Source organism: Phaethon aethereus, assembly GCF_964289735.1.
Source record: "Phaethon aethereus genome assembly, chromosome: 28".
NCBI classification, from domain to species: Eukaryota; Metazoa; Chordata; class Aves; order Phaethontiformes; family Phaethontidae; genus Phaethon; species Phaethon aethereus.
Window position 1 is genome coordinate 2,965,414 of NC_138604.1, and position 71,097 is coordinate 3,036,510.

General features: G+C 48.3%; 2 protein-coding genes across 2 annotated transcripts in view; one reads left to right on the top strand and one right to left on the bottom strand.

Annotated features, from left to right (window-relative positions):
- Positions 1-3,025: 3,025 nt before the first annotated feature.
- VPS45 (vacuolar protein sorting 45 homolog) lies at positions 3,026-31,638 on the bottom strand (the record flags this gene model as incomplete). The annotated part of the gene is made up of 15 exons (XM_082011447.1): positions 3,026-3,113; positions 12,206-12,337; positions 20,252-20,373; positions 20,687-20,794; positions 21,573-21,731; positions 25,310-25,477; positions 26,181-26,294; positions 26,664-26,798; positions 28,168-28,278; positions 28,696-28,833; positions 29,140-29,208; positions 29,738-29,817; positions 31,013-31,073; positions 31,288-31,422; positions 31,546-31,638. 15 exons carry the CDS (start codon positions 31,636-31,638, stop codon positions 3,026-3,028), a joined length of 1,713 nt encoding a protein of 570 aa, XP_081867573.1.
- A 32,008-nt stretch (positions 31,639-63,646) lies between these two features.
- The window catches only part of OTUD7B (OTU deubiquitinase 7B), a gene marked incomplete at both ends in the record, with an annotated part of 18,334 nt that continues 10,883 nt past the window's right edge, over positions 63,647-71,097 (top strand). The window contains 3 exons of the mRNA XM_082011688.1: positions 63,647-63,719; positions 67,873-68,043; positions 68,235-68,450. Coding sequence (XP_081867814.1) covers positions 63,647-63,719; positions 67,873-68,043; positions 68,235-68,450 — 460 coding nt within the window. The remainder of the gene's footprint in view (positions 63,720-67,872; positions 68,044-68,234; positions 68,451-71,097) is intronic.

A 71,097-nucleotide genomic window follows, 5' to 3' on the forward strand; every position in this document is an offset into this window, starting at 1 on the left:
AAAACACCTTCCCCCCACCCCTCCCTTCTTCCCAGGCTCAACTTCACTCCTGATTTCTCTCCCTCCTCCCCCTGAGCGGCACAGGGGCATGGGGAACGGGTGTTGTGGTCAGTTCATCACACGTTGTCTCTGCCGCTCCTTCCTCCTCAGGGGAGGACTCCTCACACTCTTCCCCTGCTCCAGCATGGGGTCCCTCCCACGGGAGACAGTCCTCTACGGACTTCTCCAGCATGAGTCCTTCCCACGGGCTGCAGTTCTTCACGAACTGCTCCAGCCCGGGTCCCCCATGGGTGCCGTCCTTCAGGAACAGGCTGCTCCAGCCCGGGTCCCCCATGGGTGCCGTCCTTCAGGAACAGGCTGCTCCAGCCTGGGCCCCCACAGGGTCCCAGGTCCTGCCAGCAAACCTGCTCCAGCCTGGGCTCCTCTCCCTACAGGGCCACAGGCCCTGCCAGGAGCCGGCTCCAGCGCGGGCTGCCCAGGGGGTCACGGCCTCCTTCGGGCATCCCCCTGCTCCAGCGTGGAGCTCCATGGGCTGCAGGGGGACAGCCAGCCTCACCATGGTCCTCCCCATGGGCTGCCGGGGAATCTCTGCTCTGGGGTCTGGAGCACCTCCTCCCCCTCCTTCTGCACTGACTGCTCTTTGGTGCAATTGCTGTGCTGCTTTTTTTTTCCCCCTTTCTTAATTATGTTCTCCCAGAGGCTCTACCACCATCGCAGATGGGCTTGGCCTTGGCCAGTGGCGGGTCCATCTTGGAGCCGGCTGGCACTGGCTCTGTTGGACACAGGGGAAGCTTCTAGCAGCTTCTCACAGAAGCCACCCCTGCATCCCCTCCCACTACCAAAACCTTGCCACGCAAACCCAATACATCCTCCAAGCCTTCATGATATGAAGCAAGTGAAGTGCAAGGGAAATAACGACTATGCAGGGGGCAGGGATGGGTCCCAAGGGCGTCGTGTCAGGCTTGGTCCAAGCCTTCAGTGCTCGCATTTGTAGTAAGCAAAAATGTGTACCAAGGAGCCTGCAAAAGGCAGTCCGCAGGAGACAGGATTCACTTGGGAAAGGCTGATACAACATCACATTTTAGGAGTCTTTTAATCCACCACTTAGTCCAGTACCAGGAGCATGACCTTTTACAATACAGTGTTAGGAAACGGAGCTGCCTGGTAAGGTTAGAGTCCGTTGGCTAAATGAACGAAATACTTGTTTCGTGAGGTACCTCTGCCTCCTGCCTCCAGCAACAGCAACAACCCCACCTCGGAACTCCGCTGCCTGACAAGGACTGCAGCATTGCAGGGCGTTAATCCTGCAGGGAGGAGAGGAGCAAAATAGCTTCCTAGAGGTGAGGATGACGGTGGTGGACTGGAAACCATGCCAGTCCCCATCCCTTCCAAAATAATGCCTGATGCTCCCAAGTCAGAGGGAAACGCTCCCCAGTGATGTGGCGTGGGAACTCTGCCCCACGGCCTGACCCCATTGTTTTCACGTGAGAGCCCTGGAGCAGCTCCACAGCGCATGTACCATCAGTCCTTCAGCACCGCGGGGAGATTCTGGGATGGACAGGCGCCCAGGCTCGGAGTGACCTTGCCTCAGGGAATTAAACCAGAGAAATGAGTGTGAATTCAAGTACTTTCCATCCACAGCAGCCCTGCAGAGCTCTCAGGGAGTGAGAGGTTCAGTCTTATTTAATTACGGGAAAGCAAGAGATAAGAGAAAGACTCGCTCATTGGTAGCAGACACTCACAGACTCCAGACATCCAGCCTGCTGATGTCTGTTTTGACTCTTAACCTGTGCTGCTTTTCACAGTTCCTGTACCTAAAATAAAAGGAAACTCAGAAAAAAGTCATTCCTCTTGAAGGGGCGGGGAGGCTGCGCTTCTCCCCTGGATGCCTGCACCTCGCAGGAGGCAGGGGCTGGAGTTACAGCTCTCGCCCTTCTTGTCTCCACCTTCCCCCATGGGTCACTTCAGAGGAGTTTGGCCCAGGTGCCCAGAGGGAAGGAGCTGGCAATGGAGATGAAGATTCCTCTTCAGAGCCAAGCTGGGGGATGTGACACTGGGGAGAAACGAACAGGAGCTTTATTGCCTCTGCCACAGGGGTCAGGATGGGGTATCAGGGCAGCAGCAGTGCCTCCCTCTCCAGCACCGCTGCCAGAGGTCTGTCCCCAGGGTACGGGAAGCAGAGTGAGCGCTTTCCGATCCAGCTCACATGCCTAGGAGGATGCCAACCACCCTCCTCTGCTCCCAGGTCTGCTCCACAATTACAATTCTCTTGTTTCTTTTCGAAACCAACATGTTTTATTACTGCTAGAATTATTTTTATTGTTAAAAAGAAATCACCACACTTTTCCAGTTCACAACATGAGAGCAAAATCAGGGGCATGGAGTTGTGTTTTTTTCTTAAGGTAAACAGAGGTTTCTTAATAAAGAAGATTAAGAATGTGATTATACCTCAGTGGTATTACAAAGGAGATATTAGGAATCATTTAATAGACAAGAGGTTCAGTCAAAATGGGTCATTTAATAGGACTCAAAATATACAGACAACTGAGCAGAGCAAAGGGCTTCTAGTGCCCATCAGCTTCACCTTCCAGAGAGGCACACAAAAGTCTGGGCCAGGATCATTGGATGTTCATTAGGGGACTCATTCAGTGTGTTTTGACAAATGAACTAAGAGCACAGTTTTCCGACAGGCCAGCAGAGCTGCAGCGACTCAGTGCTTCGGGAGTGACATTTTTCCCAGGCTCTCCTGCAGGTTAAAATTCCAATTACGCAGCCATGTCCCGTTCAGAGCTGTGTTTGTGAGAAGATGCTGAGGGTGCTGCAGTCTGGGGCACGTCCTGGTTCGTCAGGGCAGTTGCCAGCTCCAGCATTCATTGCCCAGATGCTTCTCATGCCCATTAAGGTTCCTGGCATGGATGGGGGAAGCTAAGGCAGCAGCGCAGTGTGGGAACGTCCAGTTCTGCTCCAAAGCCGTACAGTCAGTTCATGGAAGCTCCGGATGGGCGAGACAGGGTTTCTCCAAGATTCACCGTCTGCTGCTTGACCTTGGCATAACTTGAGAGCTCTCGGTACTTCGGCCGCGGAACCCTGAAGCTGTAACTTCCTCGAGGAAGCTGCCAAGCAAAGTTAAGGTTAGCAGAGACAAGGGCCAACTTTTCACTCATGCGGATAGAAAGTAACCATATGGCCTGGCCTTAAGCCTTTGAACAGAACCAACAAGTGCTCTACAACCTTGAAGCTATGAAAACATGTTTTCTGCTCTGGTGTAGCCAGGATGGGGGACAGAGTTGCTCCTTCATATGTGGTGATGGTGGCAAAGAGAAGACCTGCCCACAACAACATATGATCCAACAAAAAAACCCACCTGCAAGAGGGATCCCGGTCCCAGTGATAATGTTCCTTCCCCTCATTAGGCTAATGTCAAACACAGAAGCTCCCTCCCCAAGGAAGCAGCAGTGAGAAAGTGTCAGGGACTGAAGGAGCACACAACGAAGAGACACTCATCTCCTCCAATGTAAAAGCAGCATCCCGAGAGCTGGCATTGGGGCTAACCGTTTCCCTCTGCAGTCAAGCGACAGCAGCGGAGTGGATGGATCACACTCTGACTGAGCTACTCCTCCAGCTGCTTGCAAGGGAAAATGGGGGGCACTACCTCAGACTGGGATCGCTACAGTTAGGAAACAGTAGGAAACAAGAGGAAAAAAGTGACTGGCAGCCTTGGAGAATGCTCCCATTTTCCAGTGACAGATCCTCCCACCAGCCAGGATGAATTCAGTGAGGGAGAACAAAGTGCAAAGCTATGGGACTGCACTGACCTGCCCCGGCCACCAAAATCTGGAGCACCAAAATCTGGAGCTCCCAGCATGGCTCACCAGGTCAACATCTTCACTGAACATGGCCATTCATCCTTAAGTGTTCCACCCCGTCCAGGAGGGGTCTTGTCTCTCCCCATGCTGTGAACGGTAAAGCTTCCAAAACAAGAGCAGCAGCTCCTCGTGGGCTCAGCTCAGCATCTGGACTGCGCTGGCAGCCCCACTCGCCTTCCTGTAACAAAGCCAGGAAGGCCAGCGTCCAGGCTTGTTTTTCTGCTCGCTCTCAGTCTTCCTGTGTGGATGATAAGGCAGGAAGAGGCAGGGTGGAAACCTCCTGCTGTGAGGCATCCTTGACACTTCACAGCCAGGGCTTTCTGGAAAGCAGCCCCTTGAGCAGCCTGGGTCACTGCTTGTGCCTCACTCCCCAGCACCTCAGCCTCGGCACATCCACAGCAAGACCCTCCCTCCAATTTCCAGACTCTTTAGACCACACTCAAATCTAAATAATGAGCCACATGGAAACCTCTGGGCATTAAGCATTCGTTCGGATGCATCTCACGAAAGTTTTAACTCAGTAAAATGCTTATGTACACACTCAGCTTCATCTCAGTCTCTCCTCTGTATGATTTTCCAAGGCAACTTGGGGGAGTTGGGAGGCTAGACCCCAAGGAACTTGTCAATTTGAGACTTATGTACAAGTTTGCCCTATAAAGTCAAGTGAATGGCTCAACTGCATGCCAGAGCAATGGTTCCACACAAGAACCAAAGGAAGACACATCCAGAGACACACTGGAATAGGTGAACTGCTTTCTCAAGGGAAAAATCATCAGGGGGAGATCAGCTGCCGGGGACTGGGGTTGGCCAGCTGCAGAGGGAAAAAAGGTCGAAGCAGGCAGCGAGCAGGCAGCAGTTAACAAATATGTCTGGGAGTCGGGAGGGCTGGGCTCCGTGTCTTGCTCTGTTTCAGATCCTGAGATCCTGAAATCTCAATCTGCAAGACTGTTCAGTCCTAGCCCAAATCTGTTTCCACTTAAGCCCCGTTATGTCTTTAGGAGCAGAGTTAGGTTAAGCATTTGATAGTTTGGAAAGTCCCATTCTGGAATGCTTGCGGTGCGTCTTAAAAGCCTTGTATGGACATGGCTGAAGTCACGATCACTGTGGAGGCAACTCTGTCAGCAAAGAATTTCTGCGGCATGCAGGACTGGGGTTGCATGGTGCTGGGTTAGGTGGCAAGAGAGTTTGTTACCTTGATGAGTCTGCAAAATGAATTTCACCCATTCTGTCACCAGGCAGCCTTCAAAGGCCAATTTTATCCCTGAAACATGCCACAGCGTTTCAGTTTGCAGGCTTCCACCTGTCACGAGCACAGATTCAGTTCTTATCTGGGTGGATGGGTATGCGCAGCAAGCTGAGAAGTAGGTATACGTACAGAGTGGTATTTGCTGGAGCTGCACCAAGGTCAGCTGCGTCATGCCTGCGCTCCGGCAGCCTCAGCCCTGTTTCACAAAGCACAGCACAGCTTAATCCAGCAAAGCACGCCAGAGCAAGGAAGGCTAAACCTTGGAAACACAGTTGTTTAAATAGGTCTAAAAGCGGGTTAAGGTTTGAAACTAATTCAATCCTTTCAAGAGGAAAAAGAAAAACCTCTAAAAGAATAATGCTTTAAAGCTCCTTGCATTGTTTTTGTTGATTATATATGCTTTTGTACAGCACTCCTGCCTGCCAAACGGGAGCACAACCTACAGAGGTGAGCGCTAGACTGGGACCGAAGCTTGGAGCCAGTCCCAGTTTCACCAGCAAGTGCCCGCTCACTCCTGGCCTTCGCTGCTGCTCCCCACCTCTGTCTTTTGTGTGGCTGGCCTCGTCTGGAGCACGCACCGTCCAGGCCGCCTGCTCCTGGCTGCCGATACAGCTCCTGAGCCGCTGCTGTAATACAGCACCTGCGAGGGAGCCTTCACGCGACATCCCTGTACATCTGTACGAGAAGTCTCTCGAGCCAAAGGAGCTGTAACGATTGCCCACAAAATGAAGCGCTGGCCCGCTGGCATTACTTCATCGCAGTGACTGACTTACACCCGCCGGTCTGTGCAGTTTGGGAGGCAGCTGAATACTTTGCAAAACCACAGCAACGCTCCCACATAAGATCTAATGAGGAGATGTTACCAGGAAGATGGTTACTCTGGCAATGTGATACAGCACTACCAGTTTCTAGGTTGACTCATTCCTTCAATATGCTGTTCAAGTTATCTGAACATTAATGCTTCAAAAAAAAAAAAAGATAAAGAAATAAAAATCAGGATATACCATGAATCCTACAAAAATGTGATTCCCCTAAAAGAGGTCTAAAATAGGTCTACCTGCGCAGGTTGTGAATCATGAGGGTTTAAAAAAAAAACAATTAAAAAATAAAATCTCATGCAAATGCCTGCACCAATTTCCAGATGTCAACACCGCACTATTTAGAACGATGTGTTCTGGGAGGGCAGCAGCCAGATTTATAAGAGGTGTACAGGAACACTGCTTGTGCTGTGGTCATTCAGCTCTGTGATTACAGCTAGAGAGCTGTCCCTCCTCCAGTTTTATTTTTAGGCATTAGTGTCAGGCAGACTGAGTTCTTAACAGAGAATGACTTGCTTTTCTTTTTAAAGGGGACTCCTGTTTACTTGCTACCTGGAGAGAAAGTTTGTGTGTGGAGAGGGAGATGCAGTGAGACACTGTCACTTTACACTTCAGCACAACCACCTCGCCTGCACAGGTCGTCTCCCCATCCGGTGTGCAGCTGATGTAAGAGCCAAACTCCCACCTGCAGCGGAGGGGCGAGCTCGAGCACAGTAAAAACGCACCGTGCTGCGGCCGTTGTTATTTCCCAGGACCCTGAGGATCCTGTGAGAAACAGAGCAAGCATCTAGTGCAGTGGTCTGGCTGGGAAAGCCTCCGAGTGTGAATATCAAACCACAAGGAGAATTTGAACTGATCTCTACTCTAAACCTTCCCTCCCTCTGTAGCAAGCAGGAATGGCAGCTCATCCAAACACTCCTCCTGTGGGCACAGGTAGCTGGTGACCAGGCTCCACTGGCTAAGCACACCGCAGCCGCGCCTGGCTCAACCAGGCTGTTACTGTAACTGGGTAAGTGGGTCAGGCTAGATATCCCCTTGGATTAGTCACAGCAGGTTTGTGCTTTAACCTGTGCTCCGGATGAGCCAGCCCCACGCGCCAGATGTTCCTCCTGGTCTTGGTCTTTCATTTGTAGCTGATTATTGATAATTTTTTAAGCCTTCCTCCTCCAAACCCCACAGAATTTTCTTTAGATCGATTTGCCTGTGCAGGAAAAGAAGGGAGCTGGTTGCCCGTGGGACTGGTGGTAAAACTGTTTGCCAACAGCAAGGAATCAGCTCCCTCATGCTGAATTTTCTTTAGGAAGCAGGGGAAGGCAGAGACACTTCTTTGCAGCTTTCAGCCCAGAGAAGGGGAGCAGTTAGGAGGCACTGCCAGGCACATTAGCCTCTCTGACTTCTTCAGTTCAAAGTCCAGTAATTATGTTCTTGGCTTTTCTCTCCCTGCCCTAAGGCCACAGCAAACCCACTGACTTTAAGAGCTCTTTGCGTTCTGCATTTTGCTGTGAGCCGGTGACCCTCCACGAACGTTAACTTAAAGAGTGGAGAGCAATTGAAAACCCCCCGATTTAACTCTAGCACAGTTTTGCCCAAATTTATCTGGTTCCTGCAGGTAATTACAGAGGTTGCTATAGGAATGGCACCAAGTCAAGAAAGACCTCTCACTTTCACCATAAATATAATTTAAATACATATTCTATATGTGTTTTTTTAAGGGACCTATGATTAATAATCCCCAGCCTTTCAGCCCTTCTGTTACAGCTCATTATATTGCAGGGAAAAAACCAGACAGGAGCTCGACACCCCGGTCTTCATTTATCAAGTGGTTCGACCCGTGGCCAGGTGCGACGGCGTAGCTGCAGACTGAGTCCCCAGCATGAGCCTGCTGTAGAAGAGCTGCATTAAGTGGGCAGATGTGGCATTTCAGTTCTCATACGCCGGGCACAGCTCTGCAGTCAGCTGCTGCCTAGGCTCGTCATGCAGGAAAACACATCCAGGAAGGCTTTTTTACCTTTTTGACAATCAAGTCATACTAGAAGTATTTTTAGTAGGGCTGACAAAATTTCGAAAGTAACAGAGGCAGCCGATCTGGTTTGATTAGAAAAACACTGAAAATTCCTTGACAACTGATTCTTTTCCACCCTGCTGGCGTTTCTCAAAGGATCTCAAAGCCTTACCAAATGCCTATCTGTATGCCCTCCTAGACTTAACGGCGCGAGGGTCGCCTGCTAACGGGCATGGAGCAAAAAAAGAATTAAGTAAACTGAGATGGGAGAGATTTAATGCCTCATCTGCAGCAAAAGTGAGCGTGCGCAAAGAGATTTTCTGATCTTTGGATTTCTGCATTTCTCTGGCTTTCGTCACTTGCCTTTTCAGCACCCCTGGCTGCTTTAATGCATTTTTTTCTCACAACTTTTAGTTGCAGCCAGGAACAGAAGACACAAGCCACATTCCCGACCCTATCGCTGTCTGACCTCCGCACGGGTAATGTCAGGAAGGAGGCCAAGGAATAGGTGCACCGCATGGATTTATTTGTCAGAGGTGGAGGAGAGAAGACAAACAAAATTTCTCTCATACCTTGTAAAACCAGTGGGATTTTTTCAAACAGGGGAATAAAGTCTGACAGTAGAGCCTCTTAGCTTCTGTAGCCTGATTTACCTAAGGAATCCCTTAGCCTACATGTCTTATTTCAGAATATGAGCATTGTTACTAGCTGCCTGCCCCCATTTTCCAACTATGTGGATATAAATCCATAAAGATGAACAGGGACAGATCCACCTTGACATGACTGCCTAGCATAAGGAAACTTTAAGCAGGTACCTACCATGCCCGCTTTGAGACCCTCTTTGCAAACACAGGATGTTATATTTTTCATCCCTAGCCAAATATTTTTCACCCCCACACTTTAAGGCATCTACTTAGAGAATATTCACTAGACAATGCAGATGGTCTCTTAAACAGATAAGCTTCCCGCAAATATACAGTTCTAACAACATAACCAGCTCCAAAGGCTTGTTTTTCTCCTGCTTTGTAAAAAAGCAGAATGGATATCCCTTAAGCCATCCCCCACCCTATAAACACAGATGTTGACCACAATTTTAAGTTGGACTGGTAAGAACAATGAAAGCACAGGATTAGTGTGCTTACATGGGCCGCTCAGCGCATTAATATAAAAATCTCCTTGTTTATTGTGACATATCAGCACTAATCCAGCAGAAATAAGTAACGGTTCATTAAAGGAAGGCCAGTGGATTACGGAGGAGTTAGGACACAATAAAACCTAGGTTTTGTCACATTAGACACCTCAGCGTATTTGCGGAAATATCCGTGATCCTCATGCACTTTGCTAGAATTGCAATTAACATGTGGTGGATGGGAAACTTCTTCATTTCTCAATTATTTACTGACTCAAAAGTTCCAATTTCTTATTGTTATTAATGTGTCCTCTCACCATTAAGGAACTCTTATTCAAGCCACTAGGGAAAAGCAAATTATTTGGGGTAGGGCTATTTTTAGAATGGGACCCTTGGCAGTCCTCATCCCAAAGTTCCCAGACAGGACCTTGTAGCAGTCAGCCCTTAAAAAGCAATGGCCTTTTTTTTCCTCTTTTTTTTTTTTTTTTAAACTTCATTCTTTGAAATGCAAATTTTGATACAGTATCTTAGTTCTTCTGTAAATAATTCAGAGACTGCACCAAAATGTAGTCGCGGTAGCAGCCCTAACTAGCTAATGTTACTCATTACAGCACAAATCTAAGCGGAGCCCAATGATGTAGCTGCAAATCTTGAACTTCAGAAAGCAGGAGTGAGAGACAGTCCTCGCTCAGAGACCTTCTGGTGCATTTAGACAAAGGAGAAAGTTGTCCAACGTCACCCAACAGGTCAACAGCAGAGCTGGGATGGCAACCTAAAGCTCAAACCATCATCTCACACCCATCCTGATTGCCACACTACTGCTTTCCTTCGCTTCAAAACGCTGCTGGTGAGTTTTCTCTGTTCCCCCCACCAAGTGACAGTTTTTGCTGAATCTGCTACACCGATACACTTTTGGGGCAGGTCTCAACCTCCAATATGGTGTGAAAAACGACACCATCCCAGAGATCTCCATATCGCTTACTCTGTTTTTTGTGTTTAGTGCGGTGCGATGACGGTACCATCCAGGTTCGCAGCACAGATGCTGGTAAAAGTTTGATGCGGGCGTGTTGGTAGATGTCAAAATCTGCCTCAGATTGCACTGGTAGACTTAAGAGGTTACAGTTCATGCCAGGCTGAATATCAACCAGGGTTTTTTGTGTCCTCGCAAGGTGACAATTTACTTACCTTCTTTCTTTTTATCAAAGGGCAACTACTGTGCCCGCTGATCTCTTCTTCTTACTGTTTCTAGGCTTGGCTAGAAGAGGATTTAGTTCAAAGGCTACTTTGTAAAGCAGAAGGTTGAGGAAGCTGGGTAATTTGGGCAGGAATTGGTCTATACGTGGGCTAGTACAGACTTGCCTTTGTAACCCAGTTCATAAAAGCAATTCACTTCTGGGCTAGCATCGTTTCAGGAGTTTTCCTGAGCATTAAGCTAAAGTAAGGGCCAAATTTCAGAGCGGGCACTGTGAATTTGGGGGGGTTGGGGCATTTTTTCTCAACTTTGTGAGAGTTGTTACCGCTTCTGTGCAGGCAGCTTTGGAGCCTGAAGATCCCTTATAGGCATGAAAAGGAAGGGCAATAGTGCAAGGATTTTATAAATATCACACTGGACTCTGATGCAGCAGCAGTGCATGTATATGGCCTGAAAACCAAGCCATTTTTTAGCCTGCTTGCCACGCTTGAGTCCACCTGTCAGTAACTGAGATCAGTGAAGTGCTTGACAGCTGTATTTCTGACATACGACGCCTGTGGTGTCAGTAGCATGTGTTTCCTGAACTCTGGGAGCCTGCTGAGGTGCCCAAAGCTGTTTGTCAGCTCTGAAAATTTCATCTCAAATGTTGAGAAGCATAACTTTCCCCTCCTGTTGCAGGACTGCATTTTGTTTGTGTTTCTACATGGTATGTTGAAGCTCTCCTTCCACCCCAGCTCAGAGCAGGGTGCTCCCTTTAAGCTCAGAGCAGCTGCTAGACAACGCCAGGGACTCTCCCAGGACTTAAGATTTCACCATGCTTCCTGCTGCAACACATGGGAGAGATGTGGGTCACCTGTCACATTCCTGCCGTTACCCTCCTTCCTTCTGATAACCGATTGGCTCCCAGCCATGGCAGCGTCATTACGAACGAGGACAGAACGGCGTGGCGGAAAGGAGCAAGGCACTTACTGAGAGAATTCATGCTCCTCTGCTTGGCTAGCAACAAGTCCTGCTGATAGGAAGCAATCCCCAATATGGTCTAAATTTTCACCTGTGCTCAAATACTCAGATGAATAATTTGGATTCAGGAAACATTATTTGTATTTATAAACCAGATATTTCATAGGAAATAAACCAGCCATTCCATACTGACAGGAATTTTTGGCCACCTACAGCAGAGCAGTTGCACGTTTCTGTACAAGCCGTCTGACTCTAAATCCCGACTGAGACCCTTGGGAATGGCTCAGTCAGCTCAGCGCAGGGGACGTAAAATACCATCAGCACTGCCCGACATGAGCCCTTCCAGCTCCGACGGTCAGCTGCTGGAACACCCCGGAGACGGTGACCTAGGAAATCAATGAAGCTCAGTGTGGTCAGTGCTCTCCAGCACTGCTCAGTTCCTGGAGGGATTAAGCCCTTCCAAATGTCTGGCTTCCCAGGAAAGGCAACTCGGAACGTACAGCAAACCAATACGAAAAGCTCCATTCTCCAGGGAGAAATGCAACAGACACGGCCAATACTCTGCAGGCTCGTGGGCGGCAGAGAGCCTGCTAGCAATGTAATCACAGAACTCGGTTCTAATCATAGGTACATTAGCTTCACTGCTAGCAAACGCAGTTGCTCCAGATTTCAACAGGAGCAATGAGACCACAGTCAGTTTTGAACTCCTGTGTGCTGCGCTGGCTTCTCATTCATATTAGAGTGCGTGGTGAATTATAAGCAGGAAGAACGATACACATCTACTTCCCTGCCCTTGAATTCAGTAAAATGCACATTAAACCTTCAGCTTGGTAATGTGTCCCTCAGCCACAATGAGCAGAGCTGGGCTCGGACCATTTACACACATTTCAGTATTTTACTGCGCAATGAAGATCCCTCAGGCGTCGCAAATTCACGCTCACATCAGCAGTTTTAGATACACAGAATCCACAGTAAAAAAATACGGTTATTACCTTTTTGTGTTGTGGATTGTGGTCCCACCTAGGACAATCCTGACCCCCGGGTTGGTGCGGTTAAGGTTATAGACAGTCAGTGCCTCTTCATAAGTTGCCCCTCCAATGATGAACACAATAATATCTTGGGGCCTGCAATAAAGACGCAAACACTGAGACAGGATCAGACAAAACGCAAGGATAAATCCTGTAGCACTCACGGGCGCTGAGGCAATGATCCCGATGATTCCTCTCCCCAGACCATGTCTCATTTCTGTGATGCGCTGGGCTCAAGACCGACAACAATGTGTAGCCCATTAAATCACTTTTAAAACAATGTCTCTCCTAAACATTTACACAACGTGCTAACGGTCCTTAAAAGCCTCCTCAGCAACACCCACACGCTGCATCCCTGTGGAGCTCCACCATGACACATACGCCAATGTTTAATGCATGATCGAGACACTGCTGCGGCTGTTAAATTAAGATCAATTCAGGAGTCAAACGAGGACAACAGTGGTGCTTCAGACCTCTCGGGCTTGGTTTGAAGGGCACGGATCAGCTGCAGTTCTGCTGGCTGATTACAGAACTACTGGGATTTGTGCCGAAGTATACCTCTGAGGTTACGTTCCCTAGGCAGCCTAGAAATACAGGATTTTACAGAGAACTAGAGTGAGAGGAAAGGTGGGGGGAAGGAGGGAAGTGCCTTCAAAATACAAAACCAGCCATATGCCCTGCACATTCTGCTTTCAAAGGAAGACTGCGCCTTCCTTGCACCACCCTCCCCAATCACTTAAGTCTTCCACTCTCACGGATAGCAGAATGTGCTTGCAACCCATAAATCAGCTCTGCTACCATCTACAAGCTGAGCGAACAATTTCTGCAGAATCTACAGCAAAAAGGTGTGGATCACATCCTGTCAGTCATCCGCTTGAGTCAGAGCAGTCAAGTCTCGACACCATTAACTTTCTGTTGCAGTCTCAAAAGTCATCTCCGCTTTCCAAGCAGGTAATTCTGCTAGAATACAGCTGCTTGCTGCAGCGGCGGAAGCAGCAGGCATTCATCTGCTCTGCCTGTGCAAGCTCCGGCTCAGTGACAAAGCAAATGGAGCATGAGACAGGGAAGACCCCAGAATGTACCTAGACTCTGTGTCTCTGGTTACTCCCTGCTGAGAAGCCAACCTGCAAAGCCCTCGGCACCTGCTGCTGTCCAGAGGAGCAACGCATGCATCAGAAGGATGAACGTCAAGGACTGCTTTCTTGGCAGTACTACCGAGAGCAAAATGGCTCAGAATGGGACACTGTCTCGGAACAAGCGTGTTAGCTGTCAGACCCACACAACTGCCTCCCTGCCCCTGGACAGGATGCAGAAAAGTATGAAAAATGAACGGTAAACAGCAGCGCACAGCCCGTCCCACAGTGGTCTTTGTTACCAGTAACCTTCCAAATCTAAGTCTTTTCAGAAAGTTTGGGTTTGGTCTGCATAAGATGATTTGGACAGACGAAAGGAGATTTCAGAGATGCTGTAGAAGGTGCTGGTAGTCTCCCTTTGCAGGGTGGAGAGGGAAAACGGCAGCCTTGATGCCCGGAACGTGGGAACCCCATCATGTCAGGCACACCCCCTGGTGACACACAGCATTGCTAATTCAACGACAAAAAAGTTGTTGCATTCAGTACAGTTCTTCTGCAGGTACTATACCATCTGTTATCCTCCGGGACTACCATAATTCTAATAACAGCCTAGACTTCCAGCTGTAGTTTACTGCAAGGCTTAAAGTCGAATCCTTTGTAGAGAAGTCTGCAGTAGTGGAACATGCTGCATTAGATGCTTTAGGCCCGTGCTCTTTGGACAGAGCGACAAGTTTTACCCTGCACGTGAGGTACCCCTCCCAGCCAGGAGCCGTGGCGTAGGCAGTGCTGCCCTGGGGATTTCAGCGACGCAGTCTGCGCTGTCTTCACTTCCCTCCCAGAGCCCCAGGATTCGGTGTGCTCATCCCTCCCTGCAGAGCTATGCTGTGTCCCCGGCACGGCAACAGCCAGTGAAATCTTCTGCGCTGCAGCCTTAAGATAAGCAGGTTATATATAGCAACCGCACATTTGGGCTGTGCGGGTTCAAACATCTCACTGAGGCAGACGGAGGTTTTTGCACTCTGGTGACAACAGAAGTCGCTGAGCCAGCCCCAGAGGACAGAAGAGTGCTGTACCTTGTCTTTTACTCATACGGCTTTGGAAACGAGGTGCAAACGTGCCCGAGTCTTCAGGGAGTGGAAATCAAAGGAAAGGGACAGCACAGCAATGAAATAATCTGATAAACCACTGTCAGTTGTCAGAAAAAGTATATCTATAAAATCTCTACAAGCCCACTTTTATTGTGATGCCTGTAAAAAGATGTGTCAAGTAGGCCAAGCCACACTTGGCTTCTTAGGGAGAATGCCTTTTAGGTTGAGAAAGCTGCACATCCCCAAAGTCCCTTAAGTCAGTTAGAACTTTGAGGGTTAAGGTACCGTTACTAACTGGATCACTGGAGCAGCAAAGAAACAAACCAGGCAATTTCTTACCAAGCAGCCTTATGCAGACTGAAATCCACAGGATCGGTCTCCCGGTACCATCATTTATGGATTTTGGGTTGGAACTATCAAAGACCTAAGGAATTTAGATGCCAGAGTCATGTGGCTAGCTCTCATATGCTCCTCTGGAATATCGTAACATGTACCAGCCTTTAAATTTACCATCACCTTTCACTGTCACCATGACACCAGCCCTGCAAATTCACATCACTGATGCACGCAACAGTCCCTGCAGTCAGGCCTCTGCAATGCTTGGTCACAGCTTTCTCCTAAGCGTGAGTTAAAGTTAGATGAGTGAGTCTAACAAGATGCTGGATCCCCACAAAACGAGGGTGAGACTGTGCACTGTCAGCCTGGTCACTTCATCAAGTCAAGGCGTGACTGAAGATTACATCCACCAGGAGGATGGGTGCTTCTTGCTTGTGCAAAGCCCAGATGCAGAGGAGAGGAGATTCGCTAGCTTCTCAACCCTAGGCTCAAGTACAGAAAATACCTTATGAAGGTAATTTACAGCTGTCTTAAAATAGGTTTGGAAAAGATAAAAGTGCATTTTGAATCACATCAGGTTAAGGAGGAACTAAGTACACACAGGAGAAGTTAGCAGCAAGTCATGAAACCCTTCCTGCCACTACTCTTCCCTCCCGCTCCTCCACGAGGTATGGCCACGTTGTACGAACACTGATAAGGATTACATATACGATCAAATTGGTATGGCAAATGGCTCTGAGCTGAGAAAGGATACAAACCCTGTGAATGGAAGCTTAGCATTTTTTACTATATTGTGTTTTCCTTGCTGCTGTGTTTCGAAGACCCTCTCACAGCACAGAACTCCCCTGTGCTAGGTGCTGTACAAAACAATAATAAGAAAATGACGCCTTTGCCCTCTAAGTCGTTTCTGTACTTTTAACAAAGCAGCTGGCACTGTCCAACTCGGGAGACTAAACAGCCCAGCGATCCCATCGCAGGCCGCAATAAAATTTCTTTGCTATCCTAAATCACTAAGTCTGGGTTACATCTTGTGCGCGGCTTTTTGACCACATATGAACAGTTTTTGTTGTGGTGGAGAATCTTTGTACAAAGAGAAGAATAGGTTGACTGATATGCAGAAAAACTTATCGACTAAAAAGATGTCAAACAGATAGAGAAAGCCGGAAATGATAATCCAAACAGACCCAGCATGGGAGAGCCGATATCTACGCTGGGCTGCAAACTAAACTGGTAATGCCTCTGAGATGCTGGGTCGCAGGTAAGAAAACTTCCTGCTTGGACATTCTATCCTGGTCTGCCTCTATTTCCCATGCAGTTGTGATTGCTAGTTATCGGGAGTACGGCACAGAATACGCTTATTTTTGGTTTTGTATCGCTGCTGCCTTTCTTACAGGATTAAGGCTGGTGTGGGGCAGAACTCTAGCCTCTCTCCCACTTCAGGTGCCTTGCTCAAAGCATCCGGCATTTACCCTGCAGATCTCTCACAGACCAGAAGCAAGCTAAGTCACGCAGAGGCAGACTGCCACAGAAAGAACAAAGGGATCTTGGTGTTCTCATGAAGTGCCCAAGGAATTACTGCTTCTATCAAGGGCAAATAATAAGCAGTTTCGGAACAGGAAGAAACCCCAAGACTGTTACAGGATTAGTGGGAAAGCAATCTACAGCAACGCTCGCTCCAGCTGCTGCGCTCCTCAGACCCAATTTGTGGATGTGGCACTCTATCTCCTCAGGTTAACTACCAATTTAACAGCTAAATGCTCAAACACTTCACACAGGAGGAAAAAGCAACTTCCTTGAACAAACAAGGACACAGAGTTTTGCCTTGAAAAAAATCCACAAAACACAAAACATACTAAACACAAGATAATATATATGATTTAGCAATAACGCTGCTTTCCCTATCTTTAGGGCAGTATGTGCGAGCTCAGATGAAAAAGCATACAGCCAAATGGTTCCGCATCACATGCTGCAAGCTGATGCTTCCAAAAATGGAGATTTTATATTCTCTGCCTAAGGAGATACCTCACCCATCCCTTTAGATGTGTGTCAGCTACAGACAATTCTAAAGGGTTTCAGATTCTTCCTCTCCTCTAGCAGTCAACGGGAACCTTCCCTTCAACAAAATCTGTGGGACAAAGATCACGTCCAGTCACAGAATACTCTAAACTAGATGGTATCGGTGAGTTCTTACATTCCACGTTTAAGTCTGAACTTTGATGGGCTTTCAGACAAGGTTAACTTTCCACGATTTTTGAATAAGCAGTTTAAGTAATTGAGGTAATTTGAGAGAGACGGAATGAGCCGAGTCCCAGCTGGACCCCAGGGAACAGCACGCCTGTTCCTACGGCTATTTCATAGGCTGCTGCCTGGTTCCTGCAAAACGTCGAGGACCCATGTTTGGTTTTAAGAAGTGTAGCTGTGACAGAGCTGTCTTGTGGTCTGATTACAAACTTGATCGTGTAAGAATCTAGCCATCTTAGGCAAGCAGCGTCAGGCCCGGTCGGGACAAATGCCCTATTAGAGAAAATCCCAGGTCAAAGCATGAATGAAGCAAAAGCTGCACCCGAAGGGGAGGTTTTGGCAGAGCCCGGCGAGCAGAGCACACCGATGGGGTCACCAGCCTTAGGAGGCATTTCGTACACACAGCAGGGGCTTCTGCAGGCTGCTGCGACGGAGAGAGGCTTTAGGAACTCTTCTAGCTAGTACTTTCCAGCAGCAAGGTGGAAGGGACTGCAGGCTTATGGCATGCGAGAAAAGGATGATATTTAACACAGCAGGAAAGAACAGAGAAGCAAAAGAAAGCTGAATTGCTTATTGCTCCCTCCTAGGAACCCTGCTCAGTGCGTTGCAAATATTCCCCTTCCTTCACTGCTGCCCATTTCCACAGCTGAATCTGAACCAGGAGCTTTTACTCCCTTGCAACAGTGTAAAGTTTAATACAGAAAGAAATAGTTAAAAAGAAAAAGAATCCTTTTAAATTCTTTGCTGTTCAAGCAACTGCGTCCCTTTGATCAAAAAATACAAAGCCTTTCGTCCTGACCCTCTGCTGAACTCCTGCCAATCACTGTAACACCATCCTCTGAAAGCAGAGCGCAAGAAGACAGTGTAGCCCAGTTTGCCTTGGGCTGTGATTTTTTATACTAAGTTTTGTGAAATTATTAAATTTAAATTCCTCGCTCAATTGGTTTGGCACTAAGGTAAAACCATCAAGTGGGCCTTTTTCTTCCAAACCTGACAACTAAAACCTGTTTTTAGATGAGGCCCATTTTAATGATACTGAATATTCATACTTTAGAGATAGCACAGGGCTGTGGCCCCCATTTTATGCAGCAAGTAAAGACCAGACACAAAAGTATTCAGGTGTCTATTTTCTGTCAATTACAAACCCTCATTCCTACAGCTCCTATGTCTTAAACCCAACAAAATCTACCATTCCCATCAGGAAACAACCCTAATAACCATGTGCCCTTATGCGTTTGATCGTTTTCCAGATGTCTGACCCAGCAGCAGCGCTGTTGGACCCAGCCACCATCCTAAGGACAATCCCAGACCAAAGGAAGACAGTGAGAAATTTAAAGGAACAAGCAGTTTGGAAGCTCTGCCTTTGTATTTTGAGATTTACTTCAATAAAACTACAGGATTCACATTTTTTAGCTAAGGGACAAGGCTGTAGCCACTGCGGAGAAGGGAGGGAAGTGCGAACTCCATCCAACTTCTGTTTTCCTTCAGCTCGAGGTAGGAATTAAACCCTTCTCATGCTCCCCCAAATAAATTATTTGCATGTTCTTTGTAGCAGGATTCTCAGGGGCAGGTTCCTGTACCCCTTTCTGGAAACATTTAAAGAGGCATCTAAGTGAAACACAGCTCAGGAAAATATAAGTGGAAACTGAAAAAGAGAAGATAAAGGTCAGAAGACCATTTGTTTCTAGTTAGTTCAGAACAAACCCAGGTCAGGGATGCCTGGATGCAGTTACTGCTGTTGTGCAGGTCTCCTTTCAGATCTACCACAAACCGCATCCGTCAACCTCTTTTTGTTGGGCTGAAATCCATCTCAGTCGAGAGCTGGTCTCAAGGACACAGAGGATAGCCCTTCTGTTGCTAGAGGCCTCGATATTTCACACCTATTAAAAACACCCATCCACCCTATCCAAAATCCACCATTTTATTTTAAAGGGAAAATTAGGAGCAAAACATTTTTTTTTGGTCTACCAGGGACATACCCAAACAAACTGTTTCTTGTATGACTATAATTCTTTCTTATTCGTAAATAAAATCATTAATGTCCCCTGCTGTCAGCCTGGCATGGAATTTGGATGCCTCCCTGCTACAAAATACATTTTTGCTTTCATCAGATGATCGAAATGCCCCAAGGCAGGGCTAAGGAGGAAAAGCAGCGTGCGTGTGCATCTCACAGAGAGCCAGACATGAATGCTCGCTCTTTGATGGGCTTCTGCCCCTCCCAGCCACTTGACACTGCTGAACCCTGGTCCCCAAGTCTACTCCTCTCCTGCTTCAAATGAGTCTGTGGTTTTCATTTAACCCAAACTGCCCTGCAACAGCCACCTCGTTTGTTGAGAATTGCTACCTTGAATTTGTTTTCGGCTTCACTGAAAATGTGGCAGTTGCTGATAAAAAGCCAGTAACAGGCAGCGTGTGAAGGGAACGACGACTGGTCTAACGCTGCAAGGAAAACATCTTCCACAGAAGGCCAGGGCATTTAACAGACACTGGAGAAGATTCAGAGAATCGCTGCGATGACCTCATCACGGATCACCCAGAGGAAGCAAAGCAACAGCAGGCTCTTCTCCTCAAAGGAGACTGCCACTAGAAGGAATCAGAAATACCCACCCAGCATGCTGCAGAAGCTTAACTTAAATTTACGGAAAGGAAACTGCGGTACCAAAGAAAGGAGTGATCAGTACAGAATGCCGGCAGAGGAGGCCTTGTCGTCTTCTCTCTAATGATCCAGTGCCCTCACTCTGAGGCCCAAATTTACCTTTAATGACTTCATTGACAACAGATTAGCTTAGCTCCAGCAAAGTCAGCTAGAACCAGACACCCAGAGTTCTTTTCAATTACAGTCATTAGCCATATCCAGCAAGATCCCATTCTCATCAGGAATAGTAACTGGCTCAGAAGGGAGAGCTTGCAGTTGGACTATTTTCGGTACTCTACAAATAAACACCAGATGGCATGGAGTGAAGTTAGGGGGCATGTTGAAATTCATCATGTGAACATCCTGGCAGCTTGGTGCAGTGGCTTCATCTTTTACCTAAGCCCTTACAAAAGGAATGTCACATCTTGGCCAGCAAGAAGAGACAACCGTATTTCAGTCTTAATAGCCCTCTCCAGGGTACCTACTTGAGAATACAAGAAAGACCAACACAGTCAAGCCATTTCTCTGCCAAGCCTAAGTTTTGTTCATCTACAGGCAAACAACAAAGCAAGTGGCAGCTCTGGGAGGAGCAGATATATTTTCAGTTCCAAGTTCTGCCCTAAAAGGCCCCACATACCTGTCCCGGAGAGTGTTGGGACCCAGGTAGGGGTAATGGCTGTCCTTGAGTTTTCCCTTGATGAGCTGATCGAGTGTTTCTTGAAGGAGAGGCTGGTGTTGCGTATACACATTCTCAACACCCTAGTGTGCAAGAGAAGCTCTCGTTATGAACTAATACAGCAAGGCAGCAAGCTAAGAGAGAAGATCAGCAAAGGCACATAAAAGGAGCATCATCATCTGATACCTGATGATGATATAACACATAATCATCATCAAGTGTTAACCACTGAGGTCCAGATTTAGAGAGGCTTTTCAGCAACTAACTCCCATTGTCTTCACTGAGAATGATGCCCTAAAAGCCCAAGACACATGGCATTGCACTGCATGCGAGTCCTGCTCCGTGACTGTAATTTTGACTAAAACTGTCATTATTTCATCTGTGGCAGATCCATACCTTCAGTCCTTTGAGGAACTGTTTGGTGATGGCTACAGCGTCCTTGGGACTGAAGAGGTCACTGCCCCGCACCCGTTTCCCTCCATACTCCACAACAGCAGACACTAGCTGTACAGAGACAGAGGCAAAACCAGAATCTTATTAACCTGGGAAACCAGCTTCCAGGCAGTTTTTGTCTAGTTAGGCTCAATGGAGGTACTGGAATAATGGCCAAGGAGGCAGGGAGATGCATCCCAAGCACATAATGCAACGCCGAGAGAGGCAAGGGGCAAGAGAAGTATTACCCATATCCACCAAGCAAGCCGGTCTGCCGTGACGCTGCCTACACAAGGAGAGAAGCTTTCATTTCCATAGTCTGCTGCAGCGATAGCAGATCTTCCATGTGACATCATCCTGCTTCTCCACCTCCTCTCCAGCTGCTCACTACATTTGTCAAGCACTGCCACCCTCTCCCTCCCAGCCAAGCGCCTTTTACAGGCTCCAGAAGTCTTTTGCTGCAACTATTGCCTATTCAGCAGGAGCTGGGGGAAAAGGGGTGGGGAGGAAGAGGAGAAGGAGAAAGGAAGCATGTTCCAGGCTCCGTTTACACACCACACACCCGTCCTAGCAGACTCCTGGCATGCCTGCCAACTCTGCTTTATTCAATCCTTCATAATATCACTGATTTTGGAAACGGAAATTCAGTCATTAGTTATGCCTTTTAAAGTAACACCTGCAGGCCCCAGCCAAGCTCGGGATTCTTTTCGCGAGGTGCGGCGCAATTCAACAAAAAAAATTGTGCTAAACTGAAGCAGGCAAGCTTTACACCAGTTAACGATGATTTTTCCACCTCTGTGCACTCCCGTCCCACTCGTTCATCCAGCTGAAGGAGAAATGCTGCAATTACCTTTCGGTATTTCTCTGACACACCCCTGTTCTTGAGATCTGTCATCAGCCCCGGCAGGCTATTGCTGCTGTGCCGCTCGTAGTGCAGGGCATAAAGCATCACCAGCCGGGCAGCGTCAAACTCTGTCACCTTGGGGTTCTGCAAGAGGCGCCGCACGTTCTGCGGCAAGACAGAGAGCAGTATTAGTGGAGAGGCCTTCAAAGGACATTAAATCAGACTAATAGCAAGTCCACTGCCTAGCAACAAAATTGCATGCAGGAGGAATGCAGGAGAATTAAATTGTGCCATAAGCAACAGAGCGCAGCTTCTTATGTGCTCTGCGGTTAGGTTTATTAGAGTACAATGGAGTGCGAGTTGCTCTTGGGTCTGTTCATGAAGCTGGGAATTCATAACCCAATTCTGCTGTCCCTTCTTAACTCTCCGTAACGTGCTGTGGGTTGAGGTCAGGTTACCGTACGCCTCCCCTGAAGGGGGGTGTCACCAGGCACCTGCAGAAACCTTTAACCTCTGCCCTTCCCTTTCCAACTTGAGTAGAACCAAAACTGGCCCACAGGTTCCGTCGTAATATTGACTGTCAAGAAACAAGAGCTAGGACAATTTCACAAATTCTCTTTTCTTTTGGAAGGTGCGGGGCAGAAGCATCCAAGTCTCAGATAACCTTTGGATGTGAGAAGTAGAGGAGCAAGTATCAAGCATTTAGAGGCAAAGGAGAAAAGGAAAAGGAAAAGGAAAAGGGAGATTTCAGCACTGGAGGTAAATACAGAAATCTGCAGTTACTACTTCTAATATGCAGATCATTACTTTCTCTGCCGAAGAGAACATGATACCGTTGTACATACAAAGGGTGCACGCCCCGAAGAGGCTGCCTGTTAAAGTACAGACCTTTTCCAGGAAAGTTTCAGAAGCCTCGGTGCATGCCATTTACCCTCCAGGGACTGCAAGCAGGATCTAATTGCTTGTGTTAACAGTTGGCCATATAAGTGCTACTCCTTCTCATTACAACAAAAAGCACTTATTTCCTCTCTGCAACCTCTCAGTCGTCGTGTCGAGTCGCAGAGCTGAGATAATGGAGTTAACAGAACAAACACCAGAGCAGGGCTGGTAGCTTAGGTGAGCAGTGGGAGCAATAAGCTTCTTAACTCCGAGCTTTGAGACGGATATCAAAGAATAGACATCAACTACCAGATGTGTTTGCAGACATCTGGTTAGGGCTGGACAGATGTTTTAGGACACAGCAAAGTCTGAAATTCTCCCTGTGCTGAACATTAAAGCAAAACAATCAGCCTGTACTAGCTCAAATGCACGGGAGCAGAGGAGCTGCCAGTTTTACAGTCGCAGAAATGGCAGTACCAAGGGACGGAGAGAACCAGTTAGGATTTTTCCACTCCGTAAGCATACACGACCTTCAAACATTCCAAAACCCCCAGCATATCTTTGCAAGATTCTCCCACCCTCCCAATACAGGTAGGCAACACGGAAACATTCAGTGAGCAGCTGTGAAACAATGCTGTGAAACTGTTGTTGTTTACCATGCTGATTCAGCTACATTTGCTGTAATGTCTTTGACGGATGCTGACTCATTACAAAAATACAGAATAAAATCCTGGCTTTGAGGAGGATCAACAGGAGTTTTACCACTAACCTTGGAAAGGTCAGGAATTCACCTGTGAGGGTAGGGACAGAGTCCCACGGAGATGTTTGCTCACAAGATTTTTCATCCTGTGCTGGCAGCGCAGTGGCAATGCCGGTATGAGCGGGCAGCATGTAAAACAGAAAAGCTATTGTCCATCTAAGGAGATGGGATTCAAAACCTCCCATTCATCTCTCAAGGCTCATGTACTATGTCGGGATTAATAAGAGACCAGGGGAAGAATAACCAATATGTACTGTACTCAGGGGCCTTAGGCCACTGAGAAATTAACAATTGCTGAAGTTACATCAGTGGGAGAACAATTCTGCCTTTATTTCGTGCACTGGCTTATTCTTCATTGTTTCTGTGGCCTTGCCCCTTCACTGCCATTAGGAGACTGCAACAGGGAACGGCCTGGGGCAGCGCAGCTAAAGAGATACTGATCTCTCGTGTAGAAAGATACCAGTTCCCTAGTTTTGCATTTATTTCCTAGCTGCTACATGTTTTCCAGTCAGTCTCAGTTGTTAGAAATACAATAGAGCTCTTTAGGCATGTGGCTGTAAGCGAACTGCAGGCAGCTTTTCCACTTTAAAAACTGCAGAAATACCTAGTTAGTGCAGACTAAGACCTGAACTAGCACCAAGGTGAACTCCGGTACCCACCCTGCCATGACAGTATGGCACACGGTGGGGGCTGCCCTGCCTGCGTCTCTGTCCACTTTCCAGCACTGCCACATACTCTCTTAACCACAGAACTGGTAATGCAACTGCATCATCACCAGAAGTTCACGTCACCCCTTTCTTCAACGAATCTGAGACAACTTAATAAAAGACAGAAAAGTAGACCAACGTTTTCCGAAACGGTCTCCAATGCCAAGCACTCAAGTTTGTACACTAACATTTTGTGCTCTGTTAACATCAGAAATAACAGATCACAGACATCGATGGGCCAACGGATTAGAACTCAAATATTTGACTTTTAAACAGCAAAAGCTTGATCTAGAAACAATGACATAGCAAGAGAGCCTCAGAGAGAGCCTGTTTTCAGCAAATGCATTTTACGGCTACATGCCCACTTCAGTACTTAGTCATCTAAATTCTACCAAATATAAGCTATGAATCGCATCTATATGCTCACCAATCTATATAGCTGCGATGATTTCAACGGCCTATACTGATTCACATCAGCTCAGGATCTGGTAATAGAGTACAGTACTTGAAGAGCCTAATATTATCCCCTAGCCGCCCACTTGGAGCACAGAATAACAGAGGCAAAGGTGACATGTATTTCAGATCTGTTGAAGATGCTTATCTTTATTTTCTAGTCAAACTGCTGGTGTAAAGGAGTCCATTATATGGTGTAACGCCTACCTTAGCTATAAAAAAATTAAGGAATCCTTTTTTAATACTGAGTTGCTGGTTGAACTCTGCTATAATACAGTCACACCCAACAATACTGCTATTTTCTCCGAATAGTCAGCAGCCACAATTCATCACTATTGACATACTGTCACATACTGGGTCAGGTCATGGAATCCAACAAGCCAGCACAGGGTCAAAACTTCAGTCTATACTCAGCTATAACAGAAGTCTCTGTTAGGCTTTTTCAGTCCTCTCTACCAAAGAAATCTTTTATTTAAGAGGCTTTCCGCTGTTTTTTATTAAAAAAAAAAAAAAAAGGTAAAAGCCAGCACCTCAATGAATAGTCTGGTTTCGAGAATTTCGTGGATTCCATTTCTTCTCCTCCCCAACAAATACAACAAGCTTCTGCACAGGGGTCCAAGTGGTTTTTTTACTGGTGCCTGCACAGGCAGCCTGCCAGAAGCCAACTGACTGCATATAATGAAGGAATGTTGTATTGTGAAATGTGAAGGCAGGATTTGCAAAGATGCTTCTCAAGCCAGTTATTAACTATGATTCATCCCCATCTGAACTGAACGGGGAGGAGAAGAGTAATTCTAACATCTAATGTCCCAACCCTGCAGGATATCTGCAACGCAGAACTCCCACGGACTTTCAGTATCAAACTTCCATCAAAAGGGGAGTTACAGGATCAAACCATCTAGATTCAGACAAAGGATCAAGGCTGGGTTTTAAGCCCAAGGTACCTGGAGAGCACTGGAATGGTCATTCTGGCAGGCCAGTTCCTGCTCCACTTCAGACACCTCCAGCAGGTTCCGCTCACCAACCAGCCGAGAGAGCTCTCCCACTACTGTCACATGCTTCGATACCGTGCCCGACATCTTCTTGAACTGCGGGTAATTCTCCACAAATGCCTGCAATGGGGAAACCAAAGCAACCGGTTCTTCGAAATAAAAGCCAAAGACAACAAGAGACAGTGAATGTGTGCAACTCAGCAATAAACTGTAAAAACTAATTTGCAAGACCAGTGTGGGTGTATGGATGATCTGGCACCTCAATCCCAGGAGCCCACAGGATTTCTCCAATTACAAGGAGATTTTTGGAAGGGATGCACTTTTTATTTACTCTTAAAATAAAAAGATAAAGAAAGTATCTCCAAAGACATCGCCCGGATTCTTTAAATCTTGAGCAGTGACTGAATTAATAGCCTGTGCTCTGAGCTGTTGCCAACTGACCCAGCTCAGATATAAAGTCCACACAGCCATATTGAAGTAAGCTAAGTACTTAAACCAGAGCTTACCGATTCAGTTGTAGGGCTTCGGGACTCCAGCAAGCTCTAAGCAGCAGCTCAGGGAGCAATCGGAACAAGCACGCTTGCAGACCACACTGCAGTGGTGCAGAATGGCCTATCGGAGCGTCTAGCCTTCAGTGAAGAACCACTGTCATGAACACAGCGCAAAAAGGAGGTTCCCGCTCCACAAAGCGAGCACGCCACAGGGATCTCAACTGCTGGCACTGGTAGTGTGGACTGTCAGTGTGCAGCCAGCAGTGATCTGCGCTACCCTGCTATGGATGGGGTTGAAAAAGTCCAGTCAGGTACGCGTAGATCGTCTGTACCTTCATATCTGCTATGGATTCCAGTTTCTGCTGCTCCTTAGGTTTCCTCCTCTGGAAATCCTCCATAAGATTCTTGATGTTACTGCCAATCTCTGCAAAGTTCAGGTACATGTTCTGCACAGAACAAGACAGGGACCTGAGAGAAAGCCGTTCTAACACGAGTCTTGATGCAACTGGAAGAAGGTGGCACCCTGTGCCCAAAACACTGAAGTGCCATTGCACATCGTCTCCCTGAGACCCAAGCTTGAGCGAGCAGCTCTGCAATTGGTCCAGGTTTTATTTAAAGCTCTAAAATGGACATGTTATTTCATGTCAGATGCTATTTGCACCACGCATTGATTTTCACCACTTGCATAAGCTATACAGTACATCACCACCCCGCTGCTCAAAGTCATTGGAAAGTTCCTTTCACATGGCAAAACAAGGAATGGAACCTGATCCCCAAATTCAGCTACTCATGAAGATCCCCACTGAGATACCTACATTGGCGTAGAACTCGTCGTTCTCGGCAGACAGGACCACCTCTCGGAGATCCTTGCTTATCCCCGGTACGCGCGAGAGGTCGATGCGGTTGTTGTTAATCCCCAGCAATTCGTGAACCATAGCCTGGTACGTCCACTAACAAGGACAGTGAAAGAGAAAGGCAAAGGATGATGACCATAGTAAGGTAACAAACAGCACTGAAACAATGGATTTCAGGCTGAACTCAAAGCAAGCCAGCTTATATTCCTCCGGTAACACAGAGCGGATCTAAAGCGTGCATCCCTCAACCTTTTGCCAGGATGTTACAATAAGAAATAAATATTCCTTCTGTTATAATCAGGCAGGCATCCCGTGGTGAGAGGCGCTGCTGCAAACACAAAGGAAAAGCACCCCATTCCAGGGTGCTTACTGTAGGTGTGTTCAAAAGACACGACTCTCTACAAGAGCAACGGGGATTAATATTCCTGTTCAAACAGTTCTGTTTGCCACCGTTATCTCCCTCTCCTCTGCCTGTGAAGGGACATGTATTTTTGGCTGCAGAGGTTCCACAGTTACAAACTGTACAATTTCCTATATACTCCTTTGCTTCTTACGCAGCGGTAGGAGGGTGTGTTTCTGCACATCAGTGAGTTACTATATTTATCCTGGGAGGACTAATACTAATCTAGAGGGAAAACTGAAAGCTGATCAGAGCACCGGCGTGCCCGACGCTCCATTTACATTCATTTGAATCTCTCTTCTGGATAGAAAATCTCCGCCTAGCAGATAATGCTTTTGGTGCCCTGTGCCGAGTGCAGTCCTTAACAAAACCATGTGTGAGCTGGATTTCTGACTGTCAGATCACTCCAGTAACACAATTACCACCACTAGCCCCTACACCACTAGCGTTACAGAAGCGCTGGCTGCTGTTGAGGTAGCCCGGCTGCAGGTCCAGCCGTCGCCTGATCACCAGACTGACCTGCGTCTAAGCGTACCCCACAGAAATGAAAGGAGACAAATGGACCGCTTGATGTCAGAATCTGCAGCACAGCAGAGAAAAAGAAAATCACAATAGCTACGTAGTAAATACTACCACCCATCAATAACACAGAGGGAGAAACACACCAGTGCGAGGTCACTCAATAACTGTGCTCGTCTGCTGCCAAACAGCCTATACAAATGAACCCTTGGAAGGGACACTGCCAAGACACGAGGACTCCAAATGTGAAGTCTGTCTCACAGAAGTGCAAGTGGCCTGGTTTTCCAGGGTGCTGGCTACATCTGCCACTGAAGGTACAGTGCCAGGACACACAATCCGCGCTCAACAGTCTGAAAAATCAGGCCACAAGAAAAAAGTGGGATTTCAAAAAGAATGGGGGCAGGAGGCAATACTTTTTACCTTTCAGATAGAAACCATGCCCTGCCAGGGTGTGAATTCTGACTCGCTGCTACCGCCACAGCGCTCTGTGCACTTCCAGAACTTGCCTTCCTATCTCAGCCCTCGCACAACTGCGAGACGATTCACCTGGTTCAGAAGCGGGGTGATGGCATCGTCAGACCGGTCCAGAATAAGAAGTAAAGGAGGAACCTCAGTGCGCCGAAAGTCAAACAGCTCATACTCTTTAGTGATTACTTGCTGTCAAGAAAAGATTAAAAAAAAGCCACTTGATCTTATGTACACCCAGAAAATGTTTCCTCTTAGTTTGGATACAGGTGAATAAAAAGTGAAGAGCTGGTGAAAAACTAGTTGTGCTGCGATCTTAGCCTACACTGCTAATGAAGAAATAATAGCTGCTCTCAAAAGGCACCGGGTAGCCTACTGCAATTTATGACACTGGCAGCAAATAGGGGTTTTCACCTGCCCTTTGGTTGGATGCAGGCAGAGACGAGGGATGGGACCTGCCCAAAGCCGTGCAGCAAAGTAATGACACAGTTTACAAGAATCAACTGGAAAAGGGTATTTCTCTCAAATGCATGAATATGTAAAAAAAATCAAACAAAATTTAAGTACGTTGCCAAACTTATTTCACATCGCTGCAAGTTCTCACCGTACCTTCACACATTCAGCAAGCCTCTTTGCTGACTCAGAGGAGAGCTGGTACCGAATCATGGGGCATTTCTTCAGAGACAAAAGCAGAGCAGTCAGCCCTTGAGTTGTCCTGGACAGCTGAGCCGGATCCCAATTGCGACCCTAGAAGGAAAAACTGCATCTAGTATGGATGCACCACCCCCAAATTCCTTCTCACATAAAGTCTTATTTCTAAGTCTTAAAGTCTATAGTTTGACTGAAGGAGCAGGTACACCAAGAGGCCACAATCCGGATTCCCCAGTGTTCCTCTCCTTGCCAATTCCTCGCAAGGACCAGTTGCCCGCTTACGGACCCTCAACAACAGTCTGCCTGCTGGGCAGCCCACCACTGCAGCCAGCTTGTTGTGGCTACTGGTCTCTCTATTAACCATAAAACAAGACCCTGGAGGAGCATTAGCTTTTTTCATACCTGGCAGCAGCCCAAGAGGTTGAGAGAAAAAACGTGTGGATTCACTGCAATGTAATCGCCATAGAACTCCTGCCAACAAGCAAAAGCAAATAGTTACGTGTCCTGTCAACCCTTATCCAGCCTACAAGAGTACGTGTTCCAGCATCAGCCACCTGAACACTAAAATCCTAAGCAATGCACAGACTCACTGACTATGATCGTTTCTCCTTCCTCCATGCCTAACCTCTCAAATCCCTACACCTGTGCTGACAACTCCACTGCCAATTTGTCGTGTGTGTTTTTCGAGTACGTAGCTCTTTGTCAACACCACAAACATGTGGCAGCTTTGTGAAACACAGATGACAGCAGAACCAGCAGCAGCTCTGACAACAGGAGGGCAGGCAGAAACAGGGGACACAGGATTTTTTTCTTTCTTTTACTTTTTAATCCCATGTGTACCTTCATCTTTTCTTCCATCCTAGACTGCTGCACAGTGATGCTGCATACTGTTCAAGAACTAGAGAGTCCTCCTGTTGCCACACCTGAGTTTGTTAGCTTGTACGTTCATTTTGCAGGTGCTTTTGGATTAGGAGACCTATTTAAAATATTCAAAATTCACCTGAACTTCAGCCACAACTTCCTGTTCATCAGCCTCAGCCAGTGACTTGACATCACTCTTACTGATCACGTTACTGAAATCTGGAAAAAACCAACAGCGAAAGAACAGTCAGGCTCTGCGAGTGACAGTACCACACAGAACAGTATGACCAGATTTTCCCCTGGAGCAGGAACAGATTACAACAGAGATCCCATGACCTTGCGCCTGCAATTATTATGCAGACATTATAATCCAGAAGTTACCTCACAAGGTTACCCTGAGATAATTCCCTGTCCAACTTTCTGCCTCTGGTGCCAACATCCAGTACATGACCGCAGCACTGGATCAGCACCTAATGGTCAATGATTGATTAAACGCCCCGTGGGACACAGCAGTGCTGGAAAGGCATTCATCCTCTCCCTGGCCTAACATCTGCCCAGATAAGCAACACCATGTACAGCCTGCTTGTAGTCAGTAGATTTATACGTGTAAAAGACAATATTAAATGGCTGAACACAGCAACACCCACATCTCCGCCGGGGCTTCTCAGCACTGCTGCTTGCGGGTCACCGCCACCCTTTCCAAAGCGGAGTCCCCTCTCGCAGCCCGCAGCCTGGCTCCGCGGTGCTGCATTCCTGCAGAGCTGCAATGACATCTAGAGGCCGTTGCAGCTCACTTTCCAGAATCTCACCTGCGCTGGAGGACTAGACTTCAACACAAACCCAGCTGTAGTCCTTCTGCTTCATTTCCAAAACTACAGAATACTCTGTGGCATGAGCAGGACACGTGAGAAACACCTGCCTGACGCGCCGGGCACTAGAAGATGCAGTGCAGCAGGTTTAGTCCAAGGCTGGGATGTGAAGTCTGGCCTAACCCCGTCTCTGAACTGTTTAGCTGTAAGATTTGGGCCAGTCTCTTGTCCTGTGCATCTCCGTTTTCCTTACAACAAAGGCACTTTAATCCCAGCATTAGCCATCTTTCATGTGTATGAAGCAAGAGGAAGCTTTAAAATCCCAGAAACTTTCAGGCATAAGCCGCATCGGCGGAGTGCAGATTTATGGTGTTGCTTTGGAACGACCTCTTACAAGTTGCTTCGGTTTAACTATTTTATCTTTTATGTATGTACCCTTTGCTGAAAGGATTTGGTGACCTAAATAGCATAAAAACGAGAATTCACACATTCTCAGCATTTTAGTAAAGGTCTGTCAGTGGGAGCACTCGCAGCGTCTCAATCTGTATCTTCTGAACGTCAGGACTGACAAGTCTGCCTTACTGCACAGAACGGGACCTACTTACAAATGAAGTAGATGCTGTACTTTGGCCTCCGCAGCTCCTGAATGAGGAACTCCACGTTCTCCTGGATAAAAACAGCACCAGGGAGAAGACATTTAAAAAATGTCCTGTAAGAAAGGGCTGGAGTGACCCCGTGCCCCCTCGCCATGCCCATCGCCATCCCTCGTCCTGACCCATAGCATGCACGAGCGTCCCACCGACGGCGGGTGTGAAGGCAGGGCAGGGCGGTGCCCCTGCGGCCGCGGCTCTGAGGGGCAGCGCCGGCGGGGTGCTCGTACCTTGGTGGGCCGCAGGAAGCAGATGGCCTTCAGGTGCTTCATCGCCTCCCTGTTGGCGGAGTCGAGGCGCTCGAAGAGGTACACCTCCTTCTGCAGGATCTCGGACTGAGTGTACACCATGCTCACGATACCGGTCTGCGGGCGGGAGGCGGCAGCGCCCATCACCCCGGGCCTCAGGCCGCGGCCCCGCCGCTCCCGACCCCGCCGGGCCTCCCGGCCCTGCAGCGGCCTCCATCCCGACCCGGCCCCGCCGCTCACCGTCTCCCGGTCCATGAGGAGCACCTTCATGCCCGGTCCGCTGTCCTCGATCATCTTGGACACGTACTGCTTGACGGCCAGCACCGCGTTCATCTCGGCTCGCCTCGGCTCGGCTCGGCTCGGCTCGGCTCCGCTCCTCCGCCGCCGCCGCCTCCCTGGGAATTGTAGTCCGCCAGCAGCAGGGCCGGCGGGGCGGGGCGCGGCGCCGGACTACAACTCCCAATCTGCCCCGCGGCGCGGCGCGGTCGAGGAGTCCGTCCCCTGCGGCCCGCAGGCCGTGGGGAGGGGGCGGGCGCCGTCCTCTCAGCCGGGCCCGGGTTTCATCCCTTCGCCCTTCCCGCGCCCCGCCACCCCTCCCCGGGGGCGACCCCAGCCGAGGAAGGGGGGTGGAAACGTCCTGGGAGGGGGAAAGCAGTTTGAGACTAAACCCACCTCCCCTTTCCCCCCAGCAGGCACCAGACCCACCGCTCTCCCCACTCCCAGGGCACCTTCCCGCAAGGTCACTGCCTGAAGAAGAAGATGGGTCCCTCCCTTCAGCACTCTTGCTGTCAGTCTTGTTTTCCAGCAGACGGAAGGTAAAAAAGATGCATTAAAAAATCATTTCAATGTTGTGCATAATAAAGTACTCAGGGCAATTCTTTCTGACCAGTAATTTATCACTGATAGACCCACCAAGCGAGCTGGGACCCAGTTCTGGGAAGGTCTAGGCCTAGGCGAGGTGAAGCTGGGGACGGTGCCTGGCGTGCCGAGGTGCGGGCATGTCCTGTGGACAAACCCCAGCCGCTTAACCTGGCCGCGGCACCCCTGCCTAACCGTGTTTTTATTTATTCACCTCGGCAGGTTTTGAAGTCCGTGCCCTGTGCCAGCCAGCTGGCTTGGCTTCCAGGAGCAAATAAAATTTGTAATAATTTATGTCTTAAAAAGAACCGCAGCAGTACCAGGGTTTCGGGGGGCAGACAGCTCCCGTGTCACTGGTCCCCACCTCTGCATCTCTCATCTTCGGGATGGGGAGCGCAGCGGTTGACCTTCATGGGATAAGTCGCGTGACTGCAGCCGATGCTATTTTGTTAACCTTTAAAAGAGCTGGTCTCTCTGCTATTTATTCTGCTACTATTATTATTCCTGAGTGTGACAATTTTGGAAAAGGGCTATTACATTCATAAAAATGTAATCATCTAACGTGGATGTTTTATACAGAAAATGGTGAGCAGATGTTGATGAAAAATGAAAGCTATTTGCAAATTGTGTAAGTACCTTTTCATAAAAGCTGACACAAAGGAACTCTTCCATGCTTATAGTTCATCTTTTGTTCTGCTTGATTGACATTTAATATACATCAAAATACATTACAGAAATAGGGATATAGCTTAATTTTTTTTTATTTTATAGGAAAAATAAAGATCACAGAAGGAGGCTTGCCCATGAAATCTCTTCCTTTTTAGACAGCAGCCAATCTGTAAGCAATATTTATGAAAGCGTTCTTGGAGACATTCACCGTACATTAGCGATACGCAGACTATTGAAAGTTTGTGTCTAAAGATGAGACGTGAAGTTTATTCATACCGTGTATGAATGTGTAACGGAGTTGTTCAGAAGTGTCATACTTTCCCTGGCTACATTAAGCTAAATATAACCAATATTTTCTCTCCTTACAAGCTGCAGCCTTTTACCTTTATAGCGAGTAAATGGGATGAGATTTAGAAATCCCAGTTACTGTACGCAAAAAGCTATTGCAGGCACGTGCTGAGAAATATCCCAATGCAGTGAGTTGAGAATGTTTGGCTTTTAAATACATACGATTGCTAAAACCATGGACGTTAAAGCAATACCATGTTAAGGTTAAGACAAGGCTTTGCTTTGCCAAAGTTGTCTCGTGTTTGTAAATAACACTAAAACATTCAAGATGAAAGGGAAAACAATCCTTTTGCTTTGTGTCAAGAAAAACAGGTGCCGAGTGTCTTTTCACTCTTCCTTTGCCTGGATGGAGGAAAAATGCAGCTGTGTCTCTGGAATAATACAGGAGGCAACAGCCTTAAAATCCTTCCCTTTAGTCTGAGCATGCAGACTAACTCAAGGCATTCGGATTTGCTTGTAGTTTGTTTGCCACTGTGATTTAGTGAGTATAATGCTGTATAGTGAGTATAATACTGAATAGTGAGTGTAATAATACATCATGCATAAGCAAACATCTCTTAGCTGCTGTCATTTCTGCCATCAGGTAGCTAGTACATTTTGGCATTCATTGTAATTTAAAGAAAAAAACACCCTTAACCCTGAAATGACCAGATATTTTTGTATTCTCCCTTGCATCTGGAAAGCCATAATCATTGCAATAGCAGAAATACAGTTAGTGCAAGCAGAATGTTGCTTAACTTTATGAGATTATATCAGTTTGGCATCGATTTTGTATTGTAATTCAGAAGAGCATGCAACATAAAGTCTAAAAGGCAAAGTTACAGGCATTTTAAAATCCGAGATGCTTAATCAGCCCTAGAGAAAGCTGACGTTAAGGATGTACGAAGCTGATACTGATCTTAATGTTCAAAACACAATGGGTTTTTTCCTATCCCAGGTCCAGGAAATTGAGGACAGAAAATAGGAAGCTAAAAAATGCAGTATGTTTTACATTTTTATTTACATGTCTAGGCAGTTTGTTGTATGACATCTTTTTGCAGTTGTTCAGGGAATAATCACGCACATCAGTTTGACACCTTTTGTTTCTCTAATATACAGAGACTTCGTTGTTAGTGGTTCTATATTTGGGCTCATTGCTCTTTTCATTCTGTTTTCCTCAGAACTCACAACTGTGATAGAAAACAAAAAGTATCTGATCTACAGTGCACCTAAGCATTTCCCAAGGGGAAATTCTTTATCATTAACATTTCATAAATTAGAAACCGAATTGAAGAACAAACATTTGTTCTTAAAAAAATTTGATACAAAAACATGTAAGGAAAATAATGTGAAAATTGCATATGCTTATAAAAGTGACTGCTAATAAAACAAGCTAGGTGGGATCAAGATGTAGTTTAGATTACTTAAATTCTTACCTCGTAAACATTCTTATTTGGAGAAGTATTGAAGCCTCCCTTTAAGTCAATTGGAATTTGTGCAGAAATCCGTGTGGAAAGGCTAGCTTAGACCCTCGTTTGGCGATAACTACCACCGTATATGACATTTTGCAGAGTCAGGCTCCTAAATCAGTCATAGCCAAACATGCTGAAATGAAAGAAAAGTCTATAAGATATCAGTGGAATAATTTGTACCCATCTTTCTAACCCATCTGGTTGGAAAATAATAGTGAGTTTGGTAAACAGAGCTTCACGTTTTAGTTTGGGGAGCAAAAATAATGTATCATTCCTTTTTCTTCCTAGATTGGGCATTAAGGAAAGAAGAGAATGAAAAGTAAGGATAAGAATTATCTTCCATTGGGTTCCAGTGATATACAGCTGCACTAAACTAACGTGGCTTTGCGGTTTAGAAGGGCAGAGCGGATTTCACCCTTGATTAATAAATCTTTCCTATTTCTGGTGGCTAAAGTTCTGGGACAAATTGATGTCTTTCTCAGCTGTGTACTTGAGAATCATTTTGACAAGTAACACATTTATTTTACATTTTGCTTTGTTTTTAAAGTGAGATCGAGGGACTTTCTGGCGACATAGCCAACTACTTAAACGGCACCAATTTCTGGGTAAGTATGTCTGTAATTAAAAAAACGAATTCTGAGAGCATTTTAATGAGACTGTATGTCCTCTAAAACATACAGATTTGCTACGTGCTGCTGTGACGTGAAAAATAGTCAAAGGGAAGGAAGCTCTAGAGACATTAATTGTAAACATGATTGGAGCTTGTGCCATTTGTTCTTAGGGACTAGGCAAGCGTCAGAAACACCTAAAAAATACCCTGTATCCCAAAATGGAGCAAAGGGAAACCAGTTACAGACCAGTGCCTTATCTCCTCCATCTGCATTAGAGGAACACTTGCTCGGGATGCATAGGAGAAGCGCAAGACCTCTGCGTAAACTCCAAAGGGGCCTTCTTAAGCCTTCTAAAAAATACCTCAGCTTTTACGATTGCTTGTAAAACAAACGGTATCTCTTGTTTAGTATGAAGGGTTGAGGCATCTCGGCGGCCCAGGTATGTTATTTTTAACTGCTGAAAGAACAGCTGAAAATAGTCCTAAAGAATGTTCCTCTTTAGATGTAAAACTGTTCTATATTTGTTCCATTACATACGATAGCGATACGCTTCCTGTCTGCTTTGTAGCCCCTGTAAGTCATTTAGAATGAAAACATTTGTGTAGTGTTAGGAGTCTGACTAGTGTTATTTAGTTTAAAAGAAATTATAATAAAAATACTTTGCATTCAGAGTTATAACTTGGATGTGAAGCACAAGGTCTGCAGGTAACTCTGAACGTTAAAATGATTGTGCTTCTATTTTGAAATTAGCAGATAAGAGAACACCAAGGAGACAGACAAACATACAAGGTGAGCAGTGGGAAATGTTTGCTTTACCAACGCCTCTCGGAATAACAGCATGAGATAATGTATTACATCATCAGTTGCGTAACTTCATTTTTTAGCTGAACGGCTTGGAGAAAGAGAAGAACCAAGCTTTTTGTGGATGCTAAGGCGATTCATCTGCCTGCTAGTTAACAGACATTTTGGGTGCATTCCAAGGTGTTTTCACAAAACTGGTGGCTACATACGCATCTTTTTTTACTTAAAGTACTTGGGTTTGAGTTGTAAAATGTTTGTTTTCATTGGGTCTGTTTTAGGAAAAAAATGTTGAAAAGCATTGATGCCCCATGTCAGTATCATTTAATTATCAGTTTTAATTAAAGCCCTGGAATTGAAGAAGCCTGTAGCAGCTTATAATCAATTAAACATAAATAGCCCTGGCATGCAACTTTTGGGGAAAAAAACCCCACAAAAGATCAGTGGCATTTTAAAAGCGGTTTTAATTGTGTTTGAATTCCTGCCGCACTCAGACAGAGGGCGCCTGCGGAGCGGAGGAGAGGTAACTGCATCCTCCTAAGGGCTAAACGCTTTCATGGCACTAGGAAAACACTGACCACACAGAATTCAACAGCGTTTATCGGTCATAGCTGTTATATTTGGAGGGATGACGCTGAGATGCAGCAATGTCCCCAAATATGTGAAGTTGGCTGCGTACGCGACGTGTTCAGTGAATCAGGGCTCATCCTCGGCATCCCGTGGCGCAGAAGCTGCCGGGGAATTTAAAACCAGCGGCATGAGCCAGCAATGTCTGTGTCTCACTGCTTCGTTTTCTGCACCACGCATCAGTCAAGCTGCTTTCCACCAGTTGTAGTGAAAAATCAGTAAAAGGGAATGAGAAGTGAGGTCAGTCGCAAGAGGTAGCTGGAATGAAGAGGTCTGCTTGGCAGTCTGGTGGAAAATGTTTGTACAGTATTTAATATGTCTGGGATGACTCTGTGCATAGCTGTGATACCGAATTCATGGAAGTCCCATAGCTAAATCTTGATACGTCTTTCCAGAGAGGGAGAAAGAGGTCTGGAAAAAAAGGAACCTGGTCCTAAAGGTCAGGGGATCTTGTGGCTCTTCCTGTAGGAAAATGTTCCTACCAGATGGACTCGGGCCGTAAGATCCGAGCCTGGGCTGTTGGAAGCGGCGGGAGGCTGCTGGCAAAGTCTGGCAGGCAGCGCAGCCTCCACCAGGCAGGCTGAGGAGAACCGCTGTAGCTTTGGTCCAGGCCGTGCTGCCATGGGAGGGCTAAAACCGGCCTGTGAAGGAGACGAGGGAGTATTGTACACCTTTCCCTCCCATCATCAATATCAGCACACAGGAACTTCCCCTTTTTCTTGGACAACCCACTGTTTCTCATCCGTAGGGAAAGAACTGACAGATTATTTTCCTATTTAGGAAACTTAAAGATGTCATTAGAGCCTTTTTTGTGTCTGTATCACCCATGTGCACACTTCTGCAAATCCCATCTTTTGAGAGCTCTTTCCCCCCTCTCCTTTCTTCACACAGTTCCCATCTCTCCCTCTTCCATCACTAGTCCTTCTGCTCCTTACGCCCAAAATCACACAGGGTTTTAAATTTGTGCTTGGTAAAACAGAAGAGTGTCCTTCCAGGTTCAAAGTAAAGAATGTTACTTAGTTTTACTGAAAATTAGGTAATGCTCCTCTTCAAGAGCACTGGCTCTGGTTGAGTAACGTCCAAGCACCCAGAACAGCCTTTGGTCCTGCTAATCACAGTAAGTAAGAACAGCAGTTGGGATTAGCTGCTATTCCTAGAGGGACGGAGCTAAAAAGGGGCTGCGTGAAACAGAGCCAGCGCACCATCAGAACTATTTATAGAAGAATGGATAAATGAATAAATCCTGCCTTTCACTTCCAATTAAGCAACTCCCCTTTTCTTCGAGTAAGCCACACGTTTGTTGTCTTTTAAGCACTTAGGTTACCAGCTGAGATCACCTTAATTTCATTTCACTGTTCAGAGTACTTCGGGTCTTCTTCGGAAAGAGCTGTTAGAGGCCGGGAAGTTTTGCATACGTACAGATCTTTATACAAATTAGGTGGTTCAGGATTTCTCTAGACAAAATACTATTCCAGGCACCTGATTTTACTTTTCATATCCAAACTGACTGACTTAAGGAGTTAGTGGGGGTACTCATGGCAAAAAGTACTGGTTTATAGGCATAATAATTGCAAACGAAATAAAAAATCGGTATTTAATTGCATCCTATTGTTTTCTGGCCTTCTTTAGATTTTAAATGATTTAGTGTCTGGAAAGTATGTATCATTTAATTACTTCCTTGGAAATGCTTTTGTAATGATGTCAGTAATGACTTTTTTTCAACTAAATAAGCCCAGAGTGTTGTCTCCTTCTTAAACGCATCTTTGTAATTGTCCTTAAAAGAATACGAATGCCTTTTTATGCCTTTGCCATTTCTCTGTAGCGATAGATTTGACTAAATGAATTACAAATGAAAAGTATAATGCAAGAATTATTTTGTTATTTTAACATTAATATTCTACTATCAAAAAGGATTGAAAATTTCTGTAATTGCTGAGGGAAATGTTCTTTCATTGCAGGACTGTTGCAACTCAGAGAGGTGAAGAAAGCCAGAGGTAAAGTATAATAGAATGAATGCGTGCTAAAAGCACTAGCAAAGCAGTAGGTTTATAAAAAAAATGCAAAACAGCTTGCTATGTGGACTGGAAATTATGTTCACATCAAACATGTAAAACAGATAGAAAAATATCCTAAGTTCTATTTTTTTTATTGTTGAAACCTATTGTTACATCAAAGGCTAAAACGCTGCATCGCTTTCAAGTTTGAATGTCCATGTTGAGATATCAGGGACTGATTTTTAGTCGAATTCAGGTAGTCTGAAAATAAAGTCTAATGCTTGCAAGACATTCAACCATAGAAAAATACACAACCAGTTGTAAATTGTCCTCTGCTGCCAGAGCCTGGTTTTAAATTGGCAGCTAAGGGGTTGCATTTTTTATGTCTCTTCAAAATGCCTTTGAGTCAGGGGCTTTTTGTTCTGCCTTAGTGCAGAGCCTAGGAGCTGGGCTGGAATCCCGCAAGCTCTGTAATACAAATGCATAAAATAATAACGATAAAGGACGTATCCGAGCACCTTCCTGAAAAGTACCAACAAAGAGCAATACTGAGCACAAATTAGAGGTACGCTAGCCTGGCAACATAAAACTTTGGAAGAATTGTCTAGTTCATTTATTTCAAAAGATAAAGTAGATCTCCCGATGCAGATTTTACCTTTAGTATAGTCCACTTATTTGCCTTCTAAACTTAACTGGATATTGGGAGAGTCACTGGCCCAAGTAATTCACATACTTTGGCTTCATGTGAATCCAGAAAATTGTGGTCAGATGCTACTTATTTTTAATCTACATTTGTTTTCCCCTTCCCTCATCTAAGCTTTGCCAACTTACCACAGTGTTGGCCTCCAAATCAGCTCTAAAACTGCTGACCAATTTTATTTGTGCCAAAGGGTGCAAAAAGGCAGCCGCAGTAAAATCACAATAAAATCTGCCGTTTCCAGACATCAAAGGCTCTCTCTGCATTAGGGGACAGTCCCGAACTCTGACTTGCTTTCCTGGCGAGCCCGTCAGACAGGATGGCCCTCGAGGTTCCTTAGTTCAGACTCCTCGATTCCTATAAAATTATTCTTCCACCGTGGCTTGTATCCACCTGCAAAAGGTCAGTGTGGGATGCAGGTGACTCGGTCGTTTTGAGGATGATGTGGCAAAACATTTGTTGGCTGTCAGGCTGGGTTTTGCTCATGCTTACATTTCATCTGCATAGATGTCGGTGGATTTGTAACGATCTACCACTTTTACAAATTATCAAGTAATGGACGTGATAAAAAACTAACAGGAAAAAAAATATTCCAGGGTAAAAATTGTTCCAATGATCATTTTATTAATTACTGAGGGCGCATATGTCCATCTTATTTGCTAGATATTTATCTGTTATTTGCAGAAAAGACATTTAAAGCAACTGTATTTTTATTCTGAGGAAATCTCTACAATTTTGCTTTCCCACAGGATGACTGCAGACGGTGGAAGAGCAGTTTAATGTCAACGGGACTTGTTGCTGGACAACATAAGGTTTGACATTGTTTCTAATATAAATCTTCCCTTAGGAATTCATTCAAATAGATATTTGTATAAATAATATTCTATTTAATGTCACTAATAATTACTCTAGTCCAATTACTATTTAAACAGCACAATAGCAGCTTCGGGGGCAGATTTTGGTACCTAAGTTTAGTCAATAGGATTGTCCCAGGATGTCTATTTTAAGAGACCAAAATTTAACTTGATTTTTTAAAAAGGAGTTGGTTTTCCTCTTCTTGTTTCAAAGAGAAAGTAGACCAAGGCAGTTTGTGTTTCCTGGGACATCACATGCTACCACGTAACAGAAAATTCCTCCTCTCTGCAACCTTTGATTCACATTCCCATCTGTCTCATGTCTTTAAGATGCTTCTACTTCATTCCTGACGTAGGAAAATCATTTTTCACCATCTCTGCTCTGGAAGATAATATTGGTGCTTTTACCAAATTTGAGTAGCTGTCCCATGAAACAGCAAACTGGGGATTGATGTGAGAAAAGCCCCTCCTGTTCAGAGAAATTCCACAGACTTGCTCCACCACGGAGGTGGCGGAGTCACCATCACTGGAAGTGTTCAAAAAACATGTGGACGTGGCACTTGGGGACATGGTTTAGTGGGCATGGTGGTGTTGGGTTGATGGTTGGACTTGATGATTTAAAGGTCTTTTCCAGCCTTAATGATTCTGTGATTCACATGGAATGTATTCCAACTTGATATTTTATATTGGACCCATGTATCAAACCAGTAACGTTACTGGATCAGACTGTGCTTACTTTATTTCTTCCTAGTCTCAAACGGAGGCACAGTTTCAGCCGTGACTTTGATTGTGACACTCAGGCACAACTGCTCAGCTCAAACTGTCTAATTGAACACAAGCTCATAAATGAAGTCCCAGAGATTCAGGTTGAAATCATAGGCTGGAAACCACCTTGAAGCAAACAACGCCATGGAATAACTCCCTGGTTTATGCGTTCTTGATACCAGTTGCAAACCAAACCAGATGTGCCCCTTCAAGCTAGATGTCTCCGCCGTTCTGACATCAGCGTTTGCTTCCCACTAATGTCATTTGCGCCTGACGAACCCTTCAGCTGACATATGATATTGCAGTTCTAAAGCTTTCTGCCTGCTGGTGGGAGAGAGCCAAACTGCAGAAAGCCACATCATCAGGTATCAAATCAGAAGAGGAGATAATCTTTCTGCGCATCCTATTACTGGTTCATGTGCAAAACTGCGGTGGAAGCCAACGGCGATACCGCACAGGGACCGGACGGACCAGCTACTGGCATCCATCCCCAGACAGCTCACACCTTTTTGTCAGCTCCCTCGTACTGAGGAAATGGAAATGTTTGTGTACACTGTGAAAACGGCACATCGGCTCAACGGTCATCGCCCTGAATACTTCTTGAGAGCAGCAGTCTTTTAACGGAAGAAACACCACGAGCATTTCCCTGGAGTCCCGTTAAGCCCCATCCATGTGTGTGTTGTGGCATCCAGGGGCCAAATCAACCCGTGGCGGGAGTGAGTCCAGCTCTGGAAATGGGCCAAGAACGAAGCATTTTCTCCTGTAAATTAACATCTTTGGTTCAGCGACAAAATCATCTTCCTGTCGTGTCTGTAAAAGGGTAATAACATTAGTTACAGAAGAGAGGAAAAACAGATCACCGCCAGCAGAAGGGAGCTGAAATTCATGCAAACTTTGAAAAATAGAGTAGTTGCTTAGAAACAATTGTGCCTGTATGTCTTGTGGTGGTTTTTGTCCTCTGGTTTTCATTAATACGAAATAATTTTCTTTACCTAACTCTCTCCTGTGTGCAAGAAAGTTTAAAGCATCCCAGACCTGGTCCTGGCTCTGCATCTTGTTTCTGGCAACTTGGGAAAATCCCAACCCTTTCCCTGTGCCTCAGTTCTTACACTCTAAAATGATGCTCGTGTCCGAGACATCTTCTGCCACAGCGTTCAGGTCTCCTGAGGAAAAGTGCTACATAAAAAAGAGGCTCTTGGCAAGTAAAATAAGGTTTGGATGAGTTTCCATCTTTGTAGAGTTTCAGGCCTATGAAGACAAAAATTAGTTTGTTTTCTTGTTAGCTTTGCTTGTCAGCTGCCATTTAACCCTCTGCTTTTCTAACAGGGCAAAAAAAAAAGGCATCGCACCATGAGTAGGCATGTCTTTTTTCCTACTCAATTATCTCTCATTAGTAAATACAAGTAACTCCATTTAACTGCCTTGGGAACAATTTCTGCATCTATTGAGCTGGCCTACAGTAAGTCTTGTGGTTTCCTGTTGGCCTCGGAAAATGAGCACACTTCATTAGGTGGAATGGTTTACTTCACCTCATTATTTTTTCATAATCTTATTGTGCTTCCCCTTTTAACAGTGATGAGGTGGGGGGAAAAACCCAAATAAACACGCAAAGGTCCTTTTGCATCCAGAATCTTATCCACTGTCCTTTGGAAACTGCATATATATGTCAATTATGTGGAGTTAATTGGGCACTCCAGAAGGTTTTGGGGAAAAGTCAAGTGAGTTTTAAGGCAAGAAAAGCTCTTTCACAATGCTGCTAGCTGAGGCCTTTGAAAGTTTTCTTCACGAATCAGTCCAGAGCTAACCAGCTGAGTCCAAGTTAAGCTGAAAAGACTCCACTTCTCTAATTCCCGTGCTTCCTCGTCATGTTTCTCTTCTCCAGATTTCTATACAAAGCCCTGACAACGGTGGGCCGGGGCTCACGAGTGCCTCGCCTCACTCCTTCGGTGTCTTGGCGATGCTCGCCATCTGCTCCTGTGTCTTTATCCCCCTCTACTCCAATCCCTGATCCTCTTTATGGCACTCTTCTTATTTATCCTACTGTCCCTAGCAAATCCAGGCGAGGCATTGCACTCAGTCGAGACTGCGCTTTAATCTTCCTTCATATCCACGATGCGAAGCGCCGTAACAGTGCTGGTGTGTCATGTTGCGGATGCTGTAAGGACAACAGGCATTTAACCGCCGCTTTAGCAGCCTGGATATCAGCCCCATGGGCATTAATTCCACTGATGACCAGCGCCCCAAGCTTCAGAAGAAAGGGAAAACCTCTACGTTTTGCCTGTTACGTGAAGCTCTGGGTTCATTTCTCATCGCCGGAAGAGAGGAGGATTGCTGTCGCAGAGCGGGCGCAGTGGGTTACTCAGACTCAGAAGACAGCCTGAAAATCGGCTCCTCGTTTAGATGCAGATGGGGGCTTTACTGTGTTGGGACACTGGCCCTTGTTTCTGAGGGGGAAAACTCAGTCTGAACCTCGGGTGACGTGTCCTGGGATACCCTGCGCTTTACCACAAGTTGAACGAGCAGTGTCTCCTGTGCCACCAAGTCGGTAACCTCACATAAACATACATTTTATCTCGCTCTCCACAGAAGGGACAGTAATATCCCATATAGTGAGATAAGTGTGACATGGGGCTTTAGTTCACCTCTGGTTTTGAGTTTTTAATTTATTTTACAATGTTTTTTTTCAATTTCCAAGGCATGAAAAGCCAGACAGTCCACCCCAGCTGTCATAAAATTAATTTTAACAGTTCACGGGTGAGCCAAACATATCCCAACAGACCCACGATCGTCTCAGATTTGCTTCTCCTTGGGGGTTTTCCAGATAAAAGGTCATACCCCGGGGTGTGCCTACTCCAGCAGAGCCAGATGTGGATTCCCCCTCGGCAGAACCGCAGCTGGCAGCTCCAACTCTGCCTCTCGCCAGCCCTGCCTCGCCCTCGCATTTTTCCCATGTCTTGTCCTCCTCTCACACCATTTCTGACAACGATCCAGCTACGATAATCAGATTAAGGATCCACTTGCATCACAAACTGAGTGAAAACAGGGTTTTTCAGCCAAGTTGGTCGATGCCTTCCCCCTTGATTTCCCTCCTGGAGTTGGTACTCTCTTCTTCAGGATGCTTCTTTATATTTCCCTTTTTACTTGACAGCAACTCAAGTTGACAAGTTTTTACTTGACAGCAACCAAGTCCAAACCCACACGTTCCATTGCTTTACTCCGAACCCAGCACCCCGGTCTGACTGTGCTCCATCACACAAGTCACCCTGCAGGTCTCCTCTCCCATTCACTGCTCATGTCCCCAGCAGGATAAACCCACGGTGATGCTCAGACTCTGCGGGTCAACAGGAGCGGTTGGCAGTAAGACCACCCAGACTTCACCTTCTGCTATTGGAAATTAGGGCTGGATGTCAGGAATCCCGCTGTCCTTTACCAGCCTGACCCACTGGGAATGCAGAAGAGCCCATTAACCTCCCAGAAGTGAGGGCTGCCTCCCGCGTTTGTGAAAATGGACTAAAATTGGGGGCTGCTGGAAGGGTTAATGCATTTCCATATGTGAAGTCCTCTGAAATCCTCGGATGAAAGATTCTTTAGAAGTGCAAAGCACTATTATTTGTCTGGCATCTGAGGAGCGACTTGTGCAGGAGCCGCTGCGAGATTTCCAGCTCGGAAGATCTGAGAAAACTTTAATCCAAATGGGGAGAAAAAAAAACCAAATCAAATCCATAAACGGACTCTGGAGCTGATGTAGGTGGGTGAAACTCTGCGTAGCTCAGCAGAGCCATCCCTGCTTGCGTCGTGCCAGAATGTGACCCCGAATGACTGATGGCACCCTAGCAAGCAGCGAGAATTGAACTATTCAGTCATCTAAAGAACCGCAGTGTCTGCCGTCAAAGGTGGCGTTGTGCTTTCCACAACCTTTCACGTCGGCTCCCTGCCTAGGTGTTGTGCGGGGGAGGTACGCGGAGAGTTTAGTCTGCTGCTCTTTTCCTGTCGCCTCAGTTTCGAGTCCGACGAAGAGCCTGAGACCGACGGCCTGCTCCTCTGCCGCGCTGTCTCCTTGCCGAGGACGGAGAACGGTGCTGAAGGCATCTTTAAGACACACCACCGGGTCAGTGCCCCTGCTAACGGCACTGCTGCCTATGATAACGCTATGGTGATGTCACCTTAAGTCAGTCCTCAAATGGCTGGAAAAGCATCTGTAGCTCAGCTGGTCGCCCCTCGGCTGCATCACAAGTCATCTTATTAGACCCATGCCTGCTGCTTGCTCTTTCCTCCAGAAAGCCCTTTCCCTTGCTCCTGCATTTTGCAGACAGGTCCCGTTTCCCACCAAGGTGCCAAGATGTATTCTAAGAACCGTCCCACACTTCCAAGTTTCGCCTGTCAGTTCGTCCGCTGGCGGGAATGACTGCCATCGCTGGACGTCTCGCAGGATCCCAGGACAAGGCTGCTTCGTCACAGACTCCGAATCACAGTGACAGGATCACAAAGTTGCTGAGATCTGGATGAAACCAGGGTCGATGCTCGGGAGTGTTACGGTCGCTTGCCTGGAAGAGCGATACCAGGAAAAGCACCCGGTGGGAGGGTTGCACGTAGGTAAGTGGAGTTGTGCGCAGTCACTTGGGGACACAGCACACGGCGTAGCTGATGGAGACCGGCCCCGATCACTGCAGGAGCGAGGAGCTGAGCTGCAACTCTGGCTTAAGGTTGCCCAAGTGCTTTTTTTTAACACTCCTCACGCGGTTTGGGGTTGCACGGCGAAGTCCCAGCCAGGGGCAAGCCGTTCGGCAGTGGAGAACACGGGAGCAAGAAGAGAGCCCGTGCCCATCCGTAGGGTTAGGAAGATAAGGACGGAGAAACAGGGAGGCTGTGCACAGATTCAGCCCACGTGCAATCAGCAGTTCAAATCTCCACGATGCATTTGCAGCTTCTCCTTCAGGCTCAGGTTCTGCTCGGGGCCCCTGGGAAGACGTGAGCCTGGCCCGGGCTTTGCACAGCCCCTTTGCACTAGCCAAGAGGAGCTGCCGCTGCCGCTGCATCGATCCTTGTGGGGAGACGAGTGCCCCGGCTGCAGCAGAGCCGGCACAACGCAAATGGATTCTCCCCGCTCATGGAAACTGCTTGAGCTTGTGAAAGGGGGAGCAGGCGCGCCGAGCCGGTGAGCTCAAAATCTTGTGAACGCTCAGCTGAAGGGACGCTAAAGACATCAAAAAATTGTGCTGAACTCATGAACAGCTGATGCCGACGAGAACCAGGCCTGGGAGAGCACTGGGGAGCTGCTGAGCGGCCGTGGGTCAGCCCGGGAGCGGCTGCATCGCCGGAGGCCGGCTGTGGCCGTCACCGTCACCACCACTGAGCCCGCTGCATGGTTTCGGACGCAAGGGCAGTACCAGCATTACCGATGAAGCATGCGGAGGCCTTGTACGGCTCCTCAGAGGGAAATTCGTTGACAAAACCGTTTCTCCCCGCTGTGGAAATGGTTTAAACTAGAACTGGCAGAAAAGAGGCAAGATTATTTACTTTTATTTGACACTGTGCCTGCCTTGCTGACCCCTTACAATCGCTCCAGGCAGCTGGAAAGAAACGGCTACTGCAAGGAGCGCGGGAGGAGGATGACACGACGCCTGCCCGCGCAGGCAGCAGGAACCGCTTGCCCATCGCTATCGATTGCTTGGAAATCGGGGAGGCTCAGACGGATCTCTCCTTTGAACAAACGCTGCGGCGGGGGGGAAGAAATGACTCTGAGGAGGCCGGGACTCCACGGCACAGACCGTTCTTTCTTTACTGGACTTTTCTCTGCCCCTGACATGATAAACAATCCTTTTGTGTGAGATATAAACAACGCTAGGTTGCTGGCGGAGAACAAAGGCTGCGATTCAGTGCCGGGATCAGCTGAACGCTGCGCATGATGGGCCCCACGCTGCTCCTCCCGCCTGGGGGTTTGCCACCGGCCGCCACCAGCCCAAGCGGCCCCCGGACCCCGGCTGCCACCGCACCGGCCCGGGGCCCTTTCGCCGCCTTTCTCGAGGGAAACGCGTTTGTGCAGCGGAAAGGCTGAGTGGGAGATGGACCGGTTCCCCACCAGAGCTCTGCCGGGATTTCCCATCACGTCCCAAGACCCTGCGCCAGAGCTGGCGGCATCACGAGTCTCCCCACGCCGGCTACCAAAACCTCCGGTTTGGCTTTGCGAGGACATGTCCTCCTGGCTCTGAGAAATAACCCGAGCGGCAGCGCCAGGGCACATTTTCAGCGTGCTTCGCCCGCGGCCGTGGGCACCCACGGCAGGGGGAATGCCAAGCACTTGGCCGGGTGGACACACTGTCCCGCCAGGCCCAGGTGCCAGCCGACGCACTCGGCATTGTCCCCCCGTGCCGTGGGGCGGAGGAGAGGCGGCATTTCCTTGCCCGGAGTGGGGCACAGTGGGGCCGCTCTGCCCTGTGGCGTTCCCTGGCTGTGGAAGCAATTCCCAGCAGGAATCGGCCACAGGGGACCAGGCACCTTCCCCTCGGCCCCCTGGACCCGGGGGGCACAGGCCCCACGCTGGGGTTACTGGCTCCACACAAGCCCCGTGAAGGGGCACAGACCCCACGCTGGGCGTTCGTGCCCCATGCAGGGGTGTACAGGCCCCACACAGGGGGTAAAGCCCGACACGGGGGGTTCAGGCTCCACACTGGCGTTGCTGGCTCCACGCAGGTGTACAGGCCCCACGCGGGGCGGGTACGTGCTCGCTGCGTTGTCACAGCCCAGCCCCAGGGGGCGCTCTTCCCTTTCCTGCCCCCGCGCAGGCGCCGTTGCGCCGCCGGGCGAGGAGGGCGGAGCCTCTTCGGTGCCGCCATTGGCTCGGCCCAGCCCGGCGGGGCGGGGCGGCCGCGTGCGCCCGCCAAAGCGTTCCGGGCGGGAACGGGGGCGGTGCGGCGTTCCGGGCGGCGGCGGTGGCGGACCGCGCTCCTTTCCCCTCCCCTCCCGTCCCTCCGGGAGCGCGGCCTCGGCGGCGGCGGCCAGGTCCGGCCCGGGGCGCCATGGAGTCGCGCACAGGTAACGCCGTCTGAGCGGGGTCGGGCTCGGGAAAGTTTTCGGCGGGGCCGGGCCTGAGGCGGCGGCGGCGGCCTCGGGGCTCCCGGGTCGGCGGTGGGTCCCGCTGGGGTCACGGCGCTGCCTCAGGGAGCGGCGGGGTCCCCAGGCGGCCACAGGTCCCGCCTGGGCCCGGGTCTGTGCCCGGTTATCGCCCGGTCCCGGCTGGGCTCCCGGTCGCGGCCGGGCTCCCGCTGCCGCCGCCGCGGGCCGAGGAGGGAGGCGGCGGTGCCGCGGGCGGGCCAGCTCCCACTCGCGGCCGTGGCCGGTCCGTGGACTTGCCCCCCGCCTCTTTCCTGTCGGGTGAAGAGTCCTCGGGCAGCGGCTGCTCCGCTCCGATCCCTGCCGCCCCGGCCCGTGAGTGTTCCTTCTGTTGAAGCAGGCACCGGAGCGGGGGCTGCGGGGGTTTCTGGCGTCGTGGGGCCGATCTCAGTAATTCAGGCTCGACGAAATCCCCGGGCAGGGGAGGATGAGCCTGGCTTTGCAACGGGAGTGACCGCGACTGAGCCAGGACGGCGTCCACGCGTCTTTCCGTCCAACGCCGTCAACTAAAGCGGGCCGTAGGGATGGGAAGGATGGGGCGGTGGGTTCTTAAAATGTTCTCATTTGCGTTGATTTTTGGACCAAATAATTGTAACCTCGTTACTTTTGCTCCAGCATGGACCAAATGCAATGCCGTTTGCAACCTGAAAACCCCGTGTGGCTTTTCAGTCCCGTGTTTTGTGTGCAAACCTGTGCAAACTCTGCTGGCAGCCTCTGTCCCCGGGCCCAGGGTTTTGCCTCGGTGAAAAGCCGTTGCTCTTTTTTTCATGTGCCTGTTTAACGGTGCCGGGCATTAGTGTGAAGTTCTGCGAGTAACTATCGGGGCTGAGGCCGTGCTCGGACTCGGGTCGTTCGGCCATACCCCAGTGAGACAGGAGCTTAAAAACAACTCCAAGAGTTTGCCCGTCTTAATCTCAAGAGGAAAGGGAGTTTCTCGTCCGGCTAATTACAGGTTGCCTCGCTGCCGAGCCGTGGACTCCGTATGCTTTCCTTGTGGGTGAGGAGGCTGGCAGTGACTCACCGGCTCGAGCATCTCTGACAATCCCATGCTTAAGGGAAACGTCTTTGCACCGACGCTGTGTCATGGGAGTCGCTTACGCAAGGAGCGCGGTAACGGGACGGATCCTCCCAGGAGGCGGTGATGCTCTTCCCGGTGTAACAGGGAGCCGGCGCTCGTCCCTGCCGCGACACCTCTCCGCTTACCCGTCTGTAAAATGGGCTGACACCAGCGTGGTGCTGTTTACTTGATGATTAGTTATGTGATGCGCTTGCAGCATGTGGGGGGGTGTGAGTTTTTTAATTGGAATTATAAGTCACGTAGCTGGAAAAGCCAAACATGATGGCTGGAATTCTCCACATCAGATCGCTTGACAACATCAAACTTCTTCCTGAACCTGCTGCACGTTTCCAGTCCCCAGCGAAGAGTGATCGCGGTCGCCCCCGTTGGCACACCGCAGTCGGGCTCTCTGGTGTGGGTTTGGGTTTGCTTTCCGCAGCGCCTTGCATGGAGGGTTCCTCTGACCCTGGAAGAGCAGCGCTGTTCTGTATGCCATGATATAAAGAGCGTGCGAACTCCTTATACCGCGGAAGAGCGGGCGATATAAGGAGTTGGACTTTTAAAGTGTATTTTCTTTGGCACTTCTTCTCTTCATAATGTTTAAAATAAAATAAGAAAAAAAAAGCCTTGCGGTGGCAAGTGTTAGACTTAGATTAACGGTTTCAGCAGAACAAAAGCTGCCGTTGAAAGTAGGTGTAAAAGGAAAATAAACAGTTGGCGCCATGACTCGTGGCATTGCAGCTTTAACCTGCGCAGAGCGGGGACTGCAGGCACCGAGCTCCTCTCCGCCGCTGGCGACTCGTTACCCTGGCATAGCAAGAAAAACGTTCTTTTCCCAGGAAACACGAGGGATGTTCTTGACAGAAAACGCATTGGTGAAGTGGCGGCTTGAGCAGCGCGCGTCTGCGCTGTGTCATTTATTTGGGGAAACGTGTCGTTTAACTACTTGAACGCACGTTTTTGTGTCCTAAAGAAATAGACTTAGAGAGGAGAGACGGTGCGGGAGCTCACAGCTTTCATGTTTGACGCGTCTGGAAGGGACATCTGTCGGGATGCTCGGTACGAGCACGTGACTCGGAAGAGCCTGCTTACAGAGCCGGGCTTTCTCCCAGCGCGTTTGTAGGTGCGAAATGCTCGTCAGCTCTTGGCGTGCGAGCGCTGGGTATTAAGCGTGCAAATCCCTGCCCAGAACAGGGAGGCAGAGGGTGCAGGAGGAGTTGTGCGCCCAAATACTTACGAAGATCAAGGCTGTGGTCTTTCTAGTGCTTTAGTTTTGGTTGGTTTGGTTTTCTGCCGGGAGTTTAGCGTGTTTCTGGTGAGTCTCAGCAGCTCGATGCCGTGCGGTTGCGGCGGGATGTGACGTCACTCTCCGCGGCAGCGCTGGAGAAGTGTTGGAAGAAGGGATGCGTTCTCAACCCGTACCTCAACAAATGCCTCAGCTCCGACTGCGCTTTAGTTAAACAGTGAGCTCGTCTCTTCAAGTGACAGAAAAATAGATCTACCTGGCAGGAAGGGGGCTGGATCAAAATACTTTGGGGAGAAAATGATGCTTAATAGGGCAGAAAAATCTGCCGTGGCCTGATTTGTGGGGGTGCTGGTTACGAGCATCCCCCCAGGAGGCCAGCGAGGACAGCAAGTGCTGGGCTCTCTCGCAAAACCAGGGTTTGCGCTGGAAATAGCAGCGGCCTGATTTAAGCAGGTAAAACTGAATTTCCTCGCGTGTAGCTACTGAGAAAACTGATTATTTTAGGTATGTGCCTCGTAGTTGTCTAAAAGGGGAAGAGAGCCTGAGGGGGGTCATTATAGCGTTACTACAGTTCTTGGGAGTATAACCCTGCTCCTGAGAAAGTCACGAGAGAGGGTGCCGCTGCGCTCGTCAAGCAATTTAACGGCTTTATCAAGCTGTAGCGTAAGGCGGGATGATTTTATGAAACTCGTGCTTTGTACAATCATTTCTTCACCTTGTGCTCCTGCCACTGCCATCCCTCATCCTGACGATGCCGTTAACGCAGCCCTGTGAAGCGTGCCGTGTTTATGGCCAAACTTTGCAGCCCTTGATTCTACGCGGCCGTGGGATCCTTGCCGTCGGCTCTTCTTTATCCCAAGATAAAGGTGTATGGGAGCCCCGAGTCCTTCCCGGTGGGCAGCCTTTGGAGATGAAAAGTTGATGCTTAAGTGGAAATTAGGATGCTCTGAAAATTAGACCATGTGTGTTCAGTAATCATTCTTCTTAATTACTGCACTGCAATGACGATGCCTTTTTTTTTTTTAAGTGTTATAAATGATCCACATTGGGGTTTGAGCCGTTGTTTTGCCTTCAGGACCTTTTTGAAGCAGAAACCCGAGGTTTGTGACTTTATCCTGAAAAGCACAAACCCCCTCGAAAGAGGAATTGATAAGTAAGAGTGATGACGATGTGGGTAGAACCTCAGACCTAATGAAGCTGCTGCGTTTGTGTTGGAGACTTTTCCAGCTTTTGTACAGCTTTGAGGCTTCATTCCTGTGCTGCTGCCGACATGTTCTTCAACCCAAGTTTTGGAATAATCTGGGTGTTGAAATTAGCACGGTTGTATTTAGAGCAGAGGGAAGCAGGCGGTTGTAGCTCAGGAAAATGGGGTAAAGTTTTTATTTAAAAGCGGTTAAGCATGTGAAAATCGTCACTTTTTGTAAACTTACACTGCGACTCTTGCTTAACTGCTTCTTTTCTCCTGCTCCGACTCTTGAGCAACAGTGTATTTTTTAAGAACGCCTTCTCCCTGCTGGAAAACCTCCGTTTGCAGGGATGGCGTGCTGTCCTGAAGCAGCCCGGATCGTGCCAAAAATCTGCAGGAGGCTTCTGCGCTCAGCTTCCGAGGTTTTCACGAGACAGTAAACCTCGTCGCAAAGCCGCTCGTACCAAGCACGCGGTGCCGTAGCCCCACGACCTCAGTGCTACATCCAGCCCGACCGCAGGCTGCTCATTGCATCTATTTACAAATATTCCTCTTTTTGCCGTGTGAACTGCCCTCCTTTTTGCATCTACAACGCTGTTTTTTTGGGCTGAAGGAATTGGTGAGCTCGCAGGTTTTCTCGTGCCTTCCTTTTCGCCAGGACTAACTATTTTTGCTGGACTTTGGTAAGCGGAGGTTGGATGATGATCTGCCAGTTTGATTTTTTTTCTCCCCCCCCCTCCTCCTCCCGATGAAGCAAGAGCGATGCAATCTGTATCCCATCTCGTACGGCACCTAGTCGGAGCTTAGCGACTATAATAAAGGTATTAGGTCAGGTCAGGTTCAGCACGGCATCACTAATCCCGGCTCTGTGTTTTGGCTGTTCTCGCGTGCGTTAGGTAACCTGCCACTGTCAGGTCAGGGATGCAGGCTGGGACGGAGGCAGCGCCCCGCGGTCGTGGGAAGGAGGAGAAAGCGAGGAACCTCCCTCGAGGAGCTTCAGATCTTGCTCATTTGCAGCTGAGCTGCGTGAGTAGCTTATTTTGCTCGTAGCTGCTCTGATGAGAGTGAAGAGCAGGGCTTGGTCGGTGTGAGGCTGCTTACGGCGCCGAAGTCTCGCCCGTCTCGCCTCTGGGTTGCACCATGAGCCTTCCGTTGGGGCAGGGGTCTGCGGGGGGAGCGAGCCAGCTGCCCTTCCCTCTGCGTTGGAGGCGAGGGCTGCTAGCTGCAGATTTGGGGGCAGATTTGCGCTTTAGGAGTCCGATACATTTCGGCTTGCCGCTTTGCTCGTGGGAGCTTCCTTCTGGCGGAGCTTTGCAAAGCGGGTGACCCAGACGGTGGGGAGCAAAAAGCTTCTGGCCAAAACTAGATCTCTGGTGCCTTTTGGCACCTCCCGCCTTGGTTCTCATCTGGCGGTACCCGAGGGCTTCCGAGGCTCCAGCTGGGAGGTCCTCTTCTCCTTTCTCCCGCCTGCGAGGCTGGGATGCGATGGAGGTGCCTGGCCAAGGTCGTGAGCTGACTTTGTGCTTCTGGGACCGGAGCCCTGGCGTCCTGGCTCAGGTTCCTGCCCTCATCAAAAAAATCACGCGGCGAATCTGGGGAAGAGACGTTGTAGTTCTACGCTCCTAAAATATTCCTGGAAATACCACTTTAAACATAGCAAAGGCCTCCTACAATACAGGAGTGTGTTCCAGACTGTGTTTAATGCTCAGATTTGACAGTAGCCGTTACGAATATATTTATTTTCTTTCTGAAGTACATGTTCTCAACATGATCGAAGTCTTAAGAGCGTAAGAAAATTAAAGCCTCTGAAAATTATAATCCTGGAACTAATAGTCCATCTTCCCCGTTCTGCAGATTGTGTTTGTTTCCGGTGAAACGCTTATTTAGTTAAGCGTGCTTGATGATGTGTGATCACAAGTGATGAAGCTGAAGTACATTTAATTATTTTTACCTTGCTTCCTTTTTATTTCTTCCCTTGGTCTCTTTTAATTTGCCTGATTGAGTTAGGGCAGGGAGCATGGTCCTGCGGTTCCTGCAAACTGCCACGGAGGACCAGGATGCTCTACACCTCTCCGGCTTCGCCTCTGGTGCGTTCCTACCGAAACCTGGCAAATTAATGTAGGTGTTGTGTTATTCTGGCGGAGAGGACGTGGGAAGCGAGGGGGCTGCGGGTCGCTTTGCTTCTGCGTGTCTTTTCCTGACTTCACTCTTGTTTTGGGTGGACGTTTGGTATTAAGTGTTTTAATTTTGGTCTGTTTCTGCTATGAAGGTTTTGCAGACTCGTGCAGAGATTAACTAAACCCGGCTTTTCTCAGCGCAGGTCGTTTCACCGCCTGGAAGGACGAAGGTCTGAATTAGTGATAGGTGGAGGCATCCTTACGGTGCTTTAGGATGCACGGCTTTCACTCTGTTTTTATGGGTGTGGTGACCAAGCAAGAAATACTGTTTGTGTAAGGATCAAGCTTATTATAGTTCCGAGCTCGGTGTGACTCACGGCGCAGTGTAATCTCACCACTGCATTGCTCCATTGGAAACATTGCTGTGCTCGGGCCCTGATGCAGGCTCTGGAGGGAAGAGCACGGTGATATATTGCTAAAAAATCCCGGGCAGAAGCAGCAGAGAAGCCTACAGGTAACGTAATAAAATCCTGTGTGTCATCTGTGGGTGGGGAGCTAGCAAAATGTGGAATGTCAAGGTGTAAGACTTCGTTACTGGTGTTTTCTTGTGCATTGACACCACCGACGGCATGAACTTACCGTATAGATTGGCTGGCTTCTGCCGCTCAAACACCTCTGGGATGGCCTAGTCCTGTCCCGCCTGGTCTGCCTGTTCTTCGTCGTGCTCCTCGTTAGCAAACGTACAGCGGCTGAAAGGCTGCCTGCCGCCCCCGCACTGTGACGGTGGCATGCCCCAACCTTAAGAAAAGAGATTTTTTAGTAACTAGGCTGGGAAACACACCTACCCAGCCCAAACTCTGTTTAAAATCAGAATATATGTGGTGCAGAGGGAGTATTTAAATGGACTCGAAGATTAAAGTCCTCTTCGGTTGCTGATGTCTTTTGTGATGTTGACTTAAAAGCTAGAGTTTAAAAACGAGACAGGTTGCACACAGGCTTTTGACACAAAGGGGAAAGTTTTCCTTGGGCTGAAACTGTAAAGTTTCCTAATATAGTTTTTGGTTGCTGCGTCCTGCTGCCTTGAGGAAGCGGATGCCCAAGGACTGAAGGAGAACACCTGCTTCTGGCTTGCGTTTTAGTCTAAGATCAAGACCCGCCTTAAGGCGCCTCCGAGAGCCCGGTCCTGCGCTGGTGGTCTGGGCTTGACTTCTGGTCCTTGATGTGAGCTGGGACTCGGGGGTTGTCAGTGCAGCACCAGCGTGTCTGTTGCCAGGCAGTTTTTTTGAGACTGGCTAAAAAAAAATAAATAAATACCAAGTCTTGTTTCTTTTCCTATTGAGCCTGCTTTGGTGCCAGAACTGAAGATTTCATGCTCTGTGGCTGGTTTTGATAAGATTGGCTTTCAGAAAACAGGGCAGTCGTATTGTAAAAGCAAGCAGAATGATGAAGGCTCCTAAATATTTGTAATCCAGAAGGCTCTTATCAGGAGTGTTGAGTGTACGGTCGTACTCTTGCGTTTTCTGCACTTTCCTCTCGTATTTGCGCGCAACTGATAAAGCAGCTGGCGTGGCGCCAAGCTTGGGAAGAGTTTTTTGGAAGCGGAGCTCAGTACGTCACCGTAAGGTGACGGGGAGGGTTAGTCTGGTATAAAACCTCGTATTGTTTGCAGAAAAGGTGTTCTCATAGGGGAGTGATCTCCTGCGCTGGGCGATGCCGATGGCTTGCTCCCTGCGAGGCTCGTAGAGGACCGTGCTCCGCAAGTATGACAGCGTGTTCAGGCACGACAGCAAAATGGGGTAAAGTATTTCCAGCAGCGATGAACTCGGTCATCCTTTCTGGACAGGACAATTAAAAAGAAAAAAAAAAAAAAGCCCCAAAAGAAAACCAGACCAAAAAACCCAGTGAATCAGACTGAAACCATTTGCTGGTATTCTGCAAAACACCTCCGGGCCCGGCGGGGCACCGCGCTGCTCCCTCCCGAACTCCCCACGCGTGGCAGGAGAGGGGCTGGGAGCGCGAGAGCCCTTCCTCTTCTCTTCTTACTTTTGTTGCTTTAAGCAACACTGTGTGGCTTTGACATCTTTAGAAACATCTCAAGGTGGAGAGTAATTTGCTAATAACCTTTTAGCTTTGTGTTGAGCCTGTATTATTTTAAGACCGGATGGAAAGGCATCATACATCGAGTTCATGTGAATCTTGAAAAATCAAGGGGAGAAGAGCACTTAAAACTGAATTAATGCACTTCTGAATGTGGCCTTTGGAGGTGCGATGGACTAATTCTGTCAGATTTAAGCTCAGGCTTATTTAGGAGCTTGCCCACACGGAGGAGCGGGACGCCCTCGCCTCGTGCGAGCCGGGGTGAAAGTTCATCCTGCGACCGGCTGCGCAGGTGAAGGCTCTGCCCCGGTGCCAGAGGTTGTTATTTCTGCAGATCTCCCGGGAGAGCGGTTGCTGTGAGCCCTCCCTTCGGGCAATGGCGGTGTTTAAATTGGGTGTTTAAATTACGTTAATTAGCAGCCCGAGTCGCTCTCCCCACAGGTGAGCGGGGGCTGCTCGTGCCACCGGCCCCGATGACCGATGCAGGGGACAGTGACCTCTTGCAGAGCCTGCTCGGCGCCGGGAGCAGCAACAGCCGCCGCCGACCGGCCTGTTTTGGGGCAGAAGGAGCTGCCATCGCCCCGGGCCACCCCGGCACCCTTAGCGACGCACCCAGCGTGTCTCCACGGGCTGTTAGTGCTGAGCGGTTCTTGCCTCTTAAACTCCTGCCTCATCGTGGAGAAATTACTGCAGGCAGCAGTAAATCCACACCTTGCTGCCTGGCCGGGCCAGGCTGTAAATCGCTTTTTATAAGCTTTGGTAGCAGAAGTGGAGGAGGCTGTTAGCGGAGGGGGTTTGGTCCTGTCGCTGGCAGTTGGTCGTGCGAGGGTCCCCGGTCCTGTGCATAACGAGGTTATTATTTATTAGATTTGAGTCTTCTGCTCTTTTTGCAGGTGAATGTTTAAAATACTGGCCTGGATCTTTGCCTCTGACTAGGAGGCGAATGCACTTGCTGTTTTTTCTGGGGTTTTCCCCAAGATTATGTATGAAACGTCCAGCGATGCCCTGGCTGGGATGTGGAAACTCTTGCCAGGCTCGTGGTTTTGCTGCCTAGCACTCATCTGTCTCCTGCCTCCGAAACAAGCCTGCGAATCCTTCCAGTGCCTCATCAGGGCGAGGCTTAATTAAGCTTTTTATAGCATTTTACAAACATTAGCTAACTAAATATTGTGACATCCCTATGGGGTAGGTGGTTTTTTTTTTTTGGCTTATCCTAACAAAGCTGCTTCTCTCCGCGCGGGCACTCGGAGAATTGTGTTGGGAGGGAGATGCTTTTTCAAACCTCATTTAAATGAGGTTCCCGATGATGCCCCGTCGTCGAGGGCAGCCCGTGCCCGGCGTTACGCCGAGCTGCTCTAAAACTACGTGGATTCCCAGAGGTTTGAAAGTGCTGATGTTATCCCCGTGCCCGCGTGACGCATCCGATGGAAATGTAAGGCGATGTCATAAAGCGGCTCCCGGAGATACGAGCGTCCTTAAAAAACAGCGGCTCTTAGGACAAGCTGAGGTTGCAGACGTGCTGAAGATGCTGCTGGTGGCCCGCGGCTGGCGATGTGCAGAGCTCGTCTTTAAAACGTACGTGTTCCTAAAGGAAAAGGAGAATGGAAAATAGGGTGGACGTGAGTTCCGCATGAGCCGCACCGAGCTTTTACCCCATTTCTCATCTTTGTGGCGCTCGGCGAGGGACTGGGGGAGTATGAAAGGGCCACGGGTGCTGGTACGGGGGTGAGGGAGGAGGGAGGTCAGCCCTCTGAAACGCCGGTTTTATCTGGACGGTGATAATGGCAAATTCTGGGGAGAAGTGTAATGCCGAGAGCCGCAAGATGCCAGCGTTTGCCTCGAACGGAGGCTGCTGTGGGTTTTTTTTTAATGGGGAGGCACCAGAAGCAAGCGGCACGAGTCCTGCTCCGGTCCCTCGTGTTTTGCCCGCATAGTTCAGCGCTTGCATCATGGCAGAAGAGGCGTTGGGCTCGGAGGATTCCTGACAGGCTAGGACATTGTGGTTTCTAAAACGAGGAGTCACGCACGGTTCAAAGACAATATTGACACCATTGTCAGCGGGCTGGGGCTCGGTCGGTACGAAGTCTCCCTCTGAGCTGCTGATGCTGCCGCTGACACCAGGAGAAGGTTTGTTTTCTCTTGAGCTTTTCCTCGTTGGGCTCTTTGACCTTCTTTGGCTTGTTCTGTTTGGTTTTTTTTAAATTTAGCTTCCTTCTACTGCCTTTTGCTTTGGTTCTGAGTTTGTTCCCCCTGGGGTTTGCCAGTTTTTTCACCAAAGCTCGCTGAAACCTATGGGAAGCTGCGTGCTCTATCAAAATCCATCCGCAGAAGGATTAATACACTCGTACGGTTTCAAAATGTTGACCAAAAGCGGTTGGGATGAGTGTCTTCCGCTAATTCAATGCTCTCCAGGTTCTAGCGAAGGGCAGCTTCTTGTAGCAGGCTCCGATGAGATGGATAATCCTCTGCGGCGCTTTGTCAAAGCGTTCAACCTCCCACCACCTCGGAGGCTTGACGGCGGGATCTGAGCAGACGGGAACTACGGGAGAGGAAACATGGAGGATGTAAGGAGGTAACGAAGTCGCACAACAACTTGGAGGGGGAGCAAGCTGGGAGGAAGGAACTGAGCGACGTGTAATCCCAGTTTCCTTGGCACAACTAAGGACCTGAAGCCTGAAGCCCCATGTTCTCTAGCGACCAAACCAGCGCTTCAGTCATATGGTTTATTCCCTTGAAAGGGATTTTTTTCCCCCGTATTTTAAGGTAGAGCTGAACAGGAGGGAGAGGGGATAACTGCGCTGCACCCCTCGGTCTCGCTTCCCCTGTTTGTTTGCAGGGAGGTGGCCGAAATGGGGTAACTTCTGTCCATTGGAAATCTGGAGGTGTGGCTGGGTATCTATTTTGCAGCATTCCTCCCCAAAATATGCTGGGTGCCGTGTGAACGCCCACTACCGCGCCGCTCGACGCCGTCCGTGCCGAACAGCTTTACTGACGGGGCGCAAATAACAATGCGCAATTGTACGCTTCCCAGCAGCGCGGTTAGTCGAACCGAAATCTTGTCCCGGATTCCGCTGCGAAGGAGGCACTCTCCTGCCCCAGTCAGCTCTTCTCGCCTCTCTGCAAGTCTTTGGGAAACCTCATTCACCAGAGGCCGAACCGAGATGTAAATCCTCCAGATTTAGGAGCAGAGCTGCCTTTTTGCATCCCCAGCTCTCGAGGCGTGATATCAATATTGCATTTTGCAAATAAAGGTGTTTCTTTGGGGGGGGGGAATGTTTTGGGGGTTTTTTTCCCTCCAAGTTTTGAAAACCTCAGCGAGGGAAGTGTGACAGCTCTCCGGTGAGTTAGTTGCTATTTTTTCTAATATAAAATATCAAATATATACTGCCAAGAATACCACAGGTATATCACCTTTGGGGTTGCTCGTAATAGGCGATGGCTTCGGTCCCGGAAAGCTGTTTACAAAGCATTTACCCCACGGCGCCCAAGTGAGCGGCAGTTGTGATTCGGGCTGCGGTGCGATTACTAGTGCCAAAAGCAGCAAGAAAGTCTTGATTCTAGCCAAAAAAAATGATGGGAGGGAGACGATAGGACCTTATCACAACAGGAGGGTGCTGCCAAGCCTTCCTGCCCGCTGTTTGGAGGCTCTGAAGAGCGTGTTTTAATTCGGAGTCAATAACGAAGCCCTGCTGATCCCAGCCTGTGTGAGCCAGCCGTCGCCGCTCCGTGAGTTCAGAGCTCCTGATGCTCCACGCTGCCGTCTAATCCCTCGCAAATCAAGATTTTTTTCGTTATTTGAAGAGCTTGGAGATGTGCATTCTCAACTCCTTTCTGTACCTGGAAAATGTCATTTAAGGAAAACACGCTGGTTTCCCAAAACCTTACAACTAGCGGCTATGGCTCAGCAGCCCGGTGAGGGGCTTAAATGAAAAAAACTTCGAGGGCTGTGCAGGATTTGGAAATACCTTGGTGGAGCTTGGAGAGTGTCTGCTAGGAGGAAAATTAAAGGAATTTAGGGATAGCGGCGTCTTCCGAAGCACGCCTTTAACCAAGGTGGTGGGGAATTAAACAACAATAATGAAATATAATTAGAAAATAGGTTTGTGATAAGTTGTGAAGATGTAACTATAGAAACATGTCATGCACCAAAAATGCTGCTTAGAAGCCCACTTAACCCTTTCCATCTTGATTCAAATATCAAGGGTTTAATCAATAAGTAACAATGTGATAGCACCGTATAAGATTAAGATCGAAAGCAGTATGTTTTGCTCTTTAATAATGAGCACGTGGATAAGGAGCAACTAATGTAGCATAACATAGTGACATGTAATTTTTCTGTCTTGAAACAAAGACTTTGAAAGGAATAATTGTTTGTTGTGTTAACGGTCCGTGAAGGCACATTTAGTGTTGCCAAGTTTAAGTGAACTTAGAGGAAAAGCAATTCCGGCAAGGGGCAATTGCGACCACCAACTCAAAGACCACCCACTCGAAACCCTCCGACCCAAAAGATCAAGGAATTTTAAAATCTTAGAAATTATAGTGAGCATGCGTAGTCGTTTACATGATAGGCGAAGATTTTTTTTTTTAACCCATCGTTATATAGAAGGATAATGAGTGTGTATTGACCATGCATTTGTGCGTCTAGAAAAGAGTGTTTCTTAGACTGATGGGACGAACACTATTCCCCGTGTTCCCGGCGCCGTAAATAAAGAATTCCTGCCTTTTAACACTACGTTGGTGTTGGGAGGTTTATTCCCCATTTCGGTGACACCTTGTTGGTGTTTCTGGGTTCTCCATCCGCTCCGTAGCCAGGCAGCGTGGGGGGAATCGTTCTAATTAAAGCCTTTTCAAATTAAGGCAATTTGGGTTTGGCGCTTCACTGCTGGAAAGAGGGAAATTTGGACGCCGTCCCCCCGACGCGAGGGCGGTGGGTCGCAGCGGGAGGCAGGACTCAAAATTCGGCTCGCTCTTTGCGCGTGACCTCAAACGGCAAAAGCTTCCAGCGCGCCGGGCGTTGCGTTCGGTGGCTTGGCTTTTATTTTTTTTCTTCCCCCGGAAGAGCTTAAAATGTAAATATTTAGAACGTAGCGTTTCCTTGTTACCTGCTGACCACAAAGGATTTCTCAGCTAGCTTGAAGAAACGGGCTGCATGATAATGGAAAACCCCCGTAACGTGGGATACGATGGCTTTCTTCAGTATTTCAGCTTTGCAGCAAAGCTGTATAATAAAAACCTGATAAACCGCTTTGCTAAACATGCAAATTTATCCCAAAATCTAAGATACGAAAGGCGAGGCATTTTGCGTCAGGGACGGCTGATTTTGCATCCACATCAGCTCTATTGGGCGTGCTCCTCTAATATTTTCAGGCAACTCATTTTCTTAGTCCCGTTGCCCTTTTTATTGCCCATTCTGATTAAAAGCCGGTACCCAGAGGGGTTTTTGGGTGAAGTTCACGCGATGGCGATGCTGGCCACCGCGCGGATTGTTCGGGAAGATTAAATCACGGCTATTCACCATTTAATCTGCTTAATTCCTGCTGGTGTGTCCTGCAAATAACTCTCAGTATTGCAGAGATCATAGAAAAAACTGGTTTTGAGTCCTAAATATATTTTTCTGTAGTACGTTTCTAGTTGCAATGTAACAGGAAAGCTCGCTGATGGATTTTATCCGGCGTTGGAAGTGGTCGTGTTAGCATCATACCTGCCCACGCGTGTCTCTGTATATGTGTCTCTGTTTATATATATATATGGTTTTTTATATTTTTAATTTATATATACACACATATATATACACACACAGACAACCTTGGGTTGGCGTGACACCTGTAGCACTTGCTGGCTGATCTCTTCGTGGTTGCAGATCTCTTCAGGCTTGGATTCCCTACCTGTTGCGGAGGCAGGGAAGGGGAGAGCGCCTTTCCCTTGCACGGGAACGAAAATAATAAATAACAACTCCAGCCCGAGGGAGCGGCCGCTTCTTCGTTTGCACGCCGGTGATAAACCTCTCTAGCGGTTCATCGCCGTGTCGTCGGACCCGGCGCTTTCCGTCTGTGTTTGCCTGACATTTTTGAGCGCGAGGGAGTTTGCTCGGTGACTGCAAATGCCGTCGGCTAGCGGGCGTGGGCTGCGCTGCTGCTCTCCTCCTCCCGACAGCCACGCTCTGCTGCGTACGCTTATTTTTATTTACTACTTTTTTTTTTTAAATACTGAACCCACCAGCGGGAAATTTATCTTTTACTGCAGTAGGCTTTCGTTTAGAAGCTGTTTGCTGTTTCTATAGCTCTTGCCAGCGATTAGAGGATACAAATGTCTGGCGTCTAATTAGGGATGTTCCCTACGCCGTTGATGGGGTGAGAGCACGAATCCTTTGCCAAATTTTGCTGCCTGAATAGGCTCGGGTTTAGGATTGCCTTCAGCCGACAATAGCCCCGAGATTGCTCCGCCGATAAAAGACTATTAAGTAGTTTTTCTGTGCGCATGAAGTTAATAAGTGTGTGATTAGCGAGCGTGGAAGAGAGTAAGAACGGTATTTAACCAACAAAGCCAGGAAATTCCAGATTAAAGCGTGGATGTTTTACTCGCTGCTCTTGGGGTTTGGGAGTTGCGTGCCGTTAGGGAGTTTTGCCCATCTTTAGGAATAATCCTGAAAAGAGACGGTTTTAAGGCAACAGGGAGTTTTGCCCATCTTTAGGAATAATCCTGAAAAGAGGGTTTTTTTGGTTTTTTTTTTTCAAGGCACCAGGAAAACAACCAGGTTTTGTTCATCCTCCCATGTCCTACTGGAATTTCCTCTCCTGCTTTCAATACAACAACACCTCCTTCAACCAGCCTTACAAATCCCACCCCCCACCCCTTCTTCATGTACCAAATTTTCAGCTCAGGATGAATATTGTTTCCAGCAGTTTCTGTTCCTTGACAGCAGAATCTTTATCATAACCCTTGAACTGCAAAAAAAAAAAAAAAATCCCGTGGAGCTTTTTGCCCGGTCCAAACTCCCACGGATGTGCGCTGCTCTCCGTTTCTGCCTCGAGGAATGCAGAAAATCAGGATTTTTGAATGCACAGTGAGAGCACACACCTTTCTGAATCTTAAGACCGGCTAAAACTTAAGATTTACGTAATACACCTTTGCACGGGCTGGTTTTGCTCCCTTCTGGGAAGGAGAGCTGGACTGGTGCATTTCTTTTTTCTGCAGGAAGAGGAATTCTTTGGGTTTTTTGGGCGTTTTTTTCCCTGAAAGGGGCGCTTTTTTTTTGTTTTGGATGGGCAACATCTACTAATTACAAACATTTTGGTCTCGCTTTTATTTCCCTTGCGCACAACCAGGGTACTCGGAGGAGGACTGCCTGCCCCAGGGAGGGCAGGGATGCTGAGAAACAGTCTGCCTTCTCACTGCTACCAGATAAACTCATTTATTCTCCTAGCTACTTGTCCACAATTTTGGAACGAAAAGCTCCGCTGCCTTTGAAATGAGAATTGTGTTTTTTTGTTTTTTCCCTGAACTTGCTGAGCCCTTGGTAAGCCTGTCATCAGAGTCGTTGCAGCCCGTTCGTGTGTGGGGAGAAAGCGGCAAAACTTGGTTTTGTTTTTTTTTTTCCTCCCAATTATCAAGGAACTAAACATCAGTCCCAAAGCACAATTAATTTTAGGGGGGGAGGTTTATTTTTCCCCCTCGGCACCTGCCATCGGATAGTTCCTGGCCAGCTCGGAGGCTGCCTGGCCGGGCTGATTGTTTTATACCTTGTAACGCGAGCCGCGCGCGCTGTTGGTCTTGTTCCTAGGTTGATGCCGAGGAGCTGATCCGGGCGCCGCCGACCCCAGCTGCCGGGAGGAATCCATGAGCGCACGACTTCGGCTATGGACATCGTTCTGTCGGATTTTGTTCGTTCAACAGGGGCAGAGCCCGGACTGGCCAGAGACCTCCTCGAAGGTAAATAAAATTGGGAATTAAAAAAAGGCAGTGGCTGTTGGGGGCCTGGTAGGAAAAAAGGGGTTGCAAGAGGGGCAGGGAGGTGCTGGCCAGACCCCCGGGGCTGGTGGCTGGCGAGCGCGGCACTGGAAGATACTAAAGTCGTGCCTCGGCGCGGCTGGTGGAATTCTGCCTCGGTTTCTTGTTACGCGTCCATCGGATGATGAATTTCAAACGTTCGGAAGGAGAACGCGTCAGCTGGGAGCGCGGTTTCCCTTCCCTTGTCGTCTCCACGCATGTTGTTGGCCACGAGCAGCAAAACTGAAGGTTTTTTTCCCCTTTGTAGCAGCAATGCCTTCAAAAGGGTTGAAGGAATAGCACGAGGTGAAGGCTGCCCGTGTTTTGGAAGCAACATAGGGGTAATTACGCAGGCAAAACCGTGCTGTTACTGGTGTATCTTGTTCTGCTTGTGAAGGTGGTTTGATTATGCTGATCTAAATTGCTGTTGTATCGGTGCCAGTGACCTCTCCTGGCAGAGCATCCCCTCAGAGCCCCGTTCACGCCCGGCGCAGGAGGCTGCCTACCGAACAGGATCGGGCGGTTTGAGGTGATGGAGGGCGCCGAGATGCTCGGGAGTCGAACGCGAGCATCATCTGCGTTCCAGCAGTTTGCTTTGAAACGGGCACGCCGGCCCTCGAGAGCCTCGGCACGCCGTGCCGGCAGCTTCTCAGTGCTCTACGTACTTAAAAGCGCGTGTATATTTGCCCTAAACTATAGCGTAACGTTGGCTTTTTCAAACTCCGCAAAACGGAGAAGTTGCTTGTTCGCAATCGTGTTTAGTTGAAGGCGACAGGTAAATTTCTGGGGGGAGAAAGGATACCGGGTCTTAATTTTGGGGCTGTAAACTTGCTCGCGAGCATCACCTTTGGCTTAATGTCGCCGAAAGGATGGTGAGTAAATACCAGCATGTGCTGTAATGCTGGAGGACAGAAACAGCGCGTGTGAAGCAGGGCAGTTTGTACATAATTAACCAATCTGTAATTACAACACAAGACCGTGCTTGCTGCGTTTCTTCCTCTCGTCCCTTTTCTTGTATAACGCGGGTTATTTTTGTTCTTGGTTGAACCCAGGACCAGCTGATTGCTCCTACAGCGTCCGCGCCGGCTCCCGGGCTGCTGCCGCTCCGGATGCTCTAGCAGTAATGAATTCAAAGCCCTGAAACTGTTGCTATAATCTGTGTCTTTAGGCAATTTGCTCCACCTACTTGGCTTTAGCTCTCCTCGGCGCTCGCAGCATCGATTCGTAGCTTTTTCCTCTTCAAAAACTCCCATTAGCTTTGTTGGGTTCAGGGCTTCAGCCTTTAATTTTTACAGCCGAGCGCAGTCTCGGCGGAAGTCTGGCAAGTTGTGGGTTTTGTGGTGTGTTTATGTTCTGGTTTCTGGGTTTAGGTTGCTTTGTGTTCATGTCAGGATTTCTAATACTATCTTTCAGAAGAAATACTTAGGCTTGTGCTAGAAAAGGTTAAAGCAGATATTCCTTCAAACTCTTCGTCTCCCGCTCAGCGCAAGGGTTCATTTATTTTGACAACGGTAGTTTTGGCTCATTTTCATGACACGCCGCTGAGTCGCTGCTCTTTCTCTTTGCAGCCTCGGCGGAGTTGAGAACTCCAGGGGTGGAAATGAAGGAAAACACAGAGGTTTTTCTTTTTTGGGTGGATATTAGTGAAAGCAGTCAGATAAAATAGCTGTATAAAGCATATTATCCAGACATGAAGTTTGAGGGCAATACGAGCAATTTAAGTCATGGTTGTGGTCTGTGCTTTGAGTTTCTTGCACGTGTCAAGCAAACTCATCGTCCGGTGGCAACAGCAGGTCTTCTGAGTGATGGTCTCCCACCACTCTGCTCTCCAGCACTGCTGGAAACCCGTCACCTTGACAGCAAGGATCGCAGCGGACAAGCGCGCCCGCAGCTAACGAACGGGGGGAGAAGGGGACGTATTAATTGGGAAAACTCTTTAGATTGTGCTCTTTGCCAGAACACGGGACGATTTCAATGAGAGCTGTAGCGTCACATGGAAGATGGGCTCAGGGTCTCTCTGTGGTTGAACTTCTGGCTCGTGGTGTCCCCGGGGGACTCCGGTTTCCCTGCCGGTGGAGGGAACCTCCCTTTTATCACCAGCAAAACCTGCTCTGTGCAAAAGTCTCCCCAAACGCCTCTAACCGCCTCTCTCGTGGTGCCAAGTCCCCCAAACACTCCCTTGCCAAGTGCTTGGAGATAACTCTTGGGTTGCCTCGTGAATACTGGGATTTATGAGTCCTTTTGGCTGCCGTCGTTTCGCATTGAGCTTCCAAAGTTTAGGGCTTGTGTATTTTTGGTTGGGTGTTTTTTGTTTTGTGGTTTGGTTTTGGGCTTTGGGGGTGGGGGGAGTCAAATTTCTGAAGCGGCTGTGGGTGAAGCCGGCTGAGAAAATCAGCCGTAACGGGTCAGTGTCGCTGGTGTCTCCTCCTCTTGTCGACACACTGAAGCAAATAGTGATGCCACAGCAAGTTTAATTTTAATCTGGTGGGTCATTCTCATTCCTTGATACTGATTCATTATTTTGTTTTAAACCCAAACAAAAAAAGGCCAAAAAAAAAAAAAAAGAATCCCCTTGACTCAAAAGGTAAACCTTAAAATAACTTTCTGTTTGGAGTCAATCATTAAATGCTGCAAATTACATCTCTCAAAAGAATTTAAATACTCGAGAAGCGTGTTTCCTTTAGGGAATTAGACATAATGACTTCTTTTATTGTCCACGAGCTATCATATAAACCAATTGGCGGGTTATATATCTTTCCTGTAGCGGCGTTACTATATATAAAGCTGGCTTGCTTTCTACGGTGTCTGCTACCTTGCTCGTTTAAGAGCCTAGATTAACAGCATTCTTAAAAATCACAATTTTTTTCCCAAATGTAAGCCATATGGTAGATTTTTTTTTTTTTTTGCCATGTATTCTTGCCCTTGGAAGACAGTGGCTTCTAAAAGGTCGATTTATTGCATACGGAAAGACATCAGCCTATTAACGTGTATTATGTTCTTGCAGCTTGCTGGGTAGTGTTAAAAGGAGATGGAACTGCTTTAAGGATTCACTCAACTCCGCAAAGTCCAGGCTGTTTTGCTGAATAATTTATCTGGCCGGTAATGACACGAGCCTGCTGAAAAGTCTTCTGGCCTAGCCCAGCTGGCACCCTGCTTGCTTCTGTATTTTGGATGTCAGCTTGAAAAGAATTGGGTGGCTGTCTCTTAAACAAGTCTTATCACAAATCATCGGCTTTTAAAGTTGCCTGTTTTCGCTCGAGCCTTATCCTGCGGTGGGGTAAAGATTGCCGGAGGCCGTTAACTTTGTCAGCAAAGAAGTGGTGCCGGCACCGCAACGGATTGTTTCATGGCAGTTGGAGAGTTACAAAACAAAGTGCTCGGTGTGACCTGAAGCGATTTGCCATTGGGTTTATATAGATGGTGGTGGACGTGACGCAGCCTGGCCTTCCATTTCCCTTTCCTGAGGGCAAAATTACATTTATTTTATTCCAGTCCCATACTCTGAGCTCAGTGTATGCTGTTATGGTGACCCTGCCCTTCTTCATTTTACACCCGTGACTCTTGTTCTGGCAAAATTACTCTCTCGGACTACATCTAAGGAAGAAATTTTTTACGATGAGGGTGGCAAGACGCTGGCACAGGTTGCCCAGAGAGGTGGTAGGTGCCCAATCCCTGGAAACGGTCCCTTCCAACCCAAACTATTCTGCAGTGCTATGAAAATTTGAGATCTTTGGACCTTTGTTTAGGTCTTGCGGATGTCTAGGAGCCAAGAGCCATAGCTCCCTCTAAGCTCTGGATGTGTCTCTGCACACACGAGGGCTAAACCACCCATATAACCTGTGGCAGTAGAGCCAGCGCTTTCTGGGCACTTCAGGTTCATGGTTATATGTCTTCCAGAAACGCAAATCCTGGACAGAAATAGAGCGACCAGCTGAACAAGCGGTGCTGCACCCCGCTTTCCTCCCTGTCTCTGCTAGTCGGCCTTCATGCTTCATGATAAACTCCACTGTTACTAGTTTCTAGCGTGGATGTTTTGGGAACTGACTTGGTTTCTTTCTCATGTGATGGTGACCGCTATCGATACCTTCCCATCCAGGCAAGAACTGGGACCTGAGCGCAGCCCTGAGCGACTTCGAACAGCTAAGGCAAGTGCATGCCGGCAACCTACCCCATTCCTTCAACGAAGGACGCAACTATAAACCCCCCGAGAAAGAGGCAGCCCGTCCCGGGCGACCGCCGCTTCAGCGACAGGATGACATTGTGCAAGGTCAGTGCCCCAAAAATGATGTGGATCGCTTAAATCTTCCTTCTGGTGCCTGAAATATTTCCATGCTGGAGCAATTCGTCCGCTTGCAGCCAAAAATTACTAGCTGAAGGCAGCGATTTAATAATTGCTTCTGTAAGGTTTGCTGCTTCTGCACCATTTGGGTGTTTTTTCAATCTTCCTTTTATTCCCAGAAAAACGCCTGTCTCGAGGCATTTCCCACGCCAGCTCGACCATCGTCTCCCTGGCCCGGTCCCACGTCTCCAGCAACGGCAGCAGCGAACATCTGCTGGAGATGCCCATCTGCACCTTCCAGCTGCCCGACCTCACCGTGTACACCGAGGACTTCCGCAGCTTCATCGAGCGAGACCTCATCGAGCAGTCGATGCTGGTGGCACTGGAGCAGGCTGGTAAGTGCCTTTTTTTTTTTTTTTTCATGCTAATACAGTGTGGCAGTGGCCATTTTGCGGCGCTACCAACAGGAACGAGCCTGAGGCCGCAGAGAAGCGAGCCTGTTGCAAGGAGGCATATCTGATAGGTGTTATTTCATCCCTTTTTGTAGCGTGACGCAAGAGTTGAGTAAGAGTCTGCTTCGCTTTGCCTGCAGACACTGAATGTAAATAAATTGTGGATGTCGTCATTGCTGATGCAGCTGAATGGTAACACGCAAAAAAGAGTCGCATTGTCTCACCCCCTGAGCTCCCCTCTGCCCTGCACCATCCCGCCAGCCTTACTGAGAGAAGGGGGAAAAAGAAATTCCTGCATAACACAAACAGTAGCTTGTCACCGCTGACAAATACTGGAAGCGATTACAAACGTTTTAGATTGATGCATTTTATCTGCTGCCTTGACGCAGGAAGGCTCCTCTGCTGGCTTTGTTTGCCTGGGGTGCACCCACCTTAAGAGCGCAGATGGATTTGTTTTCCAGCCCGCTGTTTTCCTTCTGAATAGTTGCTCGGTCATCTGTAAATAAGGGTTAGCCGGTGAATGACCAGGACCTCCGTGCTGGCAGAGAAAACCTAACACACGTTACCGGGACAGCTTACGCTTGGGATGGGGCCGGGGGCAGAAGGACGCCAGGCAAGATCTCGGGTGCCTTTTCACCTCTCCCTGGCTGTGGTCACCGATGTGCGTACCTAGAAACAATTCCTGCCGAGATAACGTATGTTCTTAATGTCAGATTTTAGCCCTCTCCTGCTCAAGTGTTCCTGTAATAAATATTCTCATGTTTTGGAAATGAACACTTGATCCGAGCGATCTCGTTACAGCGGCTTTGCTGTTCGTCGACGGTGAAGCTGTCGCGTCTAAGGCAAATAAAACATAACCGATCTACATCTGAGCGGAGCCGGGGGGGTTATTGGGTCGCTGTGTTTCAGCGCAAACTCGGGGCGAGGGAACTAGAGGTGGCTGGGCGTTTTCATCCGCTTGCTGGGGATGCTTCCCGGCGCGCTGAGGCAGTGTTAACGTTAAGTAATTGATTTTTAGAAAGTGCCTTTTGAAGGCTAAAGTGTGTCTGCATTATGTGTGTGGGTTTGTTGTAAATGGGTGTTTATCTTTATTAAAGGGCTGTACTGCATATATAAAATATTCCAAGTTTAATTCGAAGTAGGGTTTTGAGCGCGGCGCTGTGATCTGCGGTGACTCCCGTTATTAATTTAGTACGTGCTTTCCTTAGGGGATTAAACAAGTATTTTATAGACCAATAAATGTTCTACGATATAAGTATAAATATAATATAATATAAATGATACTCCTCTTCTATCCAGAGATCCCTTTACACCACTGTGGTAGAGTAAGCGTGCTTTAAAGTGGCTGTAAATTGTGATGACATCCTCTTGGAAAGCTTTTTGCGTGCTCAGAGTCGTATGAAAAGGTCTTGGTGGAGCTGGAAATTTGGCCCCTGCCGCAACCTTAGCCTTCTTTGTTACAAACTGCAATGGATTAAGCCTTGCCCTGTATTTTGAAGATGCGGAGTGTTCTTCCCGTTGCGCACATGGAGGAGCAGTCGGTGGTGCCTTGCACAAGGTTATTAAAAAAAAAAAAAAAAAAATTGGGAAGGATTGGAAGAAACCCCTGGGTTTGATGGCTTTGCCTTGGCTCCGAGGTCAGGCTTGCTCCCTGGGGTCAGGGACACGGTGCCAAGCACGCCTTCAGAAGTCCCCCAGCGCATTGGCAGGAAACCTCCTGCTTCGCATTTCAGACTAATATTTAATAAACCTCTGTAGGTGGACTATTAAAAACCGCTGAGCTAAGAGATAAGTGCACTTGCTTCGCTGCGGGAACAGCGTCGAAGGAAGGGTGAACAGGTTCCTCGTTCTTGGTGCATAAATATCCCGCGTCTCCGAGCGGGCAATCAAAGAAATGGGTGCCTTGGTAATGCATCACCCAACTTTTGGGAAGCTTTTCAGTCCGGATTTAGCCCGTGCGTGAGCAGAGGCACGTGTGTACACGTACCCCGCTCCGTCTTCCCTACCTGGCATCTGACTTGCAAATATTTTCACCCGTAAGTCATTGGCCGGACTGGTTCCCTTGGCAGGAGAGACGAGCTCACGTCTGGGTCCACCTTCCTTCAAAAGGCAAGTGAAGCCGTCTCAGAGGTTGGGTGCTGGGCTCTGCCAGACCGCGGCCCGCAGCTCGGCACCCCTGCCGCGATGCCTTCGGCCCCTCCGCTGTCATCCTCGGCAGCGAGACCGGGAGGCTGAGCCTGTGCTGTGGAGGGAGGTCCCCGACAGCCGGGACGAGGACGGCCGAGCTCTCAGCGAGATGCACGCTGCCGTGGGTTGCATCGTTTCGGCAGGCGGAGCGATAGCAGGGATGGCTGGAAGCCTTCGATTCCCGAAACGTGGGAGAAAGTAGCTACCGATGTGTAAATGCTCTTGTTGCTGCCAGATCCTGAACCAAAAATGTTTTCTGCAGGTATGGTTTTCGTCAAAGAGATGGGCTCCAGATCAGACAAGGAGACTACAGGTGAATTACCTCGCTTTTAGGTACATGAAAGGCGCTCGCTTCAGCACAGATGCCGCTTTTTCTGGGCGCTCTCCTTTCCTGGTCTCTCTT